Below are 72,089 nucleotides of genomic sequence, written 5' to 3'. Positions count from 1 at the left end.
AAAATGGACAATAAAAGTTTAATACTTGGTGCAGAAAATACAAAAAGAAAGTAAAATTGGAAGCAAATAAGACAGATCTCTCTCTTTATTGACTAACAAGATAGCAAAGCATCTCAATCAGCCTCTTCTTCAGCTTCCTGAGCAAGAACAGTTAGTAAAAAATGTTAAAAAACACTTGTACTTTTAAACATAGATTATATAAAGCAAAATTATATATGCGATATTGCTCTTTGAGAAGGAACTGCATCTTTCAGTTGATGTGAATCTCACAGTTAAATATAAACTATTTAATGTGACAAATGTTGACAATGTTTCTTTTATACTGTCGATGGTTGTGGCCAGGGCTGTAGAGTTCTAGAATCGCCGGTGTCCCAGATATGAGGTAGTTCAGGGGGTTCGGGGTCATGCTCCCCCGAGAAAATACATATGTGCATTTCAAGACATATGAAGGCTAAAATCTCCATCACTGTTTCTTTTTGCGCTCAGCAGCTTCTGTGAACATTAAGCCTGTCTACTTTAATTTGATTGGTCATCTCAATATTCTGATGTTGATGAGCGGCGACAGACCGCAGAGCTCAGACGAGAAGATCTTGGAGCTGTGCAATATCCTTGCAGCACTAAAGTAGAGTTAATACTATATTAGAGAATTATTTCACAACCTTTATTATATACACCTCGGAAATATACTGAAGTCTGGACCTCGGTGACTTCATAACTGGCTACAGCCGTGGTTGAGGCTGGTTTAGACAAACTAATAGGAAAGAGAGGCGGCATCGCACTCGAAAGTGCTGGAACTGAAGATAAGCTACTTAATGTGAGTTTTTGTATGTCTGTGTAGATTAGATAATTGAGTGAAGCTCTTCCCACATGCAGTGCAGTGATACGGTTTCTCTCCAGTGTGGATCCTCTCGTGTTGTTTCAGATGTTCTGACCGATTGAATCTCTTGTCGCAGTGTGAACACTTGTAAAGTTTCTCTCCAGTGTGGATCCTCTCGTGTGTTTTCAGATGTCCTGAATGACTGAATCTCTTGTCGCAGTGTGAACACTTGTAAGGTTTCTCTCCAGTGTGGATCCTCTCGTGTTTTTTAAGGGATCCTGAGTCACTGAATCTCTTGTCGCAGTGTGAACACTTGTAAGGTTTCTCTCCAGTGTGGATCCTCTCGTGCTTTTTCAGATGTCCTGAATGACTGAATCTCTTGTCGCAGTGTGAACAGTTGTAAGGTTTCTCTCCAGTGTGGATCCTCTCGTGTTTTTTAAGGGATCCTGAGTCACTGAATCTCTTGTCGCAGTATGAACACTTGTAAGGTTTCTCTCCAGTGTGAATTCTCTGGTGCTGTTTCAAATCTGAAACTGTGATAAAAGTCTTCTCACACTCAAAGCACACATGATTTCTTACACCAGTGTGTATTTTCTGATGAACTTGTAAATCCTGCAGACGTGAATATCTCTTTCCACACAAAGAACATGAATGTGGTTTCTCCTGTGAATGAACTGTCATGTGTCTCTTCAGGTCTGAAGCCCTCAAAAATGTTTTACCACATTGATCACATTCATGCAGTTTCTCTCCAGTGTGGATCCTCATGTGAGACTTAAGGTGTCCTTTATGTGCAAAACTCTTCCCACACTGATCACATGTGAACGGTTTCTCTCCAGTGTGGATCCTCATGTGTATCTTAAGGTGTCCTTGTTGTGTAAAATCTTGTCCGCACTGATCACATGTGAACGGTTTCTCTCCAGTGTGGATCCTCATGTGTTCCTGAAGGGTTCCTTGACGTCTAAAACTCTTCCCACACTGATCACATGTGAACGGTTTCTCTCCAGTGTGGATCCTCATGTGAACCTTCAGACTCTGTTTGTGTGTGAAACTCTTTCCACACTGAGTGCAAGTGAAAGATTTCTGAGATCTTCTTTGATGTTTCTCCACTTCATTCACTTCTTCATTCTCATCCATCGGGCCTGAAATTAAAGTAAAAAAATGCTCAGTAAATCAATAAAAGAAAAATGATGTAGTGAAAAAAATAAAAATAAAACCCAGATGTAATTGCAGAAAGTACTGAGTTGTGTTCAAACAACTGTTATACAAGATTATGATGATTTTGATCCATTATGTCCCTGGAATTTTCCATGAAAGGAGTGCATTAATGTACTAGACATTATTTTTTTATTTATTCATTAGAGGCACAAATCTATAGAGCCCCTAATAATGGGATATTATTATAAATAATATTTCAATGCTTTTGTGTTCCCGCAAAAAACTTTTTGATACTCGCAAAAACATTAGAGATATTTGTGAGCAAAAGCAAAATTTCTCGTGGGAAGGCAAACGCTTTTGCGAGGGAGATGTAAGGGCGTCCTCAGGCAGTGGTTCAGGCTTTAGGATTGTCGAATAAAGAAACATTATCAGCATGCTGGTGTAAAACTGTATATTTCTTATCTATTACCACCCATCGCTACCAACCACGGACAGTAAATATAGTAAAAGATATGTGGGAGAGCATTGCAAGTTTGTGACTATATTTTAGGGGAGCAACGGTACATGTATTCATCCCGAACTGTACGGTAAGGGCCCGGATTGGGCCCTTGTATACTTGTGATCCAACTGACCAAAACGCATCTTAACACCAGCTGTAGACAAAGCCTCACAATCTTCTTTAATCCTTTTGAACATGTGATTGAAACCAAATGTGAGACATTTAAACTGACCAATCAGCAGATTACAGCTTTCCCACATCGTACTGAAGGTGTGACATTTAGCAAACCTCAGATGTACACACACATCTTGGCCGACAGACCTTTATCACTATCAGCACTTCTTTACGGATCACTAATGGCCCTTGTGGTAAGAAAGAGGGGGTTGGAGCAGGAAAGCAAACGTCTTTGTTCATTTGCAACCCTAAAGAACGCAAAAACAATGAAATATAGTTTTCCCATCACCATGTCCCTTTAGGGGCTCTGAGTAAATCACATTTTTGTAGTGAGAACTATTAAATATTTGATAAAATATTAACATTTAAAAAATACGCAATAATGCTATAATTTTAACACTCCCTGTTTTTACACAAACTAAACCACGTGTAGCAAAGTCTATTTATTTGATAATTGTTTTTAAATGTTGGTGTTTAGCAAGATAATAACAGTATTTTGGAATGTGCAAAAACTGTATTAAGACATATCCATAATTTTGGTAAAATTTCCTTGTTAAAAAAATGTTTGCACCCGGTTCATATTATTTGCTGCTTTAATTCTAATTCACAACTAGATTGTTCCTACTATAACAGAGCTAAATCTGATGAACTGCTTTATAACCTTAATGTTCTTCAGCCTCACTAATGAAGAATCAGGAATAAACACCAACCTCTTTGTTCTTCAGTGTGTTTCATTCTGCAGTGTTCTGGATCTCTCATGTTCTCACTGTCCTTCAATAAACTCTGTCTTTGCAGATTTCAGCTCTTCCTGATGGTTTGATGCTCGTCTTCACTTGTAGCTGATGGGAATATTCCGGCATTTATTGGTGAATTGCAGTGGGAGGAGCTTTGCTGAAGGAGGAGGGGCTTAATTGAAGGAGGAGGAGTTTCATTGAAGGAGGAGGAGCTTCACTGGAGGAGGAGGAGCAGATCTGACAAAATCAAGAAGAAATCACTTACTGAGTTTGTTTTTATTCTAATTTACACATTTTAATTGTTATGGTCACATATCTACCTAGAGAAGTAACTTTTAAGTCAATTAATGGAAAAGTGTCAACCACATACTTTATTCATTTATCCTACCTCTCATTAACATATTGGCAAAGAATTGTATAAAATATTAAGGAGTACAACAATTAACAGACACTAAATATATGAAAGAATAAAGATGAAAGAATAAAGCTTAGAAAAATACATTTACAGATTTGCAAGAAACAAATAAAGCAACAATTGAGTTTCACTTATTTTGTTTTTGTTTATCATATTTTATATGAAACGTGTTTAAATCCAGATTATTGAAATAATCAGTGTTATGAAACTTACCTATATCTTGCAGATGTCACAATAGCTGATCGTGTCGTTTGCTCAAATCTGTTGACAATAAAATGAGCTTAATGTGTGAATTTACAGATCTGAAGACATCAGCATAATGAATGAGGAGAAAACAGGATCTATTGACATGAAATAAAGAGGCTTTTCAGCTGCTCTGATAATAGTGATGAGCCATAGACTATCAATACTCATTCAACAAGCCATTCAGGATCAGCAGATCATCTCACTTTATTATAAGTATTTGCTGCTAGAAACAGATTGTTTGAGTCAGAATATCTGCTGAAAGACTATTAAAATGCTTTAAAATGACTATTATTTCTCAAATGACACAGAAAACATAGTAATAATATAAAGACAGACACTATGACACCCATCTTTATCAACCATTGTAATTTGTCTATATGAATCTAAATATAGTTTGATTTCCTAATAACAACAAAGTAGTTCGCTAACATCTTACCGTTTTGTATGTGAAGAGAAACCAAATCATGAAGACTGTATTTTAGTGAGCAGACACACGAATCGCGCAATGTTAATTCTTCAGTTAATTCTTAGCAGTGTTCTTGTGAGTAATTCTCAGAGGCTTGATAAATACGGGCCCAGACCTTTATCACTATCAGCACTTCTACCTTTACCCAGGGCTCGACATTAACGCTTGTCCGGGACAAGTGGATCTTTTGAAGGGACAAGTAAAAGAGAATTTTACTTGCCCGACCTGACAAGTAGCCTGATTAAAACATCAATGACAACAACAACAAAACTAACTAAGGAATCACTAAACGAGAGAATTCTGATTTTATTACATTTATTGTAAGTTGTGATCGATAGTGGTCGGATTATAAATGTATTACTGACGGTAACAATGTTGTGCTGTTGAGGTTCACAGCCTCTCGAGGAGAAATCTGAACAAATGAGCGCAGCTCGCACAAAGAAACTCAGTGAACAACACACTGCCTATAAAATCTTTTATATTTTTAACATATGATACTGTTAAGCAACCTCACACGCCGAGTGCTGTTTCCCGAATACCATCACGATTGAAAATGTACCATTAATTTCAAACAACAGTTCAATAAACAGTTACAATTAAGTCACTTAGTGGAACCATTCCCCTTGGCAACAACTTCTCCCTTCTTATTATAACACCAGTGACATCCATGTTCCCCATTCAATTGTTTTATATTTTGGACAGTGCAGTGAGCAACACACAGACAAGATTAAACACACGAACATTCAAGCTTTGTGCATTACTGTTAGACATTCCTGTTTTAACTGAATGCATTTATCGACAAATGGCTGCATAAAATAATTCATTTTGGGCTTAGAAGCACCAAAACACTAACCAGCCAGCAGCACATCTGCTTCTCATGTCTGGGGGAAGCCCGTCGATTATGATTTGGATTGGCCAAATGTGGAGGGGAGAAGCTTTAAAAATGTGGATACCAACAACATTCCAAGTAAGTGAAAGGTTCAACTGGTCTGGATCATTTAGGGGATCTACAGCTTTATACAAGGCACCATCAAATATATCTTGAACAGCTTTTGGCCCTGGTCCATTTGTATCCAACGCTGATCTAAATGCTGAATCTAACATCTTTTCTTCCAATTGTTTTCTAATTGATACTTTCATAAAAATGTCACCTGATTTAACAAGTGAATTCATATCCCCGGGTTCAGACCCACATGAGGCACCGCTGGGATTTCATTTCCGAAGTAATGATGACATTCAGGGCAGATGTACATAATCACATAGGCGGCCAGGGGGGCGAATAGGCTGTTCGTCTTCAGTGGGCAGGGCCACGGGCTGTCACTTAGATTGGCCGTGGACGAACAGGTCGTTCGTGGTCACATAGGCGGTCAGGGGGACGAATAGGCTGTTCGTGGTCAGTGGGCAGAGCCCCGGGCTGTCACTTAGATTGGCCATGGACAAACAGGCCGTTCGTGGTCACATAGGCGGTCAGGGGGACGAATAGGCTGTTCGTGTTCAGTGGGCAGTGCCACGAGCTGTCACTTAGATTGGCCGTCGACGAACAGGCCCTTCGTGGTCGCACAGGTGGTTAGGGGGACGAATAGGCTGTTCGTGTCAGTGGGCGGGGCCCCGGGCGTCAGTGGGTGGGCACGGGGCGGTCAGGGGGACGGACGGGTCCTTCGCGTTCGCGCAGGCGGTTATGGGAAGGAATAGGCCGTTCGCGTCAGTGGGCGTGGTCAAGGAAATTCGCTAAAAGGGGGTCAGAGGGAGGCTCAAGCGCTCCGTGGACGCCCGCCTGCAACCTGTTCTCTTCAACCAGGCTCTTCACGGACCCCTGACCGGCGGCCTTGGCCTAAAGAGTGGTAGTGTCTCAGATGAAGCAGTCCGAGCGTTGTGGCTTTCACTGCGGACGCCATATGCCCCAGGAGCCTCTTAATGGCGCTTTTCCACTACACAGTACCAGCTCGCCTCGGCTCGGCTCGGCTCGACTCGACTCGGCTCTGTTTGGTTTTCCACTGTGTAAAAGTTGTACCTGTACCTGCTTCCAGGTACTTTTTTTCGTACCACCTCCGGCGAGGTTCTAAGCGGGCTGAGGCGAGCTGAGGCGATACTAAAATGTGACGTGAAATCATGGCAGACTGCTGATTGGTCAGAGAGAATCGTCACTATTCACTGCGTCATCATTGCACGCGCCAGACGCAGTATCCTGAATAAAAAACAGCAAAAACAAAAACAAAAACATCCAAAAACAGCATACACTCGATTTCCTCCATTGTCCTGTGTGTGTAGGTAGCGGGTGTGTCTCGCGCGTCTCGCGTAAAAGATTAAGTCACGGCAGTTTCCTGCGGCGTCGCTATGACGACCAGGTACTATTGTGGAGCTACTATCTGCAATGGAAAACGGAGCGAAAAGTGAGCCGAGCCGAGCCGAGGCGAGGCGAGTCGAGTCAAGCTGGTACTGGTAATGGAAAAGCGCCATAAAATTACTTCAGTGGAACCACACTCTTGCCCTCAAATTGAAGGCAATTCAGCAGTGACTGCACACACTCGTTCGGAAGCTGCTCACACATGGCAATCGAGTCGATTTCTATACCGAGAAAAGAGATCCTCTGCACGGGGGAGATTTTGCTCCTTTCCCAGTTAACCCGAAGGCCCAAACGGGCGAGGTGCCAGAGCACCATGTCCCTGTGTTCGCAAACCTGGTCTCAAGGACGAGCTAGGATCAGCCAGTCGAGATAGCTCAGGATGCGAACCCCCGTGTTGCCGGAGTGGCACAAGGACTGCCTCGACGATTTTCGTGAAGACGCAAGTGGACAGTGTACTGGTATGCCTGTGCCTCGAAAGCAAACTGTAGAAACGGTCTGTGTCGAAGAAGAATGGAGACATGAAAGTACAAACCAATCTAGTGGACGAGCGCATTCGAAAATGCGTTTGGCTGTCAACATCTTGAATGGAAGCCTGTGGTCGTAACCCACCGGTTTTCTTGGGTACAATAAAGTAGGGGCTGTACATTTACATTTAGTCATTTAGCAGACACTTTTGTCCAAAGCGACTTACAAATTAGCGAGTCATCGTGAAGACGCTACAAAACAACGCAAGAAGTGCTCAAATTATGAAATACGAAGTTCAGGCGTTGTTCAGAGTAGCATAAGCCCGATAAGCAAGGATTTAAAGGAAAAGGAAAGATTTTTTTTTTTTTTTATAAGGTTAAGAGAAGAGATGGGTTTTCATATATCTTTTGAATGTTTCCAGGGATTCTGCATTCCGGATGAGGGTGGGGAGAGCATTCCACCAGCATGGAACTGTGAATCAGAATGTTCTGGAAAGTGATTTTGTGGCTTTCTGTGATGGAACTACAACACGTCGCTCGTTGACCAATCGTAGGCTTCTGGTAGGGATGTAGACTCGTGGGAATGAGTGAAAGTAGGAGGGAGCTGAGCCTGTGATAGATCTGTAAGCAAGCGTCAATGCCTTGAACTTGATGCGAGCAGTGAGTGGTAGCCAGTGCAGAGAGATGAACAGAGGAGTGACGTGGGCCCTTTTGGGCTTGTTGAAGACGCATATATCAGCGTTCTGGATCATCTGTAGAGGTTTAGTTGCACATGATGGAAGTCCAGCCAGAAGAGCATTGCAGTAGTCAAGCCTAGAGATGACCAGGGCCTGGACGAGAAGTTGTGTTGCATGCTCGGTTAGGAAAGACCTGATCTTCCTGTTGTTGTGCAGTGCAAACCTGCATGATCGAGCTGTCTTTGAAATGTGATCTGTGAAGGTCAGGTGGTCATCAAATATTACTCCAAGATTTCTGACCGACCTTGATGGGGTGATTGATGATGAATCTAGCTGGATATTGAAGTCGTGTTGTAGAGATGGCTGTAGAAGCCGGACTTTAGGGTGGACTCGATATTAGGGTGGCGACCTCTGAACGCATGAACTGAATCGCATTGCCGAGCCTGATGGATCTTGTGAGCCAGTGGGACAGATTGGGAAGCTCTAACCAGGCTCCCAAAAACTGAACCAGCAGAGCTACCGGGATGGTGTGGGGGCAAGGTCATATGCCACGTCCCGACAGAGGAGGCCGGGGAAGGACGAGCATTCCTGGACGAGCAGAGGGGGACGAGAGTGGTGAGGCGGAGCATTGCACACTGACATCCGCGGCCTACGGGGGCTGTCAATTCTTTCTTTAACCACATTAGGGTACTGCCGGCCGTGTGACCAGCAGCGGGGTGTAGAACAAAAGATTCTCCTCCAGCCCTCCACCAGAGGAAGGAGTGGCCCCGCTACCATCTCCTGCAAAGAGCTGCAGTCCGCAGCTGCATCCCATCTCTGAGCAGTCCGCATCAGGACCAGGGTAGACGAAAACCTACAGGCTTTGGAGGGGTGCTTAGGATCACCACGCCAGGTAGAAGTGCTCCGAGGACACAACTGCATCGCAACAAAGCGCTCCACCGGGGGACCCCAGTGTACCCTTTAGCCACAGCTCCATCAAAGGAAGAGAAGGCAGGGCTCCAGACTGCGACCAATTGGTCGCATTTTGCGACCATTTTTTCTGCCGGTGCGACCAAATATTTATTTAGGTCGCGCTGGCGTGACCACAACGTTGCCGAGCAGCGAATGCAAACAAAATGAAAGCGGAACGAAAATGCGCTACTTATATATGCTTCACGGACCGTTTATTAGTTAGTAAGTTAATAATAGACAGCGCAGTGCCCCGAACTTGCCAGTCGCGGGCCGATCTCGAGACACTGTTACTACGAGATCCAGAAAAGAAATCCATTGAATTCGCCCCAGAATTAACAACATCATCGCTGCGAGATCCAGTGAGAAACATTCCGAGTCGGCGCAGAGTTCTCTGTTATAAACCATAGATATCAGATCAAACAGCGCTGACGTGGAAACCAGGATAAACACTTACAGAAGGCTTTCAGTCCACAAATCAGCAACATTCACCATGGATTTAGGCTAATGTAGTAACTCTAACCATAACTATGGTATTGTGACAGAAATAGTCAAACACTTACAAGTACTACACATCTTTTTCCAGCACTTCAAAACTATAATATCATATATAAATGTTATTTTTAATGTGATGACCAACACATTTTTTGTTCATCCTTCAAAGATTGTCCTAAAACTAAACAATTTAAGATGTAGGAAAAATTAAATAAATTATTTAAAAATAAATAAATAAATAAATACCATTGTAAACAGTAGGCTATGATGCTTATTGGCTATTTTGACTCCCTAATATCAATTTTTTCACTCGTTTTGCTTTTTAATTAATATTAAGACATTATGAATGATAATAATCAAAGTTAATTTCATCTACACCCTAAATTAAGCTTAGTGCTTTATTGTCAGCCCCAGTGCTACCAGATTTTTTTGTAGAACTCAGTGTCTGCGGTGCTGCTGCCCTCAAATGTTAGTCTGGAGCCCTGTGAACTTAAATGAAAACTGCACATTGTAATATCTGAACGTTAAGTCTATTTATTATTAAAGAATTTGTCATTATTACAGACGGGGGAAATTTTAATAATTGCATTGCAAGCTGGTGTGCCCCTAAATTTTGTGCTTGCGCTCCTAAAATTTTCAGTCAGGGGCTACAGCGCTCCTAGTAAAAAAAGTTAGTCTGGAGCCCTGGAAGGTGGAGGAGGCCGCCGAATGGTCACGGGAAAACGATTTGAGACTGCCAGGACCTCGTGACCTCCTCATGCACCTCCGGGAAGAAAGGTATTGGGGGCGAGCTCTGACGGGTGTCAGCACTCGCCGCCCTCAAAAACCAATCATCCAGTCACGAGCGCTCAGGACAGGGTGAAGTATTCCATTCCAGCCCGATGCTCGCGGCTGCCTGGGAGAGCATGGCTGACAATTCCAGATCAGACTGGGGCAATGCTGGCGCAACCGAATTAGGCAGCAAAGCAGAGTCTTCATCTCCGGAAGACTCCAGCCCACCTTTTGATGTGGCGAAGGAAATCATCTTATCATCAGGAGTGCCAAACGAGACACAGGGAGTGTCAGAAGATGGTCCCGTGATCTCAGCTTAAACACTCGTGGGTGGCGGTGCACAAAAAGGGGGTGTGTCCCGAGGAAGAATCGTTGGGGCTTTATTCCACACCGTCACCCTCAGGTCACCCTGGCCACCAGCCAAACTATCACCTTTCAAGGAGGCGATAGGTTGGGGTTTGGTAGAGGGGACTCTACCTCTATGGAGGTCATTGAGTCTTGACCGCAGCACTGCGATGGTCATGTTCACGCAATGAGAACATGACTCGTCCACAAACGCTGCCTGAGTGTGATCTAAACCCAAACACACTAGGCAGCGATTGTGCCCATCGGATGGCAAAACGAATCGACCACACCCAGAAGTGCATGGGCGAGACATCTTTAAAAGACGTGCCACGCGCAAGATCTTTTGTGAGTGAGAGGAAAAAGCTCAGCAGAGTGCTGAAGCACCCAAGGAGAAGAACACACACTGTTGGCAGATCACTGCACAGATCAGCATCAGGCAATGTGATCTTACTGGAACGCGTCGTTGAACCAACACACTGGAGAGCCGATTGTCTCGTAGTGGCAGAGTTGCGCTACGCAAATTCTGCAGACCCATGGCATTTCCCTTGCCAGTTGCTCATTTTTCAAGAACTCGAAGGTGATAGGTTTCTAAGTGAAATCCCCATCACGTCAATCACTGATGTAACTCACTGTGACTGAACGAAAGGGAACTCTGTGTTTGACGTGGACTTGCAGCTTTAAGAGCAGATCTGTATGTTTTTCTGTCCGTCTCCAGTTGCGTTCACATACAAATTCTGTACGCTTATTTCATCCAATAGATAAAAGAATTGAGAAATCCCATATATTAACTGGCCCAGAGACACTCCCTCGAAGAAATCTGGACAGAAGTGGTTGAAAGTAGACAAAAGAGACAGATTAAAACACCAGGAGTAAACGTGAATGGGCCCTTGGTATACTTGTGATCCAATTGACCAAAATGCATCTTAACACCAGCTCTAAACAAAGCCTTGCAATCTTATTTCATCCCTTCCTTGACCATGTGACTGAAACCAAATGTGAGACATTTAAACTGACCAATCAGCAGATTACAGCTTCCCACATCGTACTTTAGGTGTGACATTAGAGGATTTCACACCGAAGGAACATTTTCATAGTTCCTAGAACTATTGGTGGAAGTACCCAGATTTTGGCGTGTTCACACCCGGAAACTAAGAATGATTTTAGTTTTAGGAACTCCTTTTGGAGGAACTAATTTACTCCTACTTCAGAGTCGGTCTAAACCAGCACTATAGGAACTATCCATGACGTTAGTGTTCGCTGATTGGCCGAACGCATGCGAAACACCAGCACCCGACATTTAAAAAAAAAAAGGCTGTGTAAACACACAGATTAAAGCCTATATATTTACACTAGAAACTAACTCTACAAACATGTAAAACAGTGATAAATGGGCCTCTTAACCTTTACGCTGAGGAGAAAATCCAATGCAACTTTGAAGGGACTAAGAGAAACATGATTATGTATTTCTACTCAGCATGACTTTTTTAAAGTAAAATTATCAAATTATTTATTCTTGATGCAAGAAGGAGGAGCAGACAATAAAAATGGACAATAAAAGTTTAATACTTGGAGCACAAAATACAAAAAGAAAGTAAAACTGGAAGCAAATCAGACAGATCTCTCTCTTTATTGACTAACAAGATAGCAAAGCATCTCAATCAGCCTCTTCTTCAGCTTCCTGAGGAAGAACAGTTAGTAAAAAAATGTTTAAAAAAACACTTGTACTTTTAAACATATAGATTATATTAAGCAAAATTAAATATGCAATATTGCTCTTTGGGAAGGAAGTTTATCTTTGAGTCGCCGCCTCGGTGACTTCATAACTGGCTACAGCCGTGGTTGAGGCTGGTTAAGACAAACTAATAGGAAAGAGAGGCGGCATCGCACTTGAAAGTGCTGGAACTGAAGATAAGCTACTTAATGTGAGTTTTTGTATGACTGTGTAGAGCAGATAATTGAGTGAAGCTCTTCCCACATGCAGTGCAGTGATACGGTTTCTCTCCAGTGTGGATCCTCTTGTGTGTTTTCAGGGATTCTAACCGATTGAATCTCTTGTTGCAGTGTGAACACTTGTAAGGTTTCTCTCCAGTGTGAATTCTCTGATGCCGTTTCAAAACTACAGCTGTGATAAAAGTCTTCCCACATTCAAAGCACATATGATGTCTTACACCAGTGTGTATTTTCTGATGTGCTTTTAAATTCTGCGGACGTGAAAAACTCTTTCCACACAAAGAACATGAATGTGGTTTCTCCTGTGAATGAACTTTCATGTGGCTCTTCAGGTTTGAAGCGTTAAAAAATGTTTTACCACATTGATCACATTGATGCAGTTTCTCTCCAGTGTGGATGATCATGTGTTCCAGAAAGTGTCCTTTATGTGCAAAACTCTTCCCACACTGATCACATGTGAATGGTTTCTCTCCAGCGTGGATCTTCATGTGTTCCTGAAAGTGTCCTTGATGTCTAAAACTCTTTCCGCACTGATCACATGTGAACGGTTTCTCTCCAGTGTGGATCCTCATGTGAACCTTGAGACTCTGTTTGTATGTGAAACTCTTTCCACACTGAGTGCAAGTGAACGATTTCTGAGATCTTCTTTGATGTTTCTCCACTTCATTCTCATCCATCAGGCCTGAAATTAAAGTTAAAAAAATGCTCAGTAAATCAATATAAGAGAAATTATGTAGTTATGTCATAGCAGAAAGTATTGAGTTGTGTTCAAACAACTGTTATACAAGATTATGATTTGATCCATATTGTCCCTGGAATTTTCCATTAAAGGAGTACATTAATGTACTAGACATTTTTTTTTATTCATTAGAGTCACAAATCTATAGAGCCCCTAATAAAGGGACATTATGATGGGAGGAAAAAATAATATTTCAATGCTTTTGTGTTCCCGCAAGACACTTTTTGATACTTTTTTTGTTACATTTATTTTAAAGGAACACTCCGACTTTTTGGGACTTTAGCTTATTCACAGTATCCCCCAGAGTTAGATAAGTCCATACATACCCTTTTCATTTCTGTGCGTTCTGTAAGTGTTATTTGACGCACCCACCGCTAGCCTAGCTTAGCACAAAGACTGGATGTAAATGGATAATGGTAGCATACTAATCCCAATAAGTGACAAAATAATGCAAACATTTTCCTATTTACATGTTGTGATCTGTATAGTCAGAAAGGATCACCTTTCTGATTAGTGAGAGTGCAGAAACTGCGTTGCAATAAGATCTTCATTCACGCGATCAAAAGGCTGTCATCTGCTCAATGCTCTTCACTGCAACCTTTTATGTGATGGGAATAGATCTAAATACTTAAACTTCTCACGATTCGTTAATCTCGATAGCTGTAATAGTAAAAATGTATACTAGCTGTAATAGTAAAAGTTTTCGAGAGAGTTGACATGTAGCCTAATGCTAGATATTTCATATGCAAGCATGTCAGCCAATCACAGCAGTGGGCGTTTACACTGAAGTCTCACAGCAGACACGCCCCTTCAAAGAGAGTGTTCAAATCAGAGACTCAAATCAGGCTAGGAAAAATGCCTTTTATTTCTAAATTATAACAACTTTTGATCAAAAAACATACTAACATTATAAGGGCACCCCAGGAAACATTCTAAAATAATAAAATAATCCATGCAATGGGACCTTTAACATTTTAAAAATACGCAATAATGCTATAATTTTAACACTCCCTGTTTACACAAAGTCTATTTATTTGAGTAGTTTTTTTTTTTAAATGTTGGTGTTTTAGCAAGATAATAATAATATTTTGGAATGCACTAAACTGTATTAAGACAAATACATAATTTGGTTGCAGTAATTGTGAACCAGATGTAAAATAAACTTGATAATAATAAAATTGACTTACAGATAACAAACATCCTTGTTAAAAAAAAATTTGCACCTGGTTCATATCATTTGCTAGCCTGGCAAGCCAGACCTACATCAAGATGTTAGGTCTGGCAACTCACCATAGACACGGCTCAATCCGAGGGGCGGGATAAATGGCTGTCTTTCAAATTCCCTCTGCACGCAATAGGACAGCGCTTCAACCAACCAGAGCGTTTTCCCAACAGCGGAGCTAACGTTAGTTGATAGATTCAACTTTACCCATATCTGGCCGGCAAAACTACGAACACATCTTCCTTTTTTAAGAATGACCTAAGTGCCGTTCTTTGTTATTTTCTCAAAGAAAAGCTTAACTCCTATTCCTCCAGAGTCACGGCTAGGGCTGTCGCGATAACCGCAATATCGCAGTACCGCGCTACTGACAAGCCAACCGCACAGGAATTCAAGTTACCGCAGCAACCGCGATATTCGCGTGTTTTCTTTTTCATAAGGCTATTCCCTCCTTGTTTTGAACTTCGTGCATGTGTATTGAATGTTAAATAAGTTAATAATGATAATAAGACGCGGCGATCGTGGTTTTATCATGGTGATTTGTACAGAGGCTTCGTGGATTTGCACTTAAGCCTAAACAGACAGTGAATGAGAGAGATCGACTGAGCGCGTGCGATTACCTGCGTCTGTCTTTGAGGTCAAGTTATATTCGTGAAAAGGTTGCCGTGTGGCCAAGGAAAGTTAAATATATGTCCTGTCATCCTTTTAACGTTTAAAATAAAGGGTATTTACCATGGATTTACAGAGGAACTCGCGGTCGCGGCCGCGGGAAACAAAACTCAGAGACAAATGGCATTGATTCAATGCGTGACTCACTATTAAGTGAAGCTTCAGCGTTACCCATGCGACGCATTGCTGGTCAGCTGAGCCTTGAAAAGTGGAGCTCAAAGTTAAAAATAATTAACCTTGTTTCATTACTATCTTTTAATGAATCAGTCAGCGTTTTTAAACGTGTTGGTGAATGAATGGTTTATGACTCACTCAAAGACAGTCCGTTGCCATAACAACTGCACGCTGAGTGACAGGCTTTCAATGCGCAGAGACGCTGTTTTGTTTCGGTTTATTGGTTACTTAAAATGTACTCGTTTTTGTGCATGCTGACCACATCGTGACACTTATTTATATAGCAACAAATAAATATAAATAATTCAAAATAAATTAATAAATGCGGTAAAACCGCATATCGCGCTATTGAGCCACTCAAAATGACCGCAAGGGAAAATCCTTCACCGCGACAGCCCTAGTCACGGCCAAAGCTGATTCGAAAGACCGCTGTTTGTCTTCAGCCATTCTTTGTTTTCAAGTAGCAGGGAATTCACACGGAACCGTCACACTGTCGTCATTCTGTTAAGCCCGCCCACCGACTCTATACACGATGTGATTGGCCTGTTAAATTTTGCTGCCGCTAGGGTGTGTCTAGAATTCTAGGCTAATTATTTGCTGCTTTAATTCTAATTCACAACTAGATTTTTCCTACTATAACAGAGCTAAATCTGATGAACTGCTTTATAACCTAAATGTTATTCAGCCTCACAAATGAAGAATAGGGATGGGTACCGAAACCCGGTATTAAACGGGCCCCGGTGCTGAATTATGAAAGACTGCTGGATCGATAAGCTTGGACGTTATCGGTTCTGCTGTCGGTACTGGAGAAATTAAGAAAGTACACGTGCTATTTCTTATTGCTTATTGCAGTGTATAAACTTAAAAACACCCAATATGTCTTCCGGTGGCGCCGCCCAAGTGGCAGACTGTTGCAGCAGCTCCCGTTAAAATTGTGTTTTTAATTTATTTTATAGTGTTTCGGCATCTTTGTGTTTTTTTCTTTTTTTTTGTATGTACGCGAAATAGTTGCAAACTGCAAAATGGACACCAACAAAGTCACAGAGTTTGCTCTACTTTTTCTACTTCTGCCAGAAAGACTCGGGAGAATTAATGCTGTAGCATAGACATTTATTAATGAGCTCAGCAAGCAATCAAATTCTTTGGCGGAGGCCCCGTTCATGACTCGAATTCCAGGGGTATTGAATCAGTGATTGCTGACTGAAGATGAAGGCAGGGGCGCCGCTCACCCCCCGAGGCGATGAAGGGGGCCATCTGGTGGTGGTGGGGTGGATGGAAGGGAGGGCGTCTTGAAGACTTCAGGTTGGAGAGAAGAGCCCATTTAGTGATGTTGGGGATGGTGATGGTGGACACCTGGGTGGTCGTGATGGGGGGGGATGGAGGAGAAGATCCGTCTTAGTGGTGGTGGGGAGGAAGGTGGTGGCTGGAGCAACAGCATCTGCGGACTCAGATATGAGTAAGTGCTGCCCTTTTATGCTACAGCAAGAAAATGAATGGGTAGTTGAAGAGGCAATTAGTGATGTAAATGATTGAGTCTCCCTGGCAGAACTTGCGCTAGCTTTATTTCTTTGGACTTTGTTCACAGTCGCGTCTGGAAACTCTGTTCACAGCTACGGTCCTATTGTTTACACCAGGAATCAGCTGTTAGCATTCCGCAACACGCCGATGCTATTAGAAGAAAAACCGGATATTCCCCGCGAGCTAAGAAGGAGAAGACGGGGGAACCGTGCTGGAGCTATGTGTCGGAATAAAAGGAGACGTTACAGACCAACTTTTCCGTCCATCGTTATGGGAAATGTAAGATCTTTACCCAATAAGATGGACGAGTTAACGGCTCTTACAGGGCATCAAAGGGAATTCCGGGAATGTAGCATCATGCTGTTTACGGAGTCATGGCTAACCAAGCTAACACCGGATACGGCCGTGGCTCTAGATGGATTTGATTTACTGCGCGCGGACAGAACGATGGAGAGCGAAAGAGAAGAGGGAGGAGGACTGGCAGTGTTTGTGAATAATAAATGGTGTAAAACTGGACATCACAATTAAAGAACAGATTTGTTGTAAGGACATTGAGCTGTTAGCCGCTAGCATGAGGCCGTACTATCTGCCCAGGGAATTTTCGCATGTTATAGCGATAGCTGCGTATATTCCCCCCTCTGCTGATGGTGAATCGGCATGTGATGTCCTGCATTCTGTTGTTAACAGACTGTTAACACAGAGCTCAAATGCACTTCTCATTATCTCTGGAGATTTTAATCATGCCCCTACATCCTCCACTTTGCCCACATTTACTCAGTATGTTTCATGCCACACCAGAGACAATAAAACACTGGATTTATTTTATGCAAACTTAAAGGAGGCTTATACATCAGCACCCCTCCCCCCCTTGGGAAGATCGGATCACAACCTGGTTTATCTCCTACCTGTGTACAAACCCCTTGTATGCAGGCAACCAGCTTCCACCCGCACAGTGATGACATGGTCGGATGAGACCAGTGAGGCTCTGAAAGACTGTTTTGAAACAACTGTGTGGGAGGAATTGTGTAGTCCACATGGGGAGGATATTGACAGTCTAACAGACTGTATTACGGACTACATTAACTTCTGTGTGGAGAATACTGTACCTACCAGGATTGTACGGTGTTTTGCCAACAACAAACCATGGATTAACCCTGATATAAAGACTCTCCTTAAAGAGAAGAAGAGGGTGTTTGGATCAGGAAACAAAGAAGAGCTGAAAACTGTCCAGAGAGAACTGAGAAAGAAGATCAGGGAGGGAAAAGCATGCTACAAGAGGAGGATGAAGGATCAGCTGCAGCAGAGCAATGTCAGCGGTGTGTGGAAGGGGCTCAAAACCATCACGGGTCATAAGGAGTCCAGTTTCCAGGCTGAGGGTGACCAGAAGTGGGTGAATGATCTCAATCTATTTTTTAACAGATTCGATCAGCTACCCTCCCCTGCCCCCATCCAGTCCCCCCTGCTGCAATCCCCACTCTCTGCCTCCACAGCAGGCAGCTCCAGCCCCACCTCTCTCTGCACAGCTATCAGCTCACAGACAATACATAATACACCTAACTTCCCCCCTCTGTCGATTCCCTCCAGTCAACACTCCATCCAATACACACTGCCCCTTACAGAAGCCCAGGTGAGAATGGAGCTCAGGAAGATCAAGGCGAGGAAGGCTGCAGGCCCAGACGGCATCAGCTCCAGGCTCCTTAAGACCTGTGCAGACCAGCTGTACGGCATATTGCTGTACATATTTGACCTTAGCCTGAAGCTGGGAAAGGTGCCACAGATATGGAAAACATCCTGCGTGGTGCCTGTTCCGAAGACGTCGCACCCGAAAGACTTCGGAGACTATCGACCAGTAGCACTGACCTCGCATCTGATGAAAACATTGGAGAGGCTGGTGCTCACTCATCTCCGACCTCTGGTGAGTCCATCAATGGATCCACTTCAGTTTGCCTATCAACCTGGCATTGGAGTGGAAGACACAATCATCTTCCTCCTAAATCGGGCTATTTCACACCTGGAAAAGGCTGGGAGCACTGTGAGAGTCATGTTTTTTTACTTCTCTAGTGCTTTTAACACCATCCAACTTGCGCTCCTGAGGGATAAGATGGTGTACATGGGAGTGGACCATCATCTGTCTGCCTGGATACTGGACTACCTCACAGACCGACCACAGTATGTGAGGACTCGTGACTGTGAGTCTGACATGATTGTCTGCAACACTGGAGCCCCGCAGGGTACGGTTCTTGCCCCGTTTCTCTTCACCATCTACACTGCAGACTTCATGTTCAGCTCAGCAACCTGTCACCTACAGAAGTTCTCTGATGACTCTGCCATCGTCGGTCTGATCACGGATGATGATGACAGGGAGTACAGAGGACTTGTTCAGAACTTTGTGGACTGGTGCCAACAGAGCTGCCTCCAGATAAATGCGGGGAAAACGAAAGAACTGGTGGTGGATTTCCGTAGGCACAAACAAACTTTATCACCAGTGAACATTCAGGGAAAGGACATTGGGAGAGTGGACTCTTACAAATACCTGGGTGTTCACCTAAACAACAAACTGGACTGGACAAACAACACTGAGGCAATTTATAAGAAAGGGCAGAGCAGACTTTTTCTGCTGAGGAGATTAAGGTCTTTCGGAGTGCAAGGAGAGCTATTGAAGACTTTTTTTGATTCTGTAGTGGCCTCAGCCATATTCTATGGAGTGGTCTGCTGGGGCAGCAGTATCTCTACTGCAGACAGGAAGAGACTAGACAAGCTGATCAGGAAGGCCAGCTCAGTCCTGGGGATTCCCCTGGACACTGTACAGGAGGTGGGAGAAAGGAGGATGGTAGCAAAACTATCATCATTGCTGCAGAACGCCTCTCACCCCCTGTATGTAACCGTTACATCACTGAGCAGCTCCTTCAGTCACAGACTGATACACCCTAAGTGTCTGAAGCAGCGTTACAGAAGGTCTTTTCTCCCTGCTGCTGTTAGACTTTACAACCAAAGCTGTTCCCAGTAGACCAGTCACCAAAATACACCGTTATTACTGTTTAGCTGTGCAATAAACATCACTTGTGTGAAATATTACATGTAGCATGTGCAATATTATGTGCCATAGTATTCACAATTAAGGGCAATACCACTTTAAAATCATACCTGAAATGCGTATTTTAATTTATCCCCCCCCCCCCCTCCCTTTTGTATTTATACATTGTACTGTGTATATACTGTATATACTGTTATTATAGTATGTGTATATTCTCTTTTTTATTTATTTGCATTTATTTTTATTTCTTAATTTTTGCTGCTGTAACACAGAAATTTCCCCACTGTGGGACGAATAAAGGTTTATCTAATCTAATCTAAAACCAATCCAAACGCCGCAGCAGGCTAAGACATGTGGGTTTATACTGAAGACGCATCACGCTGAACCATTGCACATGATGGGATGTTTTTATCAGAGGTCGACCGATTCATCGGTCGGCCGATTTTTTGCATTTTTAACATAATCGGCATCGGCCAATATCCAAGTGTATCAGGCCGATTATTAGGCAGGCGCATCTGTGGGCAGCCTAGTGTTGTTGTTGTGGAACACGCGTTCGACGCATGCTGCGTCTAGAGTCATTCTCCAGCAGAGTGAGCAGACCTCATCCAGTGCTTAAGGAAGGAGCTAAGTTCCTTGGAGAAAACTCCTTTATATTTAATTAAAAACTTTTGATATGTTACTGCCAACTTAGAGAAAAAACATGAATAGGCGACATGACGTTCGGCTACTTTGAAATTGATAGCGTAGTTGAGGTTGCATTAGCACAGCAGAAGGGTTGCGATCATGTCACAATAAGTAAGCAAGAATTTACAGACAGTGAATCTGAGACTTTTATTTGTTCTGTTTGTGTGTCTTATATTTGAGAGGGTTGTCACTCAATGCAGAGAAATAAGTAATAAAAAAAGAGACCAACTATATGCTAGTGAAGGACTGGCTTTGCTTTGCTAGGGTTGGGTAGCTACAGACAGACCCAGTGCTAATACGGCACTGGTGCCTTAACGACCGTTATTTACCGGACCGAATATCAACGCGCATTTCTGTGCTTCATATCAGTGCTACTGTTATGCCTGTGCTTCTCTTGGATGCTCTGAAAACGGACGTTAGAATAACAGAAATATCGCTTCGCTGCACTTGACACTAGTCAGCAGTTAACTTTAACATTCCGTTAGCTAGTAGCTGGATTAAACACGGTTAAAATGCTGGCCAAACAGTAGTGTAATGTGTGACTGTATTTCACTGTAGACTAGGGGTGGAACGGTACATGTTTTCATATTGAACCGAAACGGAACAGGCGTCACGGTTCGGTGTATACATTTCCACGGAGAATACACGCTATAAAAATAAATAAAACTCGCGTGCAAAGTAATGCGGAACTAACTTACTGTTAGATACGCGGGTTCTTTAGGGACACCTAATCTGTAACTCCGCTTTAGCTCCGGCTGCGATGTAAAGATTGCAATGCGTTGTGTGTGTGTGTGTGAGAGAGAGAGAGAGAGAGAGAGGCGCGATCGAGATCGAAAAGTCGCGTGTGTTTAAAGTTGCAAAGTGTTTACTTATATTTGTGTGCAAATGCGCGCGCGCGTGTGTGTGTGTGTGTGTGTGTGTGTGAGGCGCGGGCGCGATCGAACAGTGGAAACATAAAAACATACTCCGTCATTTTGTTTATCAGGACATCATTCAAACTGCAAAGTGTTTAAGTTACTGTTAATTCAAATGTTAAGGAAAACAAATATATTAATCTGAAATGTAGCAAATTAATTTTCAATCCATTCAGGTACAATTACCAAACATATCTCAAGTTCTTTTTGTCTTTTGTACAAGTACAGATTGGTAAAGTGTTCAATAAATGTTTTTGTTGAGAAATCTTGTCTATCTTAAGTAATTATTTGTGTTACATTTTATCTTTCAAATAGAGGTTAAAAACAAGCACATAATCGGCCAAATATCGGCCAAAATAAATCGGCAGCATTTATCGGCCATCGGCCGACCCGGATTTCAAAAGATCGGCATCGGCATCGGCCTGAAAAAAACCATATCGGTCGACCTCTAGTTTTTATTGTTCCATTTCACAAGCTTAGAAAGAACCAACACTTACTTTAATAGATATATTTCATCAGCCGTGCAAAGATACCTCAGACAGTGCAGTAACTGAAGATGAAGACGATGGTGACAGTCAACAGAAAGTTTCTCCACATGCTCACCCTGCAGTCATAATCCAAACACCCTGCCATGCCACACAGGTGAGCACACACACTAATACAGACACCACACCCCCGATGACACCTACAGTAATCAATGACGTCACTATGCGCATGCACATACACAACAGTATAGAAAATGGAGGAAATATCATAGAAGACAAGTCAAACCCAACATATGGCTCCTACATTGCTATTAAGAAATTATTATCTTGCAAATTTAATCTGGCCAGCCACTTCTATAATAATATTGAACCATTTGTCTGTGATGCATTTTTGCTAAAGAGAGAGAGAGAGAGAGTGAGTGAGTGAGTGAGTGAGTGAGTGAGTGAGTGTGTGTGTGTGTGTGTGTGTGTGTGTGTGTGTGTGTGTGTGTGTGTGTGTGTGTGTGTGTGTGTGTGTGTGTGTGTGAGAGAGAGAGAGAGAGAGAGAGAGAGAGAGAGAGAGAGAGAGAGAGAGAGAGAGAGAGAGAGAGAGAGAGAGAGAGAGAGAGAGAGAGATCTTTCACGCGGAGCCACGGCGCGCACAACACAACAGCCCTGCTTAAAGGGTTATTAATTCACCGAAAAATGAACATTATGTCATTAATGACTCACCCTCATGTCGTTCCAAGCTCCGCAGTGACGCTGCTGACGTAAGACACTGCTGACGTGTTATCTGGTGCGCCCGAGCTTCATTTACAGTCTGAGGGAGACGCACGCTGTATTCAAGCTATTCTACATTGTATTTTGGTATTGCTATATTTTTTAAAATGGTGCGTAAGTGTGCATGTCGCAGATGTCCTAATCGCCACCAGATAACACGTCAGCAGCGTCTTACGTCAGCAGCGTCGTACATCCGCAGCGTCGTGAACGTGGATTGACAACAGACCCGGGAGAGAATACAATGCTGAATAAAGTCGTTATTTTTGGACCAAATGTATTTTCAAAGCTTCAAAAAACTTCTAACTTAACCACTGATGTCACATGGACAACTTTGATGATGTCTTTATTGCCTTTTCTGGACATGGACATTATACCGTTTATACATTTTCAATGGAGGGACAGAAAACTCTCGGACTAAATCTAAAATATCTTAAACTGTGTTCCGAAGATGAACAGAGGTCTTACGGGCTTGGAACGACATGAGGGTGAGTCATTAAGGACATAATTTTCATTTTTGGGTGAACTAACCGTTTAACCGTGACGATGAGGACAGAACTAAACATTCAAACGATTACACTTTAGATCTTTGATATTAAACTCAATTTATTTTAGATTTAGATTTTGGCTTCCAATGATTATAAAAAAAGAAGATATTTGAGGTATAACCATTAAAAAATAAAGCCGCATTCTCTCCAGCGCAGCTTCCTTCCCTTCACAGCGGTGCGCTGTCATTTCTCCCTAAAACCCAAACGTAACGTCAGAATCTGCACGATCGGTGATTGTTGTAAAATGTAGTCTATACTGTTGCTAAACTGCGGGATGCGTTTGATAATAAAAGTACCAAAATTGACGCAATAGACGCTGTTCCAAATGCGGCGCGCACTCCGAAACACACCGCAACGAGACAAGCAACGTATATTTTTGGCTTCGTGTGCGCATCTAAACAACCAAATATACACACAAATATGTCAAAATGGCCGTCTTGGAGATTCACTTAAACAGTTTATTCACTTAAATACAGTTTATGTCTTGAATGGGCGTAAATAGTTGGGAGAAAATATGATGCGTAATAATGATTAGATCTGCATTTGGTCTTAAAGAGGCAGCAGTCTAATAAACCTGCTGATGATTGCTCCATTAATGTGAATCAAACAACAAAATGCAAAGAGAAAATCAGTCACAGCTCTTGAATGAATAATTTTGGCTTTTATAAGCTTTAATCTATAAACTACCTATCTATGATAAACTCTGCAGTGTTATTTTACATCTGACTTTATTAATGTCTTTTTAGCCCATATTACTCCTGAACAGTAACGTCAGAAGCAGGGCCGGAGTGGGACTCATTTTCAGCCCTGGAGTTTCATGCCTTAGACCGGCCCACTTTAGTTCCCGACTGACTAAAATAATGTAATTAAACCCTCAGTATATAACGCCCAATCTTTCAAGGGCTATCTGGCCCTTCCCCCTACCCCTAGTGCTGCCCCTCCAACCAAAAGAGAATCGAGACAAGGGGAAAGTGCAAGGGGTGAACTGGGATTGAGCCTAAGTCTGCAATAGTGCACTGTTCTGTACAGCCTTGTAATTCATTGTATTTTTCAAAAATATAATTTTCTATTCAGTGCAATATCAGCACACAGGGGTTTATAAATACAGAGGTCCAAAAAGTGATCTTGCTAGGGGGTTCGGGGGCATATTATTTTTCCACTGTCATTGGCAAAGAACATCTGTGTTAAATAGGAATCCATTGTAATAAAGTTATTCTCATTATGGGCACAGTATGTAATAGGCTATTGCTCTACCCCCATACACAAAATAATTGTATTTGAAATATATTTTCTGGATATGTTTTGGAATATATGCACATATTTGAAATTGGCCCAATAAATATATTTCATACTTATATTTCATATATTTTTGTTATATTTCAGAATATATTTCAATGTATTTGGAATATATGCCACATATATTTTTGACACTTTTGGGGACCCGTACAGAAAAAAATACATTGAAATATATTCTGAAATATAACAAAAATATATGAAATATAAGTATGAAATATATTTATTGGGCCAATTTCAAATATGTGCATATATTCCAAAACATATCCAGAAAATATATTTATTTTGTGTATGGGCCTGCTCTCCTCTCTCATCTCCATCTCCTTCTCTCGTTCTTCTTCTCTCAGTCTCTTTATCTTTACCTGTAAATCTCCCCTTCCTGAAGCTGAGCTTAGATTGATACAGTCTTTGCAAAGTGATTATTTATGTCGGTCGGTTAAAATTTCTATCGTAAAACAGCTGTTTAGTTTAACCACTTGCACCTTATCTCGTGAAGCGGCCGCGGCTCGCGCTTCTGTGAACATAAATCCAGTAGCAGTTTTAACATTAAGTGACATGGCATCTGACGCACAGAAGCCAATGGCACATGTCACTATGCGTATTGGCACATCCGGTATTCACTGGCATATGCCAGTGGATAGTGGCATGTGTCACTGACATTATTGGCATGCATGTGCCAGTGGTGGATAGTGGCATGTCACTGACATCGCGACACACTGACACCGCGACACACTGACACTGACATGACACCTGACTGACACCGAGTCGCGGAACATCCGTGTTGCGAGACACCTCCAGTAGTGATTGACAGATTAATCGTAAACGTAATTGTGGCTCAAAATCCTAAATAAATAGCCTAATTTTGTGATATTTAAAATATCGATTAAACGAATTAAAGTGAATTAATATTTTTTCAAACATGTTATTTGTGTCACGTCTGTATTTGATTGATATGTGCGTGCCACTGAATATTTTGTAATACCAGTGCGACTTTATGTTGTTTATCTCGCAAAGTCACAAACTGCCCATTCTATCAGATTCCCATCTGTTTCAAGTCCTTCCAAAAAGTGTAAAAAAAAAAAATTTTTTTTTATTAAATATCATTTGTTTGTTAGGCTATGTATCTGAAAAGGAGTAGGCCTATACCGAGCTACTAGCAATATTCTTTATTTATACAAGTGCAAAAAAGTGCTCAGTGCATTTTAAAAATTCAACAAACGTTCGGTCGCGCAGGACCTTTCTCAGTAGGCTACCTTTAATATTTCAAAAATAATTTTATGGAATTATTCAATAAATAAAATATTTTTTTGTTGTATAAATTAACTATGTGCATATGTTACATAATCTACATTATACTCCGGCAGACAGCTGCAGGTGTCACTACTGGAGGTGCCACAACATAAAGAGACATGTCAGTTTTAGTGACACAGGCCAACTGGCATACCAGTGGATATTGGCATGTGTCACTAAAACGTGAGATGTGCCAATGGATTGCGTCATGCCACTTGCATAACAATTTGCTTTATGCTGTCAAAAAATATGATTTTTAAGTTAAGTTAATGTGTAGCCTACAACGTACATAATTCGATACAATTATTTTTGAAATATTAAAGCCACAGATGAGAATCTTGCGCTGGCTTGTGTTACACTCGCTTATTCTGACACCTACTGTGTAAACCTTTATTTTTGCGTGATGCTGTTTACACAGTAACGGACGCGACTGTTAATGCGTTATTCGTAGTGACCCAAGATAGATTTATTTCGTGTCTTTCCTAGAATGGGCAGTTTGTGACTTTGCGAGATAAACAACATAAAGTCGCACTGGTATTACAAAACATTCAGTGGCACGCACATACCAATCAAATACAGACGTGACACAAATAACACGTTTGAAAAAATATTAATGCACTTTAATTCGTTTAATTGATATTTTAAATATCACAAAATTAGGCTATTTATTTAGGATTTTGTGCCACAATTACGTTTACGATTAATCTGTCAATCACTACTGGAGGTGTCGCAACACGGATGTTCCGCGACTCGGTGTCAGTCAGGTGTCATGTCAGTGTCAGTGTGTCGCGATGTCAGTGACACATGCCACTATCCACCACTGGCACATGCCAGTAATGTCAGTGACACATGCCACTATCCACTGGCATATGCCAATGAAGACCGGATGTGCCACCGGATGTGCCAATACGCATAGTGACATGTGCCATTGGCTTCTATGCGTCAGATGCCATGTCACTTAATGTTAATACCGCCTCTCCATAAATCCCGCTTGCTTTGATCGGTCATCTCAAACATTTTGCCATTGCCGACGAGCGGTGTTTGAGTGCTGAAGCAGCTCAGATGATGAGGTCGGTTATCGTCGCGATATGCGAATCATTGCAGCAGGTAATATTAGGCAATTATTTCACAACGTTAATTATACACTCAGGAAAAATTACCGAGGTCCGGATCTCGGAGACCTCAATGGTCGGTACGGCCCTGACTCGTAGGCTATTTGGCCGCTTGAGTTTCTAGAGATATTTTATTATTCTGGCCTTTTCAGCGCCGCCTTTGCGCCTACAGGCTATTATCCATGTTTTGTATCTCTTATTTTTTGTTCGCACATTTCTAACAAAGTGACTTTATTTTTATTTTTTGTGGGGCTGCGATAAAATAATAAAAAAAAATAGTGGGGCTGCGCTATGACTGGAGCCATAAGGAAAGCATTCAACCCAGTGCCATGACAACACCGGCCCTCCTGGCCAATAAAACAGACCGGCCCACCGGGAATTTTCCCGGTGCTCCCGATTAGCCAATCCGGGCCTGGTCAGAAGACATTACTGAAATTAAAGCACTGGGTATATAATTTGTATATTTGTTTTATCTGTTTCCTTTTTTTTGTTTGCACCATGTGTGTTTTTGGTGTCCTATGTCTTCTGTATATAAAACACAAAAGTCTGCACCCTTCTGCATAACATAGCCTACATGTTTTATTTGTTTTGTTAAAGCATTGATTTTTCCTTTGCTATAGATATTTATTTCACATTTCAAAATATAAAGCAATATTAATCATGTTCTAAATTATAATTTATTTTTTTATATAACAAAAAGAACCGATAAGAATACCATTAAAGTACCGGATCAATAAGGAGTATCGGTAAGAGTAGTAATACCATTAAAACCTTAACGATACCCGTCCCTAAAGAATCAGGAATAAACACCAACCTCTTTGTTCTTCAGTGTGTTTCATTCTGCAGTGTTCTGGATCTCTCATGTTCTCACTGTCCTTTAAAAAAGATTAAAACAAAAATATATTTACAGATTTGCGAGAAACAAATGGGGCACCAATACAGTTAACTCAACTTTTTTTTTTTGTTTATTGTGTTGCATATGAATCATGGTTCATCACAGATTATTGAAATAAAAGTCATTATAAAACTTACCTATATCCTGCAGATGTCACAATAGCTGATCGTGTCGTTTGCTCAAATCTGTTGACAATAAAATTAGCTTAATGTGGCAATTTACAGATCTGAAGACATCAGCATAATGAATGAGGAGAAAACAGGATCTATTGACATGAAATAAAGAGGCTTTTCAGCCGCTCTGATAATAGTGATGAGCCATAGACTATCAATACTCATTCAACAAGAATGTAGAGTACAATAATGATAGGCTACAGTAAAATATAACAACAGTAATATAAATGTAAATATAAAGACAGGCAGCCGCTGATGACATTATCAACCCTTGTAATTTGTCCACATGAATCCGATTCCCTAATAACTTCATAACAACAAAGTAGTTCGCTAACATCTTACCGTTTTGTATGGGAAAAGAAACAGACACACGATGAAAACCTTTCTGAAAAGACCCCGTAAAATGTTCAGTAAACCGTGTAAACTGTATAGTAGTTACGTGATTTAACGTGTGAACCGTTTACCTCAAAAGACTCGGAAAGCGCGCGTCGGCGAAATATGTGACGTCATCACCGCGAGACGAAATAAAAATGATAGATTATTAAAAACTCATTTTTAAGCATAACTGTCCTCCACTCAACTCTGTGATTTGGAACAAAAAAATATATATTAAGTTTAAAAATAAATCTTTATTTTACAGAAACTGGTACAATAACGGTATAATTTTGGTCAGTTATTTAATGAACATCTCTTTATTGTGAATTCCTTAATCATTATAAGATCCCTGTAACTACTAAAGAGTTTGCAGTAGTATTTTATACCATTCCCAGTGGCCCTTATTCAACTTTTAACAGGCATGATTTTAAAAGTCTCTTCTGCTCACAAAGGCTGCATTAAAAAAAAAAACAAAAAAAAAAAACAGTAATATTGTGAAATGTTATTAAAAAATTATATGTGAATATATAGTAAAGTATAATTTGTTCCTGTGACCAAAGCTGAATTTTAGCATCATTACTCCAGTCTTCAGAGTCACATGATCCTTCGGAAATCACTCTAATATGATTTGATGCTCAAAAATGTTTTTTTTTCAGGATTCTTTGATTAATAGAAAGTTCAAAAGAACAGAAATATAAATCTTTTGTAATATTAATCACTACCGTTCAAAAGTTTGGGATCAGTAAGAAATTTTATTTAATTTTTGGCGGGGGAAAGAAACCGGAGCACCACGTCCCTGTGTTCGCAAACCTGGTCTCGAGAGTCCAGAACTAGGATCAGCCAGTCGTCGGGATAGCTCAGGATGCGAACCCCGTGTTGCCGGAGTGGCACAAGGGCTGCCTCGACGACTTTCGTGAAGATGCGAGAGACAGATTAAAGCCTATAGATTTACTCTTTTGTAATATATTTAAACATTTGTAAAACAGTGATAGATGGGTCTCTTAACCTTTACGCTGAGGAGAAAATCCAATGCAACTTTGAAGGGACCAAGAGAAACGTGATTATGTATTTCTACTCAGCGTGACTTTTAGATGTAACTGAAGTAAAATTATCAAATTATTTATTCTTGATGCAGGAAGGAGGAGCATCAGTAAAAATGGAATAAACATTTAATACTTGGTGCAGAAAATACAAAAAAAAAAAGTAAATTGGAACCAAATAAGACAGATCTCTCTCTTTATTGACTAACAAGATAGCAAAGCATCTCAATCAGCCTCTTCTTCAGCTTCCTGATGTAACAGATGTTATATTTATTTATTAATTTCACTCAAAATTTCCTTTGTTATTATCCTTTGTTATTATCATTTGTTATATTTCTTTCATTATTTTGTATTCTGGAATTTCATTTATTCTTCTAATATTGATTTCTATTAATTAAGATGTCATATTTCTATGGTTACATGGTCATTTTTCAGTTTTGTTAAATAGGGTGCGTGGCTCCTTTAAGATTAATGTTCTTTCATGTTCCGGTTCCGGTTGCTCTCCTTCAGTTCGCGGTAAATGCGACTGAAGAGAGGTGGGTTGTACTGACGCTCTGTCTGAAAAGTTTTATATGAGTTTTGTTTATTGTAATATATCATGTAATTTGTTCTAAAATGCACTTGAATCTTATTCAAACATGTATGAAGTTTGTGTGAATGATGTTATGAGTTATAGCATGTATTTTTCGGAGAGAACTCAATTTAATTTAAGAGAAGAGAATAGGGGTTATGCGGAACATACTTCCGGGTTCTACAAAACGGGTATAACTACTTCCGGTCGTCAGCTACTGAGGTAAACACAGCGTAGGAATGGCGACCTTTTATAGCCGGTGTTTACAGGAGCTACCCATTCTATCCATTCCAGATGTACATCGTATTGCCAAACGGACTTCCAGAGCCCCGAGTACTTCGGTAGATAAAGGATTTAAGTTTTTACGCCTCCTCATTTATTCATGATTATGAAGGTATGTAAGTTAGTAACGTTATATGTAGCTTTTGCTAATGGCACCCGATGTAGAGTTAGCTAACTATCAGTAAGTTAGTTTAGACTTGTATTCTATCATAGTAGTTTAACCTTTTATATTTGCTTGCAGACGATTAAAACAATCAAATGAAGACTGCATTTTATTTTTTTTAATAAAATTTTATTTTCTGATACTTAAGCATTCGTGACATTTTTATTAAAACAGAAATAAGAATTGTTTTCTAAAAAAAGCGCAAAATAAGTTACCTCAGAGATAACCTACCGCTGCAGATGCGTACGGTAATGCAAACCGGAAATGTTTATACCCGTTTTCCAGTTCGAACGTTGGGCGTTCCGCATAACCCCTATTTAAGCATGAGTGTGCATCTGTTGGTTAAAATAATGCCTTTCACTAACAGGCTGGATTGAGAGGCCACAGATTGCAGTTTGCTTTTCATTTGTCTTTTTATTCATACAGGTATGTTCACTTTCATGTTTCTGTATATTGTTTTTAATTTATGTAAAATGCTTTATTTTTTTATGAAATATGTTAAACAATATTGAGTTGTTTATTTGAGAATCTCAAATATGTCAAATTAGTAAAATGTTTTTCAGTTCGCGGTAAATGCGACTGAAGAGAGGCTGGATTGAGAGGCCACAGATTGCAGTTTGCTTTTCATTTGTCTTTTTATTCATACAGAATAAAAACCGGCCTGTGAAATTCCTGTTGCCCGGTCTCATTTAATACAAACACAACGCAGAGTGAAATGAAGACCGGTCACACTGAGCAAGAACAGTTAGTAAAAAAATGTTTTTAATGTTGATGTGAATCCAAAAGTAGAAACTGCTGTTTCTTAAAGATAAACTATTTAATGTGACAAATGTTGACAATGTTTCTTTTATACTGTCGATGGTTGTGGCCAGGGCTGTAGAGTTCTAGAATCGCCGGTGTCCCAGATATGAGGTAGTTCAGGGGGTTCGGGGTCATGCTCCCCTGAGAAACTACATGTGTGCATTTCCAGACATATGAAGGCTAAAATCTCCATCACTCTTTCTTTTTCTCTCAGTCTCTCTACTATGGTCTGTCTCTTCCCCTCCTGAAGCTGAGCTTCCTCTGATATTCTTTTGATTTTTGTCTGTGTCAGTGAAGAAAGTAAACATAGGCTCAACTGATATTTATAAACATCAGTTTTCCTGATTATTTTTGTCGGTCGTTTAACATTTCTATCCTAAAATAGCTGTCAAATATGAAATGTTTAGTTTAGCTATATTTGATCTCACACTTCATGACCGTTAACTGAAGCGCTAGAACATGCGCTCAGCAGCTTCTGTGAACATAAAGCCTGTCTACTTTAATTTGATTGGTCATCTCAATATTCTGATGTTGATGAGCGGCGACAGACCGCAGAGCTCAGACGAGAAGATCTTGGAGCTGTGCAATATCCTTGCAGCACTAAAGTAGAGTTAATACTATATTAGGCAATTATTTCACAACCTTTATTATATACACCTCGGAAAGCTGGCTGGTTTAGACAAACTAATAGGAAAGAGAGGCGGCATCGCACTAGAAAGTGCTGGAACTGAAGATAAGCTACTTAATGTGAGTTTTTGTGTGACTGTGTAGAGAAGATGATTGAGTGAAGCTCTTCCCACATGCAGTGCAGTGATACGGTTTCTCTCCAGTGTGGATCCTCTCGTGTGATTTTAGATGTCCTGAATGATTGAATCTCTTGTCGCAGTGTGAACACTTGTAAGGTTTCTCTCCAGTGTGAATTCTCTGGTGCCGTTTCAAATCTCCAGCTGTAATAAAAGTCTTCTCACACTCAAAGCACATATGATTTCTTACACCAGTGTGTATTCTCTGATGTCCTTGTAAATCCTGCAGACGTGAAAAACTCTTTCCACACAAAGAACATGAATGTGGTTTCTCCTGTGAATGAACTGTCAGGTGTCTCTTCAGGCCTGAAGCCCTCAAAAATGTTTTACCACATTGATCACATTCATGCAGTTTCTCTCCAGTGTGGATGATCATGTGTCGCTGAAGGTGTCCTTGACGTCTAAAACTCTTCCCACACTGATCACATGTGAACGGTTTCTCTCCAGTGTGGATCCTCATGTGAACCTTGAGATTATGTTTGCTTGTGAAACTCTTTCCACACTGAGTGCAAGTGAAAGATTTCTGAGATCTTCTCTGATGTTTCTCCACTTCATTCACTTCTTCATTCTCATCCATCGGGTCTAAAATTAAAGTTAAAAAAATGCTCAGTAAATCAAAAAATGCTCTTGTTCAAACATCTGTTATTCAAGATTATGATGATTTTAATCCATTATGTCCCTGGAATTTTCCATGAAAGGAGTGCATTAATGTACTAGACATTATTTTTTTATTCATTAGAGTCACAAATCTATAGAGCCCCTAATAATGGGACATTATGATGGGAGGAAAAAATAATATTTCAATGCTTTTTTGTTCCCGCAAGAAACTTAGAGATATTTGTGAGCAAACGCAAAATTACACGTGGGAAGGCAAACGCTTTTGCGAGGGAGATGTAAGGGCGTCCTCAGGCAGTGGTTCAGGCTTTAGGATTGTCGAATAAAGAAACATTATCAGCATGCTGGTGTAAAACTGTATATTTCTTATCCATTACCACCCATCGCTACCAACCACGGACAGTTAGTATAGTAAAAAATATGTGGGAGAGCATTGCAAGTTTGTGACTATATTTTAGGGGAGCAACGGTACATGTATTCATCCCGAACCGTACGGTATAGGCCCGGATTGGGCCCTTGTATACTTGTGATCCAATTGACCAAAACGCATCTTAACACCAGCTGTAGACAAAGCCTCACAATCTTCTTTAATCCTTTTGAACATGTGATTGAAACCAAATGTGAGACATTTAAACTGACCAATCAGCAGATTACAGCTTTCCCACATCGTACTGAAGGTGTGACATTTAGCAAACCTCAGATGTACACACACATCTTGGCCGACAGACCTTTATCACTATCAGCACTTCTTTACGGATCACTAATGGCCCTTGTGGTAAGAAAGAGGGGGTTGGAGCAGGAAAGCAAACGTCTTTGTTCATTTGCAACCCTAAAGAACGCAAAAACAATGAAATATAGTTTTTCCATCACCATGTCCCTTTAGGGGCTCTGAATAAATCACATTTTTGTAGTGAGAGCTATTAAATATTTGATAAACTATGCAACTACCTAAAATATTAACATTTTAAAAATACGCAATAATGCTATAATTTTAACACTCCCTGTTTTTACACAAACTAAACCACGTGTAGCAAAGTCTATTTATTTGATCATTGTTTTTAAATGTTGGTGTTTTAGCAAGATAATAACAATATTTTGGAATGCGCAAAAACTGTATTAAGACATATCCATAATTTTGGTAACATGGTTGCAGTAATTGTGAACCAGATGTAAAATAAACAGAAACAAATGCTCAGATAATACTAATATAGACTTACAGATAACAAACATCCTTGTTAAAAAAATAAAATAAATTGCACCCGGTTCATATTATTTGCTGCTTTAATTCTAATTCACAACTAGATTTGTCCTACTATAACAGAGCTAAATCTGATGAACTGCTTTATAACCTTAATGTTCTTCAGCCTCACTAATGAAGAATCAGGAATAAACACCAACCTCTTTGTTCTTCAGTGTGTTTCATTCTGCAGTGTTCTGGATCTCTCATGTTCTCACTGTCCTTCAATAAACTCTGTCTTTGCAGATTTCAGCTCTTCCTGATGGTTTGATGCTCGTCTTCACTTGTAGCTGATGGGAATATTCCAGCATTTATTGGTGAATTGCAGTGGGAGGAGCTTCACTGAAGGAGGAGGAGCTTCACTGAAGGAGGAGGAGCTTCACTGGAGGAGGAGGAGCTTCACTGAAGGAGGAGGAACAGATCAGACAAAATCAAGAAGAAATCACTTACTGAGTAAAAATAAATAAATAGTCCACCCACTTTAAGCACCAATTGAGTTAACTCAACATTTTTTTGTTTGTTTATTGTGTTGCATATGAAACATGGTTCATCAGATTATTGAAATAAAAGCCATTATAAAACTTACCTATATCTTGTAGATGTCACAATAGCTGATCGTGTCGTTTGCTCAAATCTGTTGACAATAAAATGACAGACATCAGACATTTACAGACATGTGAAAACATCAGCATAATGAATGAGGAGAAAACAGGATCTATTGACATGAAATAAAGAGGCTTTTCAGCTGCTCTGATAATAGTGATGAGCCATAGACTATCAATACTCATTCAACAAGAATATAGAGAATACAAGAATGATACAGTAAAATATTACAACAGTAATATAAATGTAAATATAAAGACAGCCGCTGATGACATTATCAACCCTTGTAATTTGTCCACATGAATCCGATTCCCTAATAACTTCATAACAACAAAGTAGTTCGCTAACATCTTACCGTTTTGTATGGGAAAAGAAACAGACACACGATGAAAACCTTTCTGAAAAGACCCCGTAAAATGTTGAGTAAACCGTGTAAACTGTATAGTAGTTACGTGATTTAACGTGTGAACTGTTTACCTCAAAAGACTCAGGAGACGCGCGAAGGCGAGAGTGGTGACGTCATCACCGCGAGACAAAATAAATGATAGATTATCAAAACTCATTTTTAAGCATAACTTTTCTCCACTCAACTCTGTGATTTGGAACAAAAAAAAAATGTATTACGTTTAAAAATAAATCTTTATTTTACAGAAACTGGTACAATAACGGTATAATTTTGGTCAGACAGTTATTTAAGAATAATGAACATCTCTTTACTGTGAATTCCTTAATCATTATAAGATCCCTGTAACTACTAAAGAAATTGCTGTAGTATTTGATGCCATTCCCAGTGGCCTTATCCAACTTTTTCACCAATGTGGTGAAATGTTATTACAATTTTTTTATTATTATTATTATATGTGAATATATAGTAAAGTCTAATTTGTCCCTGTGACCAAAGCTGAATTTTAGCATCATTACTCCAGTCTTCAGTGTCACATGATCCTTCAGAAATCATTCTAATATGATTTTTTTTTTTTTTAGGATTCTTTGATTAACAGAAAGTTCAAAAGAACAGAAATATAATTTTTTTTGTAATATTAATCACTACCGTTCAAAATTTGGGATCAGTAAGAATTTTTATTTATTTTTTGGTGGGGGAAATAAATAAAATAAATCATACTTTTATTCAAGGATGAATAAAATTGATCAAAAGTTACAGTAAAGACATTTCTAAAATTACAAAAGATTCTATTTCTAATAAATGCTGTTCTTTCTATTTCTATTTAGATGTCTAAAATGGGATCATCAACATGTGAAAAACTACTCAAACACAAAATCGTATCAATTTATTTAGAGATTTCTGTAACTTATCCAACCATACACGAAACAGATCAGACATCCAAGAAATGCATGCTTACTCAAAATGACATTGCACTAAACATGATGCAAGTAGTTTTTTTTTTTTTTAACTGTTTACCTCAAAAGACTCGGGAAGCGCGCAACGGTGAGAGTGGTGACGTCATCACCGCGAGACGAAATAAATGATAGATTATCAAAAACGAATTTTTAAGCATAACTTTTCTCCACTCAACTCTGTGATTTGGAACAAAAAAATAATAACATTAAGTTTAAAAATAAATCTTTATTTTACAGAAACTGGTACAATAACGGTATAATTTTGGTTATAATTTATAAAGAGTTTGCTGTAGTATTTGATGCCATTCCCAGGGGCCTTATTCAACTTTTATCAGGCATGATTTTAAAAGTCTCTTCTGCTCACAAAGGCTGCATAAAAAAAAAAAAAACAGTAATTATAAAAAAAAGAAAATCTAATTATATGTGAATATATAGTAAAGTATAATTTGTTCCTGTGACCAAAGCTGAATTTTAGCATCATTACTCCAGTCTTCAGTGTCACGTGATCCTTCAGAAATCACTCTAATATTTGATGCTCAAAAAGTTTATTTTTTATTTTTATTTTTTTTAATTTTATTAAACAAGAATGAAGTTACGAACAAAATATAACGATACAATAGACATAAAGAGTACTACACCAAAAAAACACATACACTAGACAAAAGACATATCTTGACATGACATTGACTTGACATATTTTGATATGACATAACATTTAACAACAGATATAAAGGCTGAGACTTATTGCATACAGGTTAACTGTAGATATGAATGAAATTACAGGAATGGAGGGGGGGGGGGGTTAATGAGTGTGAGAAGATGGTTGTGTGTTAGTTTGTGTGGGTGTGGGTGTATATAAGGAAAAATTTAGGTTTGTTGTTTGGCCGGGAATGTGGAAGCAGGATCACCTAGGAGGGTTGCAGAGAAGAGAGAGAGAAAAAAAAGATTAATAAAAAAAAAAAAAAAAAAAATTTTTTTATTGATTGATTGATTGGCTGACTGAATAAACAAACTGCCTGGGCACTCATAGCCACAATGCCGCCTGGCCCCCGAACAAGGTATACCATAGTGAGATGGCAGAGGGAGGACCTGCGCTTGATCTGATCCCCAGGCCCCCATCACACATCCCGCCCCCCACGAACTCCCACATCCCGACCCCAGCACCATCACCTAACCCGCCACTCTTGTCCTATGGATGAGTGTGAATGGCTAAATTATAGATTTTCTCTAGTGTAATGCATTAAAAGAGGTGGTCAAGCAGGATGAATATCTGCCCAGATTTCCCCCTGCATGACGCACTCGCCCTGTGTATTAGTGGATATATGCCTCCTCTGGAATGTGTGAATTAAAAGAAATGAGGTGTGCAGTAAAATACCTGCTGAGGCATCTGCATTCTCCCCTCATTTACCCTAATCTGTTTTGTTGTTCTTGTTATTATTGGAAGTATGTAACCTAATGTGTAGAGCATTTAAAAGAGAGTAAGGCATGAGAGTAAGGCATTTTTTCAGGATTCTTTGATTATTAGAAAGTTACAAAGAACAGAAATCTTTTGTAATATTAATCACTACCGTTCAAAAGTTTGGGATCGGTAAGAAATTGTATTTATTTTTTGGCTGGGGAAAGAAATAAAATAAATCAATTGGAAATCAATGAATCCCTAAAATGGGATCATCAACATGTGAAAAACTACTCAAACCCCAAATCGTATCAATTTATTTAGAGATTTCTGTAACTTATCCAACCATACACAAAACAGATCAGACATTTACATTTTTACATTTATCTGACGCTTTTATCCAAAGCGACTTACAATTGCTATATATATGTCAGAGGTCGCACGCCTCTGGAGCAACTAGGGGTTAAGTGTCTTGCTCAGGGACACATTAGCCGCGTTTCCACTGTCGGGTCAGGGCCGGGCCGTGCTAGTGCGTGCCAGGGCCAGTCGCGTTTCCACTGTCACTTCCGGGGCTTGATCGGTGCTTACTCTGGGCCAACGGCCAGGATTTCTGGCCCGTCGAATACCTTGGGCCAAAGCGGGCCAGCTCGGGCTAGAGGAGTGGTTACCAACAGAGGCGGAGTTCACCTGAGTCGGGAGACGGCAGCGCCAGATGATTCTGTTAGCATTAAAGACTTTTAAAATAATTTAACTCGCGTTCATGTTTGAATGCCTTCTGTTTGTGATGCAAAAGACTATGCGCGCTAGCCGTTACCATAGTAATACGCATAGTAAACGGTTGAAGATACGCATAGTAAAAAAAACAGTGAACGCTTGAAGAAATCAGACCAATATTAAAGGCTATCACAGTCATGTTTTTATTGTATCTGTCAGTAGCCTACGTCTCGTCTCTTTATACCGGACTATCATAAAATAAAGCAACTTTTTTTTCGGGAGCTTCCTCTGTTTCTCTGACTGAAAATATCTGTATGGGAGTCGAGAGAGTGCTAAAGCTCCTCAGGTCGTATTTTTGGTGGCATATATTTGTAGAAATGATCATTCTTTCTAAATGTGATGTAAATATGTCCTGTGACTACCAGATAAACAGAAACAGACGCGACTGAAGAAGTAGGCTAAGTGTGTCCTCTTTCTTTTGTGAAATAGACCTAACGGTAATTTGACTAAATAATAGTGACTAATGTGCAATTTTGACATAAATTAATTCATTATGATCAATGTATCACTTTTTATTGTAAACCTGAGGTAAAACATCGATGCTTGGGTTTTAAATATTCAAGTAAACAACAAAAATGCCAGCAAACGGCCGCTTTTATCATGTTTGTTTTCAACGCTGTTTCCAGTGATATCTGATTAGTTTTCTGATAAAACTTCTATTTGTTGTTGAGATGATGGGTTAGTGTGACGTTGTTCCAGAGAGGCGTGTTACGGGCGTGTTTTAGTGAAGCGCTGTGGAGCTTCTGGCCCGACAGTGGAAACGCAGGCCCGTTTAGTTTAGGCCCTGTTAGCCCGAGGCTATTAGCCCGGCACGGCCCGTTTAAAGCCCTGGCTCGCACTGGCCCGACAGTGGAAACGCGGCTATTGGTGTCTCACAGTGGATTCGATCCCAGGTCTCTCACACCAAAGGCATGTGTCTTATCCATTGCACCACCACCACCACCACATCCAAGAAATGCATGCTTACTCAAAATGACATTGCACTAAACATGATGCAAGTAGTTTTACATTTTGTTTACCCAGAAAACTAACATATCTAGCATGAAGTTTTGTTCTAGCATTAGCCTTACCTAAAGTTTTCATAGCCATACTTGCACCACTTAAATCATTGTCAAGGACACAGCCAAGATAATTAACACTATTTCTGTTTGATATTACACAATCCCCTACCTTGACACACAGGTTAGGAACCTTGTTCAGTTTACTTTTAGACTCGCATAACATGATCCCGTTTTTTACCTAAATGCAATAAGAGTTTATTTTCAGAGAGCCAGGCTCTTACTCTATATAACTCCTCATACCACTTGTATTTTACTGACATGACATCCTTGTCTGAAACCAGTAAAGCAGAGAACAAATTAGTCACAAACTGCTTGCATATCATTTATGTATAGGAGGAATAAAAGGGGGCCTAAGACACTGCCCTGGGGAACTCCATTATTAATAATTGTTTATTCAGAGAGAAACCCATACATTTCTACACTTTGAATTCTCCCAGTTTAATAAAAGTTCAACCAGGCTATCAGCATACTTGGAAAAACACATGACACTTAATTTTATCTTAAAGTACTGAATGATTCACTGTCAAAAGCTTTTTGGAGATCCAAGAGTACCATTGCACACATTTTACCTCCATCAATCTGCTTCCTTATAAAATATGTTAAATAAAATACATTTACATTTGATCATTTAGCAGACGCTTTTATCCAAAGCAACTTACAAATGAGGAGAGCAATAGAAGCAATCAAACTAACGGCAGGAAAACATTAACTAATAATTTTTTTCTTGATGCAAGAAAAAGGAGCAGACAATAAAAATGGACAATAAAAGTTTAATACTTTGATGCAGCAAATACAAAAAGAAAGTAAAATTTGAAGCAAATAATACAGATCTCTCTCTTTATTGACTAACAAGGTGTAAAAAATAAATGGAGATGGGCTTGGCTTAGCGAAATGGGGGGAGAATGGCAAGCCTTTTAGTTTGTGGACTCAAAAAAATCAAACAGCCAGGTAGGCCTACGTGTCTTTGCACAGTATGTCACAGGATACTTCAATATGGCAATAATGGCAAAAAAGTGCTAGGTCGCCATCAATCAGAAGCTAGTCACAATGCTGCCGTTCGTGCTCTACAGTATGCTCCCTGCCTGGTTTTCATAGATTAAAATAGCTTTTAAATTTACGCCTACTGGCAATATTAAAGCGGTTTAAAACTTATGGGGGATGTTACAGTTATGGAGGCCCTGCCTCAAAATCCGAGGCCATAGGCAATTGCGCCTTCGCAGGGAGTTTGATTGACAGGCGTTCTGACCAATCATAATCTGCCAAATCCGCCATTTTTGTCAGAAAAAGCAGTCAGGAGATTTAGTAGATTAACGTTGGAGGATTTGAACTTGAAAAAAAAAAAGAAGTGTACCGACGTCTTTCCGCTGTTAAAACAACATTCCTTCTTATGTTCATTCATGTTTATTTGATGCTATAAATGAACTAGAAGGAAGAGATGATCGGTTCACGAGCAGCTTTAACTCTAAAGGCTCTACAGCGATCTCTCAGACACATTAAAGAGCCACAAAACGGTATTTATTGTTTAAATTTTTCATATCAACCGTAACCTGGTCTGTCCTGTCTGTCAGTGTGTCGTCAGTTTCTCTGCTCCCCGGTGTATTTTTCACTGTGAGAACATGGTGTGGCGTGAGAGAAGCGTGGCTTGTCGGACATAGCAACATTAACTATAGGGGGCGGGTCTTTGGAAACGGTCAATAACCAACTCTGCCTAGGTAGCGCCGGCTCTGATCATAGCAAAGCATCTCAAGAGAATAAAAAAAGAAGGCCAGTTGCAAAGCAACATGATAGTATATCTTACATCTGCGTTTACTATCTACACTATTGCTGGGTTTCCATCCAAACATGAAGCGAAACTTTTCAAAGTTAGAAAAAAACAAATGCAAATAAGGTGCTTACAATCAATCAAGTTGTTAGAGCGGAGGACGATGATATTGGTAGCCTAATAACCAACAGTAGATAAAACACCATCAGCGGAAACAACCGATTAGTCACATGGGTTTCATTTTTGCTACGTCAGAATTTATTCAGCAAATGCGTTTCCATCTCCCATTATTCCCATTAACTCTTTTCTGCACACGTCAAACACGAGAGAAACACAAACACAAGAGAGCGTAACAACTTTTTTTAACTAGTTTTTATTTTATTTTAAATTGGCAATTCCATCACTCGTTTCTGATGTGATGCTTCAAAATGCGCATAAAAACATGGAAACAGCAACTAAGTGGAAGAATAACTAATGGTTTTAAAAACAACAATAAAGGACAGCTTAAAGATAAATCTGTCTCTTTTAAAAGTGTTACAGAAAGAACCGTTTGTACATGGAAAAAAACTTTTACTTTCCCATATAAAATATGCAGTATAAGAAATGTAACAATTAATTTTACTTAAGATTAATTTATATCATGCAGCAAAATAATATAACAGAATAAAACACAATGTTATTTGGGGAGGAACTCCATCTTTGATCTGAATCTCACAGTAGAAACTGCTGGACTTGAAGATGAACTTTATTCACTGCGACAAATTCAGATGATGTTTCTTTGCCTTGTTATTCGATGTCACTCGTTAGGACAGATTTTATTGCTTGACCCGTTATAGTGTCACGTTTGGTGAGGATGAAGCTTCACACTTGAAAGTGCTGGATCTGAAGATGAACTACTTACTGTGATTGTTCTTTGTGTGACTGCGTAGAGCAGATGATTGGCTGAAGCTCTTCCCACATGCAGTGCAGTGATACGGCTTCTCTCCAGTGTGGATCCTCTCGTGTCTTTTCAGGTGTTCTGACCGACAGAATCTCTTATCGCAGTGTGAACACTTGTAAGGTTTCTCTCCAGTGTGGATCCTCTCATGACATTTCAAGCTTCCTGAATCAATGAATCTCTTGTTGCAGTGTGAACACTTGTAAGGTTTCTCTCCAGTGTGGATCCTCTCATGACATTTCAAGTTTCCTGAATCATTGAATCTCTTGTCGCAGTGTGAACACTTGTAAGGTTTCTCTCCAGTGTGGATCCTCTCATGACATTTCAAGCTTCCTGAATCAATGAATCTCTTGTCGCAGTGTGAACACTTGTAAGGTTTCTCTCCAGTGTGGATCATCTGGTGCAGTTTTAAATGTCCAGCTCTAATAAAAGTCTTCTCACACTCAAAGCACATGTGATTTCTTACACCAATGTGTATTTTCTGATGTTCTTGTAAACTCTGCAGACGTGAAAAACTCTTTCCACACAAAGAACATGAATGTGGTTTCTCCTGTGAATGAACTGTCATGTGGATCTTCAGGTTTGAAGCCCTCAAAAATGTTTTACCACATTGATCACATTCGTGCAGTTTCTCTCCAGTGTGGATGTTCATGTGTGTCTTAAAGTTTCCTTTTTGTGTGAAACTCTTCCCACACTGATCACATGTGAACGGTTTCTCTCCAGTGTGGATCCTCATGTGCAACTTGAGTCTCTGTTTGCATGTGAAACTCTTTCCACACTGATCACATGTGAACGGTTTCTCTCCAGTGTGGATCGTCGTGTGATCCTTGAGATTCTGTTTGCGTGTGAAACTCTTCCCACACTGATCACATGTGAACGGTTTCTCTCCAGTGTGGATCCTCATGTGAAACTTGAGTCTCTGTTTGCATGTGAAACTCTTTCCACACTGATCACATGTGAACGGTTTCTCTCCAGTGTGGATGATCATGTGAACCTTGAGAGTCTGTTTGTTTGTGAAACTCTTTCCACACTGACGGCAAGTGAAACATTTCTTGTCTCTTCTTTTCAGTAAAGAAATACTTTCAGTCTGTGAATGAGTTTTAGCTCCAGTTTTGACATGATGATGTTCCTCCTCCTCTTCACTCTCCTCATTCTCCAGCATCACGTCTGAAATAATAGTTAAAAGTATCATGTTTCTGTAGCAAGGACTATTACATATATTAGACCAACTGCACAATTATCTAACATAATATTAACATTTTAAAACTATACAACAGTAATACAGTTCTGACAGTCTCTCAGAGAAATAATACATTTATTTTCATAAAAACGTTGTAATTACTTACTAATTTAAAATTAATTAGCCACTGTAAATTTTTCACTCAACATTGCATCAATCAACAATTTCCTCGCTATAAAATGGCGACAACCAGGAAGTGACATCATTGGAACTCTTTCTAGAGTATGATGGGAAAATAATCTCAATCCATTGTAGTGTTGACTACATTCATAAACCCTGTTAACAAAGTTATGTGTATCAATATATGCGACTTAGCCTTCGTTTCCATCTCTTCTCGTTCTGTTCAAAAGAACAAAATCATCACTTCCCGGGATTTGTAACAATGACTTTAATATTAATAAGATATTAACAGGCAAAAACATGTTAAAAACATGTCCAATTTCTGGGAATGACGTTGTAATAGATAAATGAAAGGTCTTTGGATTCAAGAACGAATACTTGTGGTTCATTATTATTAATTATTATATGGCTTGGTTGAATTCTAATGTAGAATGCGGTGTGTTCCCTTTCGTTGTCACTCCGAGTTACGTCGGATGACGACGAATGGGGGTTTCGCTTAGAAATCCTATCATCTTCGAGTATTAAAACACGAGCCAATGGCAAGGAAATGCCATGGGTCTGCGGAATTTGCATAGCGTAACTCCGCCCCACCCTGGGGGTATAAAGGAAGTCGCGAGCAACATGCAGATATGTTTTCGCTTCGGAGCCAAGTTCAGTACTTCACTCCACAAGCCTTTTGAGTGTCATCTCAAATCTCTTCGAGACGAGCGGCTCTTCAGTGTGTTGGTGTGACGGCGCTTCCAGCGAGATCGCATTTCCTGCTGCTGGTTTGTGCAGTAATCTGCCGACAGTGAGTGTGCTTCTCCCTGGGTGCTTCAGCACTCTGCTGAGCTTTTCCACTCTCTAAAAAGAGCTGCACGCGGCACGTCTTTTTCAAGACGGTTCGCCCGTGTATTTTCTGGATGTGTGTGCGTCAGTCATCTGCCTAACGGTCGCGAGCGCTGTTTTGCGTGTTGGGCTTTATCACGCTTGGCAGCGCTCGTTGATGAGTCATGTTTTCATTGCGGGAACATGACCATCGCGATGTTTATAGATCAAGACTCAATGATCTCCATGTGAGTAGAGTCCCCTCTGCCACACCCCAATTTATCTCTTCCTCGAGAAGGGATACTTTGGCTGGTGGCCAGGGTGATCTGAGGGTTTGGTGTGGCACAACAACCGACGATTCAATTCCTCGGGCCACACCCCCCTCCACATCGCAGACCATGCACTCACAGCATCACAAGGCGGGCTTGATTCCTCTGGAAATGAAGTTTCGACTGCGTTGCCTCCCACGGGAGTGCCATCGTTGCCGGGACCGATCCAGAGCTGTCAGCCATGCTTTCCCGGGCAGCTGAAAGCATCGGCTGGAGTGGCCCCGCCCTCCCCCCGAGCGCTGTAAGCTTCTCCCGGACGTGCATCAGGACGCCTGCGCTGCGCGAGACTCCACGTGACTTTCGCGGCCCGCGGGTGTCCTCCGCCTTCGCTGCTTTCGATCGCACGGCGATCATGGTCTGTATGTTCCCTGTCACTACAGTGGCACGGTCATGCAGTGCTGTGTGTCGCCTGCGCCTTCGATGCAGTGCTGTCCCGGGAGTTCTGTCGAACCGGCCGCAGTGGAACGCTAGTCCTTCCCTGGCCAACCCTGGCAGAACGCGGAAATTCTAACCACGCCCCTACGCTGGGACGCTATGCCTCCCATGCCCGGCCTGGTTGTTCCGCCACGCACACTACTGACCTCGCTCTCGGGCGACATCGGTACCTGCGTGATCCTGGGTCAGGTGATGTCCACTATGTGGTCCAGTCATGGGCTTAGCCAGGTTGATGTGGCAGGGTCTGAGAATTCATTTTCTCAGCTCCCCCATGTCCCAGGCTGAGCTCTTTGGCGGTGTGGCTTCGACCACCTGAAGCAGACTCGGGTCCGGCACCGATGGTCATCCATCCGTGCGGCCTCCTCAGTCTGCTTCCCGCCAAGCCCCCCTCCATGCGGCTGCTCCCCTCTGGCCTGCAAACGGACCTGAGCAGGAGGAAGCCGCAGGAGGGCGGCGCTGCCCGTCTCCGCCCCTTAGACTGCCACACCAGCCTAAGCAGCACCTTGAGGCGGGCAGCCTGGTCGGCGGGGTGGTTGAGGACTGCGCCCAACAGTCTTCGATCAATCCACAAGCAGACTGAGGCTTCTGCACTGACGGTCATCCGTCGGTGTGGTCTGCTTAGTCTGCTTCCCACCGACGCCGCCTCCTTGCGGCTCCTCCCCTCGAGCATTCACTGGCCTGAGCACAAGGGGGTCGCTGGAGGCTGGCACCGCCTGTCTCTGCCCCTTAGCCGGCTAACACCTGGCTGAGCAGCACAAACCTGAGACAGGCAGCTTGGAGTTAGGGCTCAGTTCTTCAGGAGCTGGTAGCAGGACCACTCCTTCCCCCGCTTGAGGGCTGGGTGAAGATCTCTACAAAAGAACTAATGCTCTTTCTCTGAGCCCCAAGAGGCTGTGGATGACAGCACGCGCCGCCCACGGGCCACGCTCCTCTCATCCACCTCTGTCGCCAGACCCCTGCCAGAGCACGCCCCCGTGGGACGCTGGTCCTCCCCTGGCCTCCTCTGGCAGGACGCAGTTTATGGCCGTGCCCCCGCACCGGGCCGCTATGCCACCCACGCCTGGGCCGGTCATTCCGCCTCGCTGCACCCCCGACAGTACGTCTGTGGTTCGAATAACCCCGCTGGCGCAGTTTCTGGAGGCCTGGCTAGAGCTTTCCGGACTGTCCCGCCGGGTCGGAGAACCATCAGGCTCGGCTACGTGATTCAGTTCGCGTGGTCTCCTCCCCGCCTCAGGGGAATCCGCTCACTATGGCCGGTGGCAATGCCCCTGTCATGAGAGCGGAGGTCGCTACCCTACTGGCGAAGGGTGCGATCGAGACTGTCCCTCCAGCCGAAATGAAGTCTGGGTTTTACAGCCCCTACTTTATTGTACCGAAGAATCCGGTGGGTTACGACCAATCCTGGACCTGCGCGTCTTGAACCGCTCCCTTCAAAAAAGAGGACGCCGTTCAAGATGCTCACGGCCAAACGCATTTTCGAATGCGTGCGGCCACAGGATTGGTTTGCAGCGATCGACCTGAAGGACGCCTACTCCCATGTCTCCATTTTTCCTCGACACAGACCGTTTCTACGGTTTGCTTTCGAGGGACAGGCATACAGTACGCGGTTCTCCCTTTCGGGTTAGCCCTGTCTCCTCGCGTCTTCACGAAGGTTGTCGAGGCAGCCCTTGTTCCCCTACGCGAACACGGGGTTCGCATCCTGAACTATCTCGATGACTGGCTGATCCTAGCTCACTCTCGAGACCAGGTTTGCGAACACAGGGACCTTGTGCTCCGGCACCTAGCTCGTCTGGGCCTTCGGGTCAACTGGGAGAAGAGCAAACTCTGCCCCGTGCAGAGGATCTCTTTTCTCGGTATGGAGATCGACTCGGTCGCCATGTGCGCGCAGCTTACGAGCGAGCGCGCGTAGTCACTGCTGACTTGTCTTCGCCAATTCAAGGGCAAGAATGCGGTTCCACTGAAACTATTTCAGAGGCTCCTGGGGCATATGGCATCCGCAGCCGCAGTAACGCCGCTCGGATTGCTTCATATGAGACCGCTTCAGCTTTGGCTTCACGATCGAGTCCCGAGGTGGGCATGGCAACACGGCACGCTCCGAGTCCCAGTGACTCCGACCTGCCGTCAGACCTTCACCCCGTGGTCGAACCTCAATTTTCTACGGGCTAGAGTGCCCTTAGAACGAGCTTCCAGGCATGTTGTTGTCTCCACAGATGCCTCCACCACGGGCTGGGGTGCCATGTGCAATGGACATGCTGCTGCAGGTTCCTGGACAGGTCCTCAGCGCCTTTTGCATGTCAATTGCCTCGAGTTGCTGGCCGTACGCCTTGCCCTGCACCGCTTCCGAGCGTTGCTCAAGGGTCAACACGTACTAGTCCGATCAGACAATACCGCCACAGTAGCGTACATCAACCATCAAGGTGGTCTACGCTCCCGCCGTATGTCGCAACTCGCCCGCCACCTCCTTATATGGAGTCAGAAGCATCTGAGGTCGCTTCGAGCCATTTATATCCCGGGACACCTGAACCAGGCGGCCGACGAGCTGTCTCGAGTTCGGCCTCTCGCTGGAGAATGGCGACTCCATCCCTAGTCGGTCCAGCTGATTTGGGATCAGTTCGGAGACGCACAGGTAGATCTGTTTGCCTCCCACGACTCGTCCCACTGCGACCTGTTTTATTCCCTGTCCGAGGGCACGCTCGGCACGGATGCACTGGCGCACAGCTGGCCGCGGGGCCTACGCAAGTATGCGTTTCCCCCAGTGAGCCTCCTTGCGCAGACTTTGCGCAAGATCAGGGAGGACGAGGAGCAGGTAATATTGGTTGCCCCGTATTGGCACAACCGCACCTGGTTCCCAGAACTAGTTCTCCTCGCGACAGCACCTCCCTGGCCAATTCCTCTGAGGAAGGACCTGCTTTCTCAGGGACGGGGCACCCTTTGGCACCCTCGTCCCGATCTTTGGAACCTCCACGTGTGGCTCCTGGACGGGAGGAGGTAGGTTTGAGTACCCTACCACCAGCGGTGGTGGCTACCTTCACTTCCGCTAGAGCATCGTCCACGAGACATGCCTATGCGTTGAAGTGGAACCTCTTCGTCAACTGGTGTTCTTCTAAACAGCAAGAACCCACGAAATGCCCGATCAGTGTCGTGCTTTCCTTCCTGCAAGAAGGGTTGGAGCGAAGGATGTCTCCCTCCACCCTGAAAGTGTATGTTGCCGCTATTGCCGCACATCACGATGCAGTTGAAGGTAAGTCTCTGGGGAAGCACGACCTGATCATCAGGTTCCTGAGAGGAGCGAGGAGACTAAATCCTCCTCGCTCTCCTCTCGTTCCCTCTTGGGACCTCTCAGTGGTTCTAACTGCCCTGCAGAGTGCTCCCTTTGAGCCTCTGCAATCAGTGGAGCTTAAGTTCCTGTCTATGAAGACAGCGCTCCTGGTTGCATTGGCCTCCATCAAGAGGGTAGGGGACCTGCAGGCATTCTCGGTTGACGAAGCGTGCCTGGAATTCGGGCCGGCTATCTCTCACGTGATCCTGAGACCCCGGCCTGGATATGTGCCCAAGGTTCCCACCACACCCTTTCGAGACCAGGTGGTGAACCTGCAAGCGCTGCCCTTGGAGGAGGCAGACCCAGCCTTGGCACTGCTCTGTCCAGTACGCGCCCTCCGTGCTTACGTAGACAGAACGCAGTGTTTCAGGACCTCAGACCAGCTCTTTGTCTGTCATGGTGGGAAGCTGAAGGGAAAGGCTCTCTCGAAGCAAAGGTTGTCTCACTGGATAGTGGACGCCATTGCTTTGGCTTACCAGCAGCAAGGTCGACCGTGCCCCCTTGGTGTGACGGCCCACTCCACCCGGAGTGTGGCATCCTCTTGGGTTCTAGCGCATGGCGCCTCGCTAACAGACATCTGCAGAGCTGCAGGCTGGGCGACACCTAATACTTTCGCGAGATTCTACAATCTCCGAGTTGAGCCAGTTTCTTCTCATGTACTCGCTTCAACTAGCCGGTGCTAGATTCTGCTCAGGTGTCTTCGCTTGCTCGCCATTCCTCTCCACGGACGGGATACATGCGATATTTCCTCAGGTGAGCCTCATAAGCCCTGAGTCTCCTCCAGCACTGTTGACGTCAACGCCAGAGTTATGCCACCGGCAGCTTTCGCGCTTGGCTAGGTGCCTCCATGTGCATGGTTCCCCCTCCGGGCGACCCCCACATGTGTATTCCACTGTAAGCCTCTTGAGCATGTGTCTTTCCCTTGGCAAGCCACCTTGCCACCCCTGGGGTTGAAATATTCCACCTGCGGCTGGACACCCCAGTGACTCCGTATGCAGCCCTTCGGGGTCATATGTGTTTTCCAAGTCCCCCCCTTCGGGTTGGGCATGATTGCATATTTCCACTGAGATATGCTTCCCAGTGTACCTTGGTATTCCTGTGTTAAGTAGGAGTCCTTCGTCCGTGCCAGTCTCACGACAGGGAGCTCAGACTTACGCAGGGCACTGGAAGACAGTCGAGAGGTGGCGTGATTATACGGGAACCCCATTCGTCGTCATCCGACGTAACTCGGAGTGACAACGAAAGGGAACGTCTCGGTTACGTATGTAACCCTCGTTCCCTGAGTAGGGAACGGAGACGTTACGTCTCCCTGCCACTTCCGCTGTACCGCTGGAACGCCTGAGTTCAGTCTCGGCTCCTCAGCGAAGACATATCTGCATGTTGCTCGCGACTTCCTTTATACCCCCAGGGTGGGGCGGAGTTACGCTATGCAAATTCCGCAGACCCATGGCATTTCCTTGCCATTGGCTCGTGTTTTAATACTCGAAGATGATAGGATTTCTAAGCGAAACCCCCATTCGTCGTCATCCGACGTAACGTCTCCGTTCCCTACTCAGGGAACGAGGGTTACATACGTAACCGAGACGTTATTTCTTGATAACAGACCACTGCGAAGTATAACACACCGTTGTCATGAAAAACAGCACGTTGCTATGGACGCAGGACTCTAACCGTAGAGACAGAACAGACTATTTTCTTTAGCGGAAGCAATACAATCGTTTATACAAACTCCTTTTTAAATCAATATTTTGTGTCAAATTATTGATTTATTTGATGGGTAGCAATGTAATAAGCGGGATAATGCCCCAAAAAATAACCATATCGGCCGATATTATATCGTGCACCACTAAGTTAGCGATAATGTAGAGTGAGGCGGTTGTTATAGCGAATACAACCCAGACAGGCTGATCGCGGAGGGTTGTATTCGCTATAACAACCGCCTCGCTCTACATTATCGCTAACTTAGTGGTGCACAATATAATATCGGCCGATATGGTCATTTTTTTTCACATCGGTATCGTTCCGATGTCAAAATAGGGCCGATAATCATTCCTGTGTATTTGACATGTGAAGTTGAAGATGAAGTTGACGATGCTGACTCGCGATCTTCGCAGTAGTGAACGCACCTGAGAGAAATGCACATTTCATACGGATGACATAAGCAGAGAACAGTCTGTTTTCTTTTGTTTTGAATTGTTCTGTTTAATAGTAGACATTTCAAGCTTTCTATATATGTCTCAGGTCTGTGAGGCAATTAGGCTACCTTATACGCTGAGTTTCGGTTCATTTATGAGACGAGCTTCACGTGCCGGAGCCTCTGTGTCATGATTAAATATTTTCTACTATGTTTACTTCTTATTTATTAAATCCAGGCAATTGGTTGATGAAACATTGATTAAAATTAAGATACAATTAATACAAAACTAAATTAAATTTAAAGACAGGCTTTGTGCTTTCTGTTTTAGGTCTCTGTGAAAGTTTTAAAGCAGTCTTTTAGTGCCGCTTTCAGAGCGCTCACGTCCGTAACGGAGAACTGTCCCGTCCGTAACATTTTTTTTTTTTTTTGTGAAATACATTTCTAAATAAATGCGACTTATAGTCCAGTGTGACTTATATGTTTTTTTTTTACTTTTCGCTTTCGGAATTTTATGACTGACTCGTAGATATTCGAATACATTGCTTGATATCTGATACCCGTTCGAATTAGATTTTTCTCAAAAATGACAGCCCTAGTATTAGGCAGAATGTAGCTAGAATGTAGCAGAATGTAGCTATATCTATAGCTATATCTATTCTGTAGCTATAGCTACAGAATGTAGTTCGTCCGACTGTTTGTACTGTTTTTTATTTTTTATTTTTCTAAACTGTTTTAATTATTCTTATTTCTTTTTATTATTTTAATTTCTTCTATGTAAAGCACTTTGAATTGCCATTGTGTATGAAATGTGCTATATAAATAAACTTGCCTTGCCTATATGGTCGTAATAGGAATTGCAAAGAACAGCAGTCGTCTTGCCAAACAGTCCAGTTTGGCTCAATCCATATATATGGCGACATAGTAGAAATTAAGCTAACCTGAACGGAGACGTTCACCAAAATGAGCTTTATGCGTCAGTTCGTATTCATCTACCAACACCGCAGCATCGGCCTCGTTCGCAGCCTGTTTTTTAGCAATAAATGTCGCAACACGCTCTGGCAATGTATTCTTAAATTGCTCTAAGACTATCAAGTCTGTCATGTTGTCAACTGTTTGAACATTAGAGGCGACGCACCAACGTTGGTATTGTAACCGCAAATCTCTCGCAAACTCAACATTGGTTTGATCTGGACGTCTTTGCATACCTCTAAACCGCTGCCGATAGGCTTCTGGAATTAAATCGAATGATCTTAAAACTGACGCCTTTATAACTTCATAGTCTTTCGCATCATCAACACTGAGGGCCAGATGTACGTACATTTGCGAACGTAGCGTTTTTAGCGCCATGGACAAACCGCAGATAGCGAACGCTGCGCCTTTCTACGCCTTTCTCCGCCCCCTCCAACAATCCATAACTGAACGGCCTACATACAAGCGCAGTTGAATGAAGTTAACTGATGACAACATTCAAAATAATCAAACGTTTAGCGATCATGAAATAATACAATAAATACATGATAAGATGGCAACAAGCAGGGAGATAATGAAGATCAGTAGTTCTACTCAAACTACTTGTGCACGTAGGCTATGGAAGATTGGTAAAATCTAGCAAGTAGGAAAGTTTAAGTGGGTGACGTGAAAGGCCATTCGAAAGGCCAGCGAAAGTTAAGGTTACTTTTGATATAGTACAAAGATGCAAAACTGGTGCTCTAAATAGCGATTATGTTGTCTTTGAAAGGTTTTCTTATTGACACATTTAACAGCAAAGCGCATTTAACACCTGCTTTTAGAAGGCAGAAATATTTACGTGCCCTTTCACTGGCAGTTTTTGTACATACCACGGAATACATAATTAGGCGCTCTTTGCGCTTCCCCTCCCATCTCTTTACGCTAAACTCCCACTTTCCCCTTGACCCTCCCATGAATGCATATGCATGATACAGAAAAGCGCAATTTGCTACTTTCAGCTCCCGCGACAGGCAATCTGCGCTATTAGCTCATTGCGGCCTGTTTGTACATACCTCGCCATGTTTTATGTACAAATACGCCTGAAGTGGGCGCAAAAGCGTTAGTACATCTGGCCCTGAGAGCGGAGAACGCTCTCTGTGCTTTCCCCGTAAGAGTGCACTGCAGCATAAGAGCGCGATGTAAATCAGGCCAACCCTGCGCGTCTGCCACCCTTTCAAATAACACGAAAAAAGTGTAGACATCTTTTTCATTAAAAATGGGGGAAGAACCCGTAAACTAGTGGAGATGTCGAGCTTTGAATCCCCTGAACCAGACATTCTCCCTTGTTTAATAAGATCCAAACATTCAGCTTCGAGTTCAAGCTTTTGCTGTTCTAGTTCTCGTTTAGAACATTCATTTTGTTCATTTAAACGCAGCCTGTCCATTTGCATTTGATGTTCCAACTTATGATTTTCTAACTGTAAGAGTAACAATTCTTTTTGTTCAGCAAAGGTTAAATTTGCAGCAAGACTTGGAGTCGGAGGAATTTTTTCATCATCATCCTCAGATGCATCGCCAGATGCTACCAGTAGACCCTTGGTGCACAAGGCTGCATTCACTGTACTTTTTATCTCTTTTTTGTATTGCTTACTCGTAAGCTCTATGTTGTAATGACTAGCAAGTTCTATTAAATTGTTCTTTTGTCAATGCATTTAAAAAAAACGACAGGTCTTCAAACAATTAAGATCGCTATTATCATGAACTCGAACATACGATATTACAGTCTGTACGGTCTGAATGAATAAAACATGAGCCGGGAAGGCCAGCGACATTTCCATAAGCCAAATAACCATTACTTTTAAGCACACAAAAATACCCCATAGAATTTAAACTAGACGCGGATCTTCAAACAGGTCTGTGGTGGGATGGATTAAACACAAAGCCTGCAGGAATGGCTAAACAACCAGTAATCTGGCGATTTTCCCAATGCCTCGGTAGTGCCCCCGAGACTAATGCTCTAGCCACGGACCTGTTCAAAAACAAAAAACACACGTCCCATAAAACACGCAACCTACAGGGTAAGCATAAAAAGAAAGGTTATGGCTAATTGATTAAATACATATCGCTGAACTTACCCTCCATGTCCGACATTCCCGTACAGCCTGCAACTACATAGAAGGCCTATTGTTCTGGCTCCAAGAAGACAACAAACATTTGTGTTAGTGCGAAAAACGCACAAGGCGCAATATATAAAGTTTGGGTATAATACTAGGCCAATAACTCCGACCCGACTGTCACGGCAACCAAGCGCTCGCTTGGCGCTTTAGGTGCGCAGTCTCCTTGTCTATTCTCCATTGTAGCGCCCTCCCTGGTGGCCACCAGGAGAGGTCTACTTCAGTAGAATGGCTTGGGTGATCTGAGAGCTGAGGGCTTCTCCTTCGGGGAACCAACACCCTAGGGCCCCTCCCTCTCTAGCGCATCACAAGTTGTGCAGCTTCTTGATGGGATTGCTTGTCCTTCAAAATTGAAGGAACCTAGCGTTTCATTCAGGGCTCCAGCTGAGGGGAGATGTCGATTGCTGCATCGGAGAGAGGGCCTGTTTTGTTCTAGAAATGAGGGTATGCTGAGTTCCCACTGTAATAGTGTGTGTGCTTATGCTGAATCAGATTCAGAACTCACAGCCATGCTTTCCCGGGTTTTTCTCGGATGTGCATTGAAAACTTAACAGTATGGAGCTATATTGGTGCCAAAATATGGAACGCCAAAAGTGCCAAATTCTGCATAAGTTTTCACCTCTCTCGTTACCCTCGATGGTGGGGTGGCTGTGCCACTGGCGAGCCACCTCTGCCCTGCATGCGAGGCCAAGGCACTCTTATTGCACGAGGGTAGTTCTGAGCCGGAGTTGAGCTGCGCTTGTCGACTGATCGTGTTCAAGTCACAGCGCAGGCCCTCGGCCAGACGATGTCCACCTTGGTGGTCCAGAAGCGCCCCCTGGCTGTCCTTGCAGAGGTGCGAGATGTCGTCAAAGTGCGCTTTCTCGATGCTCCCATCTCACATGGTGGCCTTTTCGCCGACACTGTTGAGAATTGGCCCAGCAGTTCTCCGCAGTCAGCAGCAGACTGAAGCGCTTCCCCCGATGTACCACCAGAGTGCCTCGTGGGCTGCCCCTCAGTCTACTCGTCGCCAAGGGTGTCATCCCCTGCAAAACCCCCCCCAAAAAAACACTCCGGCACTACGGTGTCTGCTGCAGGAGGATGACACCGCCCTTCTCAGCCACTGTTTAAGTGGACGGTGAAACAATCACCCCTGAGATGGGTGACCCGGAGATGGGTGGAGCTCTCTCTCCCGGTGGAGGGCCGGGGAACGAATCTTTTGAGTCAAAATTCTGTTCCACCACTGGAGTCACAGTGGTACCTAAATTCTAAAAAAAAAAAAAAAAAAAGAGCAGTTCTTCTATCCCTGGGTCTGAAGAGGGCCAGGAGAGCAGTGGGAGGAGAGAATCCTCACCACTCTCATCCGCCTCTTCTATGGCCAGCAGGCAACAGTGTGCGGTTCGATAACGCAACCAAGCCGCCTCCTGCACCTCCTGCCTCGTGGAACCAGGTAAGTGTTGCACAGCACATTTAGACTCCGCTACGGGCCGCCTCACAGAGAGAGCCTCCCGAGCCGAGCCCCTGTGTTCCACCTCGCTGCCCCACTCCAGGTACGCCTACGGTCCCTTTGGTCCCGCTTGTACGGTCTCTGCGAGCTTGGCTAGCGATCCCCAGTCCGTCTCGCTGGCTCATTCGGACCATCAGGCTCGGCTATGCGATTCAGTTCGCCCGGCGTCCCCCCACGTTTTGGGCCATCCACTCCACTACAGTGAGAGCAGCCGATGCCCATGTCTTGCGCGCGGAAATCGCAGTCCTACTGGCGAAGGACGCGATAGAGCCGGTCCCTCCAGCCGATATGAGGTCAGGGCACTACAGTCCCTACTTCATTGTACCCAAGAAAGGTGGTGGGTTACGACCGATCTTGGACCTGCGAGTTTTGAATCGGAGCCTTCACGAGCTACCGTTTAAAATGCTCACGCAGAAACGCATTTTCGAATGCATCCGTCCCCAAGATTGGTTTGCAGCAATCGACCTGAAGGACGCGTACTTTCATGTCTCGATTCTTCCTCGACACAGGCCGTTTCTGCGCTTTGCGTTCGAGGGTCGAGCATATCAGTACAAGGTCCTGCCCTTCGGCCTGTCCCTGTCTACCCGTGTCTTCACGAAAGTCACAGAGGGGGCCCTTGTTCCCATGAGAGAACAGGGTGTTCGCATCCTCAACTATCTCGACGACTGGCTCATACTGGCACACTCTCGAGATCAGTTATGCGAACACAGGGACCTTGTGCTCAGGCACCTCAGCCAGCTGGGCCTTCAGGTCAACTGGGAAAAGAGCAAACTCGAGATCTCTTTTCTCTGTATGGAGTTGGATTCAGTCGCTCAGACAGCGCGCTTCACAGAGCAGCGCGCTCAGTCGGTGTTGAACTGCTTGAACACGTTCAAAGGCAGGACGGCGGTCCCACTGAAATTCTGTCAGAGGCTCCTGGGACATATGGCAGCAGCAGCAGCGGTAACCCCCGCTTGGACTGCTCCATATGAGACAGCTTCAGCACTGGCTTCTCGGCCGAGTCCCGAGATGGGCGTGGCATCACGGCCCTCACCGGGTGGTAATCACACCGGAGTGCCGCCAGACCTTCAGTCCGTGGTCAGACCCCTCGTTCCTCCGGGCAGGAGTCCCCTTTGGAACAGGTGTCCAGGCATGCTGTGGTATTCACAGATGCCTCTGCCACCGGCTGGGGTGCCACGTACAACGGGCATGCAGTTGTAACACCTGATTTTAAAATAATGTTTTTGATGCAACATAATTAAGGGACCAGAGACTTTCTCATTTCAATGAGCCACATGTATTACACCACAAATTAACATACAGTCAGTAACTTACAATGTATATAGTTACACAGTTGCATGGGAAAAATCAAACAGTTCAGTTCAGACTTTTGTATCAGTGTCTTTGATTACTCAAGGTTCAGTCTTAAGTGACATAGAAGCAAGATGAAATAGTACTTAAGTGCCTTGTTGATGAGGCCCCATCTGCCTGAATCCGAGCTTCCCAATAACTGTCAGTAATGTGAACTGTAGTTAATAAAATGAACCATAGATGGCAAAAAGATGTTGTGGACAAAACGAAGACAATTAATCCTATTTTTTTATCAAGGTCCTATCAATAGTCCAGCTGCCAGCTCAGGCCTGCATGTTGAACCCTCTGCATCAAACAAACAGATAAACTTAGTGCCACCAGTAACACATTTACTCATCCCATATTTACATAAACATTACCCAACATCATATATACAAATAAAGTACTAACAAGATCACTTACATTTGAGTTAAAGAACCTCAGGTTCCTCAAATGAGGGAAAAAAGCAAGACAGCATTGGTGAGAAGGCTCCTCCATGTGGTTAACACATACTTCCTACTCCATACTTCTTCTCTTACCCTTTTATGCTACTAGGCATCTCACTGGCTAGAGCGCCCCTAGTGACGGCATTAAATAACACACGCCCTGAAAGCTAATGGGACAAAATGTAACTGTAAAACTGTTACACAGTGTCAGGGGTGTGGACGGACCCCCAACTGCATTGGCACATCAACTGCCTCGAGTTGCTTGTAGCACGTCACGCTCTGAGCCACTTAAAAAGGCCGCTTCAGGGCAGAGACGTGCTGGTCCGTACGGACAACACTGCGACCGTTGCGTACATCAACCGACAAGGTGGTCTACGCTCCCATCACATGTCGCAACTCGCCCGCCATCTCCTCCTCCGGAGTCAGAAGCATCTGAGGTTGCTTCGAGCCATGTATGTCCCCGGTGTGCTCAACCGTGTGGCCGACGAGCTATCACGAGCTGTGCTTCGGGAGAATGGCGACTCCACCCCCAGGTGGTTCAGCTGATTTGGAGAGAGTTCGGGGAGGCTCAGGTAGACCTGTTTGCCTCCTCAGAGACCTCCCACTGCCAGCTGTTTTACTCCCTGACCGAGGGAACACTCGGCACGGACGCACTGGCACACAGCTGGCCCCGGGGCCTTTGCAAATATGCGTTTTCCCCAGTGAGCCTACTTGCACAGACTCCGTGCAAAGTCAGGGAGGACAAGGAGCAGGTCCTTCTGGTGGCTCCCTATTGGCTCACCCGGACTTGGTTCCCAGAACTCATGCTCCTCGTGACAGTCCCTCCCTGGCCCATTCCTCTGGGGAAGGATCTTCTGACTCAGAGACGGGGCACCCTATGGCACCCGCGCCCGGACCTCTGGAAACTCCATGTCTGGTCCCTGGATGGGACGCGGAGGTTCTAGGTGACTTACCCGAAGAGGTACTTAACACCATCACTTCTGCGCGAGCGCCGTCTACGAGACGTGCGCACGCCTTGAAGTGGAACCTGTTCGTCGAGTGGTGTTCCTCTCGCAGAGAGGACCCCCGAAGATGTTCGATAGGGTCAGTGCTTTCCTTCTTGCAGCAAGGGTTGGAGCGAAGGCTGTCTCCCTCCACCCTCAAAGTACACGTTGCCGCTATTTCAGCATATCATGACCACATAGATGGCAAAACAGTTGGAAAGCACGACCTGGTTGTCAGGTACCTTAGGGGGGCGAGACGATAAATCCTCCTCATCCCCCGACCATACCCTCTTTGGACCTTTCCCTGGTGCTCCGAGCACTTCAGGATGCTCCCTTTGAGCCTTGCAGTCAGCAGACTTAAAGCTTCTCTCCTTGAAGACTTTGCTGCTGATTGCACTGGCCTCAATCAAGAGGGTAGGGGACCTGCAAGCATTTTCGGTCGATGAATCGCGCTCGGGCCGGGTGAATACCATGTTGTACTGAGACCCCGGCCTGGCTATGTGGCCAAGGTTCCTACCACTCCCTTTAGAGATCAGGTTGTGAACCTGCAAGCACTGCGCCTGGAGGAGGCAGACCCAGCCCTGGCTTTGCTCTGTCCCGTTCGTGCTCTGCGTATGTACGTGGACAGAACTCAAAGCGTCAGGACCTCAGACCAGCTCTTCGTCTGTTACGGAGGCCAGCAGAAAGGAAAGGCTGTCTCAAAGCAGAGGATGGCCCACTGGATAGTGGATGCCATCACCTTGCTTTACCAAGCTCAAGGCGTGCCTTGCCCGCTCAGGTTGCATGCACACTCCATGAGAGGCGTTGCATCCTCCTGGGCGCTGGCATGTGGCTCCTCGCTAACAGATATCTGTAGAGCTGCAGGCTGGGCGACACCTAACACGTTCGCTAGATACTATAGCCTACGTGTAGAGCTGGTGTCCTCCCGTGTTCTCGCCTTAAACGGGTAGAAGCACTGTGAGTACCGGCTCTGTCGGCTTGCTGCACCCTACTGTGCACCCTTATTGCTCCAGAGTCAAAACCTGTCGAGTCCTCCAAACACCCTCGGCCCGGACGTGGCGGAGCGTCCGGTGCCAGGCCTTTTTCCGCTGAATCCTTGAGAACCGGGTCTAGGCTGGGTCCCATATATGTGACCCTACGGGGATCCCAAATGTGTATATCTTCCACGGCTGCTCCTAAACGGAAGCCTGTGTCTTTCCCTTGGGCTAAGTCACCCACTATTCATATGCAGTACAATATTCAATATGCAGTATAAGTATTCCCACATAACTCTTCTTAAGAATGTGGCTTCCACAGCGTTCCCCTCCCTCAGATCGGGCTCGCTTTCCCAGTGTTATCCAATAATCTCACTGTATGGGTTATCACGGAACAACAGTGACAGATACTCTCAGTTGTAAGCCCTCTCCTATCGTCCTTCCAGGCAAAAGGTGTAGAGGCTTGCTCAGGGCGCTGGATGGGGTGCAGCAGCTGTGGCGCTTTGGTAGGGATTCCTATTCGTCGTTCACCACGACGTACGTCGTAGTGACCGTACGATAGGGAATGTCTCGGTTACATATGGTAACCCTTGTTCCCTGAGGGAGGGAACGGAGACGTACGTCCCGTCACCACGTCTGCTGCGACCCGCCGGGGCAGCCAGCTCACCGGCTCGGCTCTTCAGCAAAAAACTGAAGTGCAATCGCACCAGCTGCTCGTTAAATACCCGCGCTGCGAGGCTGCACAGCTGATGCAAATGATTGCATGCCAATATGCATTGGCTCGTTTAGTTTCACTCGAAGTAGATTGGCCTCTCTAGCGAGATTCCTATTCGTCGTTCACCACGGCGTACGTCTCCGTTCCCTCCCTCCCTCGTCCTCTTCTGACAGTGAAATGGACATGTTTGTTTGACTCTCTAACATTTACAGATGGAGAATATACCTGTGAAGTGTAAGTTAAGCACTGAGGAAAGCACCACATCTCAAATGCATTAAACAGTATTTATCTGTCAGTCAGCAACAGTATCTGTCAGAGCATCTGACAAGACAAGCTGCTTTAAACTTGTTAACTATATCTTACCAGTTATTTTGAAGTCCTTAATATAAGCTTGTGTCATGTTTAGGACAAATTGTACTATGTACTTTCAAACTACTGTATCGATATAAATGGTAGGCTATTGCCTCATTCAATATTGTTTTCAAAAAATATATATCGATATATTGTACAAACTCGATATACCGCCTAGTAGTGATGCGCGGGTCGGCTTTTTTTCCAACCCGCGGGTCCCGCTTTTATGAAATTATTTGGCCCGCCCCAGCCCGGCCCGCACCACTGTATCTATTTTTACAACCCGCCCCGCCCCGCACCCGCGACCATTAAATAGATATAGTAGCCTAGGCATTGTAATGTAAATGAAACAGACTTTATTTAAGCCTGAAAGTGCTTGGAAACATCGCCATGTAAACTGACAATAACAGACGATTCTGAATATGAACCATAAATCAGGTCATATTAATAAGATAATGATTTAATTTCCAATATTTACAAAGCAGCGTTTGTATTCATCTAATTCATCATTCACCTTTTTTTCTTTTAATTATGTAAAATCCCGACCTCAATTTCTCCCGCACCTCATCTTCCATCTTCACTTTTATTTCTCCGTCTTTGTTGTTGTAGCTTGCGGCGGTAGCTGCTTGGCGCGAGCTGTGTCACGTGACGCCAAAGGTTTGGGGAAATCACGCAAGTTGTATTGCTACGGCCTTATCAAAGAACCTACTAAAATATGATTAGATTGATATTCCCAAATACTTAATATAGGCTGGACATTGCATGCAACATATGGATTTTTATTTTATTTTGTTTTTAATGACCCGCCCCAAACCGCCCCGCAAATAAAGTGACAATTTCTTTACCCGCCCCAACCCGACCGGGGCCCGCGGGTTATGAGACGACCCGCACATCACTACCGCCTAGCCCTAACATCTATGCAAAATAATCCTTGAAACAATTCTCATTTAAGGTCATTCCCGGGGGTGGGGTTTCAGCGTGACGTGACATTCTTCCACGCACACACCAACATATGGGCCTTTGTGGTTCTACATGGACCTTGGTGATAAAACTACCTTTAAAATGTACTGAATGTATCTCTTTTTGTGCGTAGATGTCTTCACCTGTCATATTGAAGTAACTATAGTGTTTACTGTATGTTGATCAAACTCTTATGCTCATAATTATGGACAATCCTATATCTCTGTAGGCTGGACGTGCAAAGTTATAGTTTGTGGTGTCTGTGTAATCGTAAAAACCCGACGGTGTCGAATCTCTACGACAAATTACCAAAAAAATGCATTTTTTCAGAAGTAACATCTTTCTGAGTATAAGTGTTCAATTTTGTCACCACCGTAAATCAGATCAGTGGGTTGTACTAATCAGACAAAGAAAACTGTTCCTGCTTCAGTTTCCCACCAGTGATTGGTTCTTTCACTGGAGATAGGTGTGACCTACCTTGTCCTTAAAAACAAGGAAAGACCCTTACTCTTGGCATTCCGCCAGAGAGAGAGAGAGGTCCCCCCATCTTCACTGCAAAACTACGCGAGGAGTTTCTCCATTTTGTTTTTCTCTAATTTCGTTTTCATCTTCGTCTTTTCTTTATTTCCGTTTGATATTTGACTTTGTTCAGTTGTCTTCACGAGCAAACGAACTTAAGTCTAATCCTTTTGCCAAAGTTTACATTCGTGTTAACCATCGAGTTCTTGCATCACCTGCTCCTGAAGGGACTCCGGGAAACGGCGCCAACGGACAATTTGAATTCAGCCATAAAACAGAGCCAGATCAAAAGCAAGTACGATTTTCTACCTAAAATTTAAATGCTGTTGAGGTTGTCTAGGTTATTCCCGTTTGCGGGGTTATCCAACGACTTGGGGTCTCTTGCAAAGTTAACTGTTTTAAAAATTGTCATCTTGAAATTGCTTTCATTCTCTGTTTCTCTCTCTCTTTTTTTATCCTCTCCCATTTAGTATTCGTTGTTTGATTATGTTGTTTTGAATTGTACTGTTAATTTGCTATATACTCGTATTTACTCTGTGTGAATCGTAGTGATGTATTCTTTAGTGTACTTTTATTAAACCCAATAATCTTCATGAATTGAATCTGTTCTATGACTCACCAAATCGCAGTCCCTGAAAAGAAAGATCCAAGCTACAAAGCTTTTATTATTTACTACATTGAGTAGTTTGATTTTATAAACATGGGAAGATTAATGTTCATGGCAAAAAAAAAAAAAAAAACTTTCTTGGAGTTTGTAAGAAGGGTACTTTTATTGATGTTTGATAAGGAAATCTTATATAAAGTTTAAAGGACAAACAGTATATTTAGATAACTGAAACTCATTCTGGTAAAGGTTACCCGTAAAATGTGATCATATATTCCCTTTTTGGGTAATTAAATTTGTGTAGACGATAAGACAATCATATTCATAAACTCATGAATATTCACTTCATTTGAGTTAATTATTCCCCAGCAGTTATTGTCGCTACAATACACACTGTATATGTTTCTTTTATCAAACATGTTTGGGGCCAGTCAAGGGGTAATTAAACTGCACAATCAGTTATCGGTAATGATACGTTGTTTATTATTGCAAATGTTTTTCATTTGTTTAATAAATCTCATAATGATGGTACTTCACTATATCATAGTCATAGCTTTTATTTCTATCTCAAATGATTGGCGGTCAGTCAGGGGGTACTTGGCAAAGAATCAAATACAGTTGGAAACTACGTAGACCATTAATAACACAGACTGTTAACAATTTTTTTTAATTAGTATTTAAACATTCTCTATGATACATTTTTTTTTGTAAAAAATATTTTAATTACACGGTTTAATTACAGGGCCAAATGAGCAACACCCGTTTCACACATACTCCGTTTGCAGTGCGTATATCCAAGTTAACAGGTTCGAGCTTTCACGCCTGTTTCACACATACTCCGTGTGCAGTGCGTATACTATGCGGTGTTAATTACACGGTTTTGGCGGTTATAGAGTTCTAATGACGATGTTCAACTATAACGTCGGTCTCACGGTTAGGCTACCCCTAGGTAGGAAATGATTATTATTTTTTTAATTTTACTTTACAGAAGCGATGGATACTCTATTTTTTCATAACATAGCCTACCTGTACTACATGTACTCTGTACAACTTTCGGCAGGGGCAAATGAGCAACGCCTGTTTCACACATACTCCGTTTGCAGTGCGTATATCCAAGTTAACAGGTTCGAGCTTTCACGCCTGTTTCACACATACTCCGGTGCAGGAGCAGCACGCGCTAAAGTGCTTTCACATATGCTGTGTTTGCAGTGCGTAACTGATCCACGGCTGTACCACAAACACATACTCACTATTTGTATTTCAAATCCAGAAGTTATCAGCAAATTTTATTTCTCTTTGTACACATATAGGCCTACACTCTTTAATAGACTTATTCACGTTTAATCACAATCTAAACAAACTATTATTCAATGCATTACTTCTATATAACTACAGTGGGGCAAAAAAGTATTTAGTCAGCCACCAATTGTGCAAGTACTCCCACTTAAAAAGATGAGAGAGGCCTGTAATTTTCATCATAGGTACACTTCAACTATGAGAGACAAAATGAGAAAATCACATTGTAGGATTTTTAATGAATTAATTGGTAAATTCCTCTTTAAATTAAGTATTTGGTCACCTACAAACAAGCAAGATTTCTATTTTTCTGCGACGTCGCGCTGGAACATCAAACACAAAGTGTGGCAATGATAATCTCTGGTACTGTTTATGTGCTTTATTTAATGTTAAAAGCGTGAAATGTGACTTTGAATATCATTTAGTGCTCCAGCTTTGAAGCTGTAAAAGCAACAATGGATATAATTCACCTCAGATCTTGAAATTAAACAAATGGAAACATGAACGTTAAAACTGTGAACAAACAAGTGTATTCTTTGACAAAGAATGTTTTAGTAACTCAGTAGCCCATGTATTTTTTTAAATGGTGTAATATTTGTGAATGTTATTATGTAGCTACTTATCCATTTTCTTGCGAGTGCCTCAAGTTTACTCTCTAGTCGGTAGTCGGTTAAAAAAAAAAAGTGATCTCTAAATTAGGCTATTATAGGCAGTGGACTAAACGCTACTACAGTTTTAGCCATCTCATTCCAAGATCTTTTTGTGTGAAGTGAACAGATCCCTCACACTCAATTTTTCATAACTGTCACAACGAACCAGCAAAAGTAATGATTATGAATATGTAAAATATTGCAATGAGACATTTTAATTGTCTACTAATAAACAAGTGTTTTCTGTGTCGGCTGCAAAGATGAAGTCTGACTCGCGATCTTCACAGTAGTGAACGCGCCGGAGAGAGATACACATTTCATACGGATCACATCGTTTTATTTTGTTTTGAATGGTTCTGTTTAAAAGTAGAGATTTCTGTAGATAATAGATATATTTCTTTTTTCTTTTCTTTTTTTAGGTGTGTGAGGCGAGTAGGCTACCTTATACGTAAAATTTCGGTTCATGGATGATAGCTTAACGTTAGCTCCAGTTCAGGCGCTGGCGCCTCCATGTCGTGATTATTTATTGTCTGCTATATTTACTTTTTATTTATTAAATAGAGAAAATTGGATAATGAAACACTGATTAAAATTAAGATACAATTAATACAAAACGAAATTCATTTAAAGAAAGGCTTTGTGCTTTCTGTTTGAGGTCTCTGTGGAAGTTTTAAAGCAGTCTTTTAGTGGCGCTTTGAACGGTCGCGACACGTCCGTAATGGAGAACTGTCACAAGATGGTAATATTATTATCATAAATAATAAATCATGTAATAATCCCGCCCCCCTAATTAAGAGGCGATATCTGACTGGCATATCATCAAAAATGTACGGAAAACAAAACCTCTGCCGGTCACTTTGACTGGCACCAATTTTTTCTAGCGGAAACTCTGACCTGTCCACAACCTTAAACAGTCACACTCTAAACTCCACTATGGCCAAGACCAAAGATCTGTCGAAGGACACCAGAAACAAAATTGTAGACCTGCACCAGGCTGGGAAGACTGAATCTGCAATAGGTAAGCAGCTTGGTGTGAAGAAATCAACTGTGGGAGCAATTATTAGAAAATGGAAGACATACAAGACCACTGATAATCTCCCTCGATCTGGGGCTCCACGCAAGATCTCACCCCGTGGGGTCAAAATGATCACAAGAACGGTGAGCAAAAATCCCACAACCATACGGGGGGGACCTAATGAATGACCTGCAGAGAGCTGGGACCAAAGTAACAAAGGCTACCATCAGTAACACACTACGCCGCCAGGGACTCAAATCCTGCAGTGCCAGACGTGTCCCCCTGCTTAATGTCCAGGCCCGTCTGAAGTTTGCTAGAGATCATTTAGATGGAGTGGCTTCGTAAGAAGTATTTCAAGGTCCTGGAGTGGCCTAGCCAGTCTCCAGATCTCAACCCCATAGAAAATCTTTGGAGGGAGTTGAAAGTCTGTGTTGCCCAGCGACATCACTGCTCTAGAGGAGATCTGCATGGAGGAATGGGCCAAAATACCAGCAACAGTGTGTGAAAACCATGTAAAGACTTACAGAAAACGTTTGACTTCTGTCATTGCCAACAAAGGGTATATAACAAAGTATTGAGATGAACTTTTGTTATTGACCAAATACTTATTTTCCACCATAATTTGCAAATAAATTCTTTAAAAATCAGACAATGTGATTTGCGGGATTTTTTTTTTTCTCATTTTGTCTCTGATAGTTGAAGTGTACCTATGATGAAAATTACAGGCCTCTCTCATCTTTTTAAGTGGGAGAACTTGCACAATTGGTGGCTGACTAAATACTTTTTTGCCCCACTGTATATATTAAGTTGCTCAAGCAAGTGGTAAAATATTTAACCATGCACTTATATTAAAATCGCATACATAAATAAATCTTGCATGTCACAAAGAACTTGTTTTTCCACCTCCACGAATGAGACGAGTGTTGTTCATTATGTCGCCTTGTTGAAGTAAATTGTAGTTTTCCTTGATTTACCCTGGTCTTGAAGTAAAAAGATGACTGTGAAAAATAGTAGTATATAGTTAAATGCATTTATGGTGAGATTACTACATTTTATTTTATTACATGCATGCGCTGTCACTTTAATTAGACCCGCTTAGCCGGAATTAGCACAGCAAAAATAGGCCCGGTGCTGAAACGATCGCTGCACTGCAGTATACGCTCTAGGGGTGACCCCGAATAGTCGAAGATTCGATGCTTCGATTGGAGGAGCCTGATTCGACTACCGATCTCACGGTCGAATCTTCGCAGAGGTGTTATGAAACGAGGATCATGCCACTTTGGCTATATGAGGGCGCTCAATGTCTGATTTCACATGGAACTACCGGTTTTCTGTCAATACGTTAATATTCAGCCTATTATGATAATGCTGTATATAAAAATGTGCAAAGAAAGAAGCTTTTAATAAATATTTTTTAACGTGCGTGAATAAATCCAAACACCCCGTGACAGATTTAAGTTTCACTTTCAATCCGTAACCGACAGAGTAGTGTCTTGGCGGCAAGGATTTAAATCTTTAACAATGTCTGGGATATGAAAATCTAAAGTGTGGATGTACACCATCAGAAAGGATATTCTCCAAGGCTGGATTTAGCATCAGGAAAACCATGATCCCACTTCTGCCGGCCAACGTTAACATGTTTCACGTTAGAATGTATTTTATCCGTGCGCACAAAAGACTCCAACGGACACAATTTGATTTTTGGATGCTGTGAACATTTTTAGCTAAAAATACTGCCACTGCAGTTTAGCATTTATTGAGGTTAGCATTTATTAAGTTGAAAATGCTGGATACTATTGCTATTTTAATAATTTCTTTATTATTATTTTATTTATTGATCCGTCAGGGTTATCTAATCTAACTATTTGTGGCTTGTGTTTTTAATGAATATGTTTCCCTGCACTTTAGGCATTTTGCACACATTTGCTCATCTTGTGACTTGATTCAGATTTATTTCGTTTTGTATTTTTATTTATTAGAAAGGTATATTCTGTTCTAATTTAGCCGATTTAATTTGATTTGCATGTGAAATGCAAATCCTGTCTGCAGTGTGGCCTTTCTTATTTATGTTATTTCTTAGTTTTAATGATCCAAAATGTTTTTATACATTTTCTTCTATATCTTTGTGTGATTTTCTGTACATCGGCACTTTGAAATGTTTAAGCCCCGCCCCCTAGCCCCATCCCCACCCCCATACACATTTACATTTACATTTAGTCATTTAGCAGACGCTTTTATCCAAAGCGACTTACAAATCAGGACTAAATTAAGCGAGTCATCATGAAGAGGCAAAAACAACAACAACGCAAGAAGTGTTCAAAATACGAAGTTCAGGCATTATTCAGAGTAGCATAAGCATGATAAGTGGGGTTTTAAAGGGAAAGGTTTTTTTTTATTTTTTTATTTTTTTATGAGTTTAGGTGCTCATGGAAGAGATGGGTTTTCAGCTGTTTTTTGAATGTTGTCAGGGATTCTGCATTCCGGATGAGGGTGGGGAGAGTGTTTCACCAGCATGGAACTGTGAATGAGAATGATCTGGAAAGTGATTTTGTGGCTTTCTGTGATGGAACCACGAGACGTCGCTCGTTGATTGATCGTAGGCGTCTGGTAGGGTTGTAGGCTCGTAGGAGTGAGTGAAAGTAGGAGGGAGCTGACCCTGTGATAGATCTGTAAGCAAGCGTCAATGCCTTGAACTTGATGCGAGCAGCGAGAGGTAGCCAGTGCAGAGAGATTAACAGAGGAGTGACGTGGGCCCTCTTGGGCTCGTTGAAGACAAGTTGAAGACAATGAATACACATGATTCGACTATTAGTCGACTATACGCAAGACTTGACGATTCTGATTCGACTATGAAATTCCATAGTCGGGGACACCCCTAATACGCACCGCAGCGGGAATGGATTGCTGGACCGCATCTGCGTGGAGTGTGAAAGCTCAAACCTGTTAACATGGATAAGGAAAAAAATACACACCGCATACGCACTGCAAACGGAGTAGACGCTAGGGCTGTCACTTTTTATTCGATATTCGAATATGCATTCGAACATGACGTTAAATATCCGACATTGAACTTAGACCGTTTGCTTTTTATTTTATTGTTTGCCATCTCATCCAGTAGCGGCCACTCTAAACGTATTGTAGAGTAGGCCCATGACCAAATCAAGCGAATAATAGCCAATAGCCACCCTGTTTTGAAAATGGAAGATAACGGCAAGACTAAAGAGACCGCGCTGTAATTCCTGCCTATTACACACACACACACACACACACACGACCCACAGAAAAGACGCGTGTCAGTATCGAGTTCTGTTTCGTGCTGGAAACAAACCATAACACACAAATTTTGTCAAATGTCCGTTTTGTCGAGTGTCCTCATAAGAGCCGTCTTAAATTATTTAAATAAAGTCTTAAATGAACGTAGAGGTTTGTAAGAAAATGAGCCGCGTGTCAGATCCATAGACTGTGGTCGATCGCGTCTCTGTCAGCAGCGGCTGGTCTTAAAGTGTCATTAATGTTAATCAAAGAGCAAAGGTAAGAGAGTAAATTACTCACTCAGACCCGGCGCCAGGAGGATTATTATACCGCTAGCCTAATCATGAATGCACTCCGCTTTTAACACATCTCTGGCGAACGGCTTCTTCACGCAAAAGAAAAACTCTTCATGAAGCGCAGTGAAATTCAGCGACCATGTGGCGTTTCCTGATGGATCAAGGTTGTTCGTTAACTTCATTTTACTCGTAGATATTCGAATATACAGTGGGTATGGAAAGTATTCAGACCCCCTTAAATTTTTCAAAATTCAAGGGTCTGATTACTTAGGACCATGTGATATTTCAGTTTTTCTTTTTTAATAAATGTGCAAAAATGTCAACAATTCTGTTTTTTTTTCTGTCAATATGGGGTGCTGTGTGTACAATAATGAGGAAAAAAAAGAACTTAAATGATTTTAGCAAATGGCTGCAATATAACAAAGAGTGAAAAATTTCCGTACCCACTGTATTCAAATACATTGCTTAAAGTCCGCGTGAACCGGAAGTTGCAAACGACTTTTCTCCAGTGCTGTGACGTATTTCCCAGTGAAAAGGAATATTGAACAGAGGGCAGGGTTTTACTCTAGTGCTCCTCCTCTCCATCTCTCGCTCATTACAGACTAACGGTTTGAGGGGAGTGGTTAAGCGTTTCCCAAACCAAGCCGTCAAACATACGTCATCAGAGAAGGTCCTCCAAGGCAGAGGGGAGGGGCATTTTCAGATTTTGATTAAAGATTACGAAGCCAAAACATTTTTTTCTGTGTTTTAACTTGCACGGATTAATTGTTCACCACAAGACTAGTAATATGCGCTAACAAAGTAAATAGGGTCCATTTTGATTTCATGCCGACTTTAATATTTGATATCCGTTCGAATGTGATTTTTCTCAAAAGTGACAGCCCTACTCCACGCAGATGCGGAAAGTGTCGCCTTTTTTAAAGCTATGGTCTACGATTTCAAAGATTGTTCATTATTAATAACCTCGTTTAGATGCTGGTTATGGTTCTACAGTACAATCCTAACAATATGAAGAGAAAAAAGAATGAAAAAAATCCATTCACTCTATTGGGTGTACAGCTGCAGAGAAGTTGACCAATGTAAGCTGTCTGGCCGGACAGCTTACATTGGTCAACTTCTTTTCAGAAGTAAGCCATTAGTCTGCTCTCATCCAATCCCCCGCTCCACTTGGCGCTCGCGTCACCACCCCACCGCACCCCGCCCCCCTCCTGCGACATGAAATTTCGCGGGCAAGCAGCTGACAGTCTATGGTAGCTAGCAAAGTAGCATCAGCTCAGCAATGGAGACCAAACCAACAGCAGCAAGCGGCCCCTCCTTTTCTCTACAGTCAAGGTTGGAAGAAAGAGAAAGTCTGTAGAGGAAAGAGCAGAGATACTCTGCCGGACTCAAAATAGAATCAATATAGGGTCCACCATTGACCGTTGGAGGAAGCTTCAGGGAGATTTGGGACTGAAAACCGACGCTGACAGCATTGGTGGAGGACAACAGGCATCGTGCATCGCAAGAGTGCTATACAAAAACGGTGCTGTACAAAAACGTAAATTATAGTTCGCCTCAAGTTTTTTTATTTGTGTATTTATTTAATTTGTATTATTTCTTCCCCAAGCTCATAAAATAAATTTGGGTCGCACATAAATTGACAGGGTCCAAACAATTTCTTTTTTTAGGCCCAATGAGGTTCATTCTTGTGTTACGCAGCTCGTTTGAGCTTCTGCAAGAACCAATGAGGTTCATTCTCGTGTTATGCAGCATGTTTGAGCTTCTATCTGAACTACTTAAAGTTTCATAACCTTAATGTTCTTCAGCCTCACTAATGAAGAATCAGGAATAAACACCAACCTCTTTGTTCTTCAGTGTGTTTCATTCTGCAGTGTTCTGGATCGCTCATGTTCTCACTGTCCTTCAATAAACTCTGTCTTTGCAGATTTCAGCTCTTCCTGATGGTTTGATGCTCGTCTTCACTTGTAGCTGATGGGAATATTCCAGCATTTATTGGTGAATTGCAGTGGGAGGAGCTTCACTGAAGGAGGAGGAGCAGATCCGACAAAATCAAGAAGAAATCACTTACTGAGGTTGTTTTCATACTAATTCACCTATTCATCTATTAATGGAACTTTAAACTTTTATCTTACCTCTAATCAAAGGAATATAGAAAAAAAAATTTTTTGTTTATTGTACTTTAGTTTTGTGTTGAACTTTTATATGAAAAACGATTAATTACAGATTAATGAAATAAATGCTCTTATGAAACTTACCTATATCTTGCAGATGTCTCAATAGCTGTTCGTGTCATTTGCTCAAATCTGTTGACAATAAAATTAGCTTAATGTGTGAATTTACAGATCTGAAGACATCAGCATAATGAATGAGGAGAAACACGATCTATTGACATGAAATAAAGAGGCTTTTCAGCTGCTCTGATAATAGTGATGAGCCATAGACTATCAATACTCATTAAACAAGCCATTCAGGATCAGCAGATCATCTCACTTTATTACAAGTATTTGCTGCTAGAAACAGATTGTTTGAGTCAGAATATCTGCTAAAAAAAAGCCTATATAGGTGCTCTAATATTAGATTATTTCTCAAATGATAGAGAAAAAAACAGCAATACAAAAGACAGACACTATAATGACACCCATCTTTATCAACCATTGTAATTTGTCTATAAAAATGTAAAAGTTATATCCTAATAACTTCGTTCATAACACTTACTTCGCTAGCATCCTACCGTTTTGTATGTGAAGAGAAATACATTTAAATATAAACATATAAACATACATATAAATACACACATAATAAAAACTTCTTCTTTGAGTGTTTTAGTCAGCAGACACAAATAGCGCCGAACCCGATGAAAACCATCAGGAAATGTCGCCGTAAAATGATATTTAAACTGTATAAAGAGTATTTTATAATTACGTGAAATAGCGTGAACAGTTTACCTCAGAAGTCTCGACTGACGGAGCGCGCGCGTGATGACGTCATCACCGCAAGGCGAAATCAACAGCATATTTATATATATACATATATATATATATTTATTTATTTATTTATTTATATGTATGTTTATTTATTTATATATATGTTTATATATATATATAAACTTTGGAATATATATTAAATAATAATTCGATATAAAAATAAAAATAGATCTCTTTCTATATTATAGAAGATTTTAATATATCTCTTCATATTAGTTAGACAACGTTTAAACTGTAATTGATTATCTTATAGTGAATTATTGGATAAATGTGGGGTTTCAGTTACACTGAAAGAGTATGCTGAGCAATATATGTTAAAGACAGCATGTTTCTAGGAGACATTGATATTCTGAAACATAGTTGTACTAATAAACTTACAATTTTAAGAATATAAGCTGGAATCATAAAAGCTAAATTGTGGTCCAGTGCATTTAGAAATATAAACTGGAATAAAGCTTGGTGTATTTGTGAAGCATACTGTTTAAATAATAAAATAAAAGTGGTTACATTACATACAAATTGTACAAAGTATATATCCAGCTAAAAGTGTGTTAGAGAGGTTTAATTTAGAAATTGATTATGTAATTTTTGTTCAATAGAAAAAAATGATCTATTCTCCATCTGTTTTGTAAAGATTGTTTTGGGTGGATGTGGAAAATTTCATTAGAAGGAAAACAAATGTTGTAATTAAATTAAATCATTTTGATATATGTATGTATTATTCCAATGAAAGTAATAATAATATCAATAATTTTACTTTTATTAACTTTTTATTATGTTGGTCAATTTTCATTTAGAAACTTTAAAATAATGGTCCAGATCACTAGTAGTTCCTGCATAGTGACTATAGGCAACACTTCAGTTATTAGTGATGCATTTTATGACCAAGTTGAGAGTAAAAAAGACAATTGCTAACGTCTCAGACACTTTAAAGCTGT

At 42.2% G+C, this 72,089-nt stretch overlaps 2 long non-coding RNA genes across 2 annotated transcripts; both read right to left on the bottom strand.

Annotated features, from left to right (window-relative positions):
* Positions 1-12,095: 12,095 nt before the first annotated feature.
* LOC311295743 lies at positions 12,096-28,521 on the bottom strand. Its single transcript, XR_014628373.1, has 4 exons — positions 28,346-28,521; positions 27,968-28,015; positions 27,750-27,810; positions 12,096-13,182 (listed from the first exon to the last, which is right to left on the bottom strand). It is a non-coding gene; the product is annotated as an uncharacterized lncRNA (long non-coding RNA).
* Positions 28,522-31,075: 2,554 nt separating this feature from the next.
* On the bottom strand, positions 31,076-34,993 carry LOC311296203. The gene is made up of 4 exons (XR_014628521.1): positions 34,849-34,993; positions 34,477-34,524; positions 34,052-34,292; positions 31,076-32,620 (listed from the first exon to the last, which is right to left on the bottom strand). It is a non-coding gene; the product is annotated as an uncharacterized lncRNA (long non-coding RNA).
* Between the last annotated feature and the right edge of the window lie 37,096 nt (positions 34,994-72,089).

This window comes from Rutilus rutilus (assembly GCF_951802725.1).
Source record: "Rutilus rutilus genome assembly, chromosome: 8".
Lineage (NCBI taxonomy): Eukaryota > Metazoa > Chordata > Actinopteri > Cypriniformes > Leuciscidae > Rutilus > Rutilus rutilus.
Note: the sequence above shows the minus strand (reverse complement) of the source record. Positions and strands in the feature narration are given on the sequence as shown.